This window comes from Lutra lutra, chromosome 7 (genome assembly GCF_902655055.1).
Source record: "Lutra lutra chromosome 7, mLutLut1.2, whole genome shotgun sequence".
Classification (NCBI taxonomy): domain Eukaryota; kingdom Metazoa; phylum Chordata; class Mammalia; order Carnivora; family Mustelidae; genus Lutra; species Lutra lutra.
Window position 1 is genome coordinate 45,959,771 of NC_062284.1, and position 69,284 is coordinate 46,029,054.

Consider the following 69,284-nt stretch of genomic DNA (forward strand, 5'->3'; position numbering starts at 1 on the left):
CCTTACTTCCTCAGGAAATGGCTCGGCCACAAGCCTGATCTCCAAAACAGGCGTAGGATGAAAACACCTCTGCTCCTCTCCAAAAACACGGGCCGCCCCTCTCACTCAGAGCCCCTATGTCATTCCAGCCACAGCAGCCACGGCATCCCAAGGCAGTGGAGAGCAGTGAAAGGTCCAGCGTCTGGTCCTGCTTCTGCTGCTGACTTGCTCTGTCCACCTCTGCAGAAGGAGCCATTTGGGCATGATGCTTCGGGCGTAGCTAGGGTGATATAGGCATCTCAGATTTCCCCGGGCAGTCTCTGGGTAAGGGTGAGGGGCTCCAACCCTGGGGACAATGGCCTGATGTGGGCCTCCTCTTAAGTCACAGGGTCATTATTACAAGCACAGAGCTTGTGCTAGTAGTGGCCTGAAACGGAGGTGCCTACCGTGAGGCAAAATGAGGACTTAGGCAGGGGAATGTCCTGTGTGGCCCAGAGACAATGACCTCTCCTCCCCTTTTCCACCCTCCTGCCAGGTTCCTTGGGCCTCTGCTGGAGGTGGACACAGGGCTGCAGCCCCACCCAGGCGGGTGGGCCCAGAGACAGGAATGCTGCTCAGCACAGCTGGCCGGACAGGGGAGACTGTTTATTCTCTGCTGTCGGGAACATCCCAGACAATCAGGGGGATTTGGCTGCTGGCAGCCCCTGGATTGGAGGACTCCAAGAAGTCAGCTTTAATCAGAGCAGGCTGGTGGCACGAGCTCTGAGAAGGCAGTGGAGGTGGAAGGGAGGGGCCACCCCTCCCTGCCCCACATTCCATACCCCGTGTTTCTGAGCTCATCTCCTGGGTCTGTAGGGATGGGGCGGAAAGGTGAATGGAGCTGAACCCAGAGCTCTTGTTAATAGTGTGGCTTTCGGGAAAGACTTTCCATGGTCCCACGCCCAACATCCCAGGTGCTCCCTGATTAGGAGACACGGCAGAGCTCATGGCCTTAGCCCAGGAAGGGAGCTCATTTTGTATCCCCCAGACCCAGTATTGCCGGTTGCAACCTCCCTACACCACCAGCCCAGATCTTTTTGCTCTGGCAGCCCCTTGAGCTGCAGCCTTATCCTTGTCTGACTTATCATTACTCCAGCTTTAGGCTCAGCTTTGGCACTGTCTCTTTCGGGACTTTTCACCTTGGGCAAGTCACTTCTCCAGTATATATATATATATATATATATATATATATATATATATAAAATATTATAATAATATATTTATATATAATATAAAAGTTATAGTGCCTGCCTCACAAGGATATTATGAAGACTAAATCATTCTTTCTTTTTTTTTTTTAAGATTTTTTTTTTTTTTTTTTGACAGACAGATCACTAGTAGGCAGAGAGGCAGGCAGAGAGAGAGAGGAGGAGGAGGCAGGCTCCCTGCCAAGCAGAGAGCCCGATGCGGGACTCGATCCCAGGACCCTAAGATCATGACCTGAGCCGAAGGCAGAGGCCCCAACCACTGAGCCACCCAGGCGCCCCTAAATCATTCTTTCAATACACCAACATGCAGGAGGCATGGAGAGATGGTTGTGCTTTTCTCTCCCAGTCTTTCTTTCTATTGGTGCAGAACCAACCTCTGGTCTTCCTAAGGGCCAGGCCTCTCCAGTGTAGCTTGTCACACCTGCCCTGGTCACATTTACCTATTTCTGCTCCCAGATCTCAGAGCACCTTGGGGCTCTATAGGTTGGAAGCCTTTCTTTCTTTCTTTTTTAAAGATTTTATTTATTTATTTGACAGAGAGAGAGATCACAAGTAGGCAGAGAGGCCAGCAGAGGGGGAGGGGGGGAAGCAGGTTCCCTGCTGAGCAGACAGCCCGATGCGGGGTTCGATCCCAGGACCCTGGGATCATGACCTAAGCTGAAGGCAGAGGCTTTAACCCACTGAGCCACCCAGGCACCCCAGGTTGGAAGCCTTTCCGGAGAAGAATCCAAGTTCACCCAAGGAAGCCTTTGATGCTGAGGCTATAGAAGGCCCAGAACATGGTGGGGGTTTTGGTGTGTTTTGCCCATTTCTCATTCTGCACAGGTTTGAGTGCCTTGTTCAAGGAGGGTGGGAGCCAGGAAAAACTCATCAATCCTGATTCATTTGTTTGGAATTCATCTTTCTATATAATTAATAAAGGGTTTACACCAAAAATAATTAAGTTCCAGGATGGCAAAGTGTATTAGTTAAGGACCCCTCCCCACTGTATCCCCACAAGATCCAATTTAAACTCTTAAATAAAAAGGAATTTTTTTATGGCTTTAGGCATGACCGAACTTAGTCCTCAAACATCATCATCAAGACTCCATTTCTCAAAAAAAAAAAAAAAAAAAAAAAAAGACTCCATTTCTCTTCCTCTTGTAAGGGCCTATTTAGCCAGAGCGATTCCATCTTGGATTAAACAGTCATTTTGTTGTTTATGTAGTAAAACTTAAACTGTCCCTGCCCCCCTTCCCCCCAGGGGACTTACTTAAAAACAAGTCCCGGAAACCAGTCCCAGGTAACAAAGCCCAAATACAAGGGTGGGTCAGGCCAGGTGGAGACATCCAGTCAGTGGGGGTGGGGGGAGTGCACATACTGTCTCCCTAGCTACCAAGAGTATGGGCCCCACCTTTTGAGCACCAATTCTGTCCAAGGTGATAGGCTAGTTCAAATGTCTACTATAGGGTAAACTGTAATTCAATTGGTTACTTATGTGTGACCTAGCAGGATTGTGTAGCTTTCTCTGTGTGTTACAATCTCATTGGCCACCGATGCGTGGCCAGGCCCAACCACATGGCCTTTGCCCTTAAAGGCTAGTCTGTGGGGCAGAGAGGGGCCGCGCTCTCTGTAAGAGGCGTGGCCCCAGCCGGTAGGTTTGATTCTTGATGCTTGGCTCAGAATAAAGCTTTGCTTGACCTTTGCTTTATATCAGTCTCGCTCCTTTAATCATGAACCCATTAGTGGGGGACCTTTCACTCTCTTGGCTCTGCTCTCCACTGTGATGTTTAACACCAGGACCAGTCTCCCACGTTGAGGACTTGGTGGGGTTGGCGGGGGTGGACGGTAGGGATGAATGCAAGCACCTCTTTCCCAACAGCACCGGTGAAAACCTTATAGTTTCCTATTGGATCACATGTTAGTATCTCAACCAGTCATTAAGGTCAGCAGAATGCAGCTTGCTGATTGGCTCAGATCTGAGCCACCGCTCTGCCCCTAGAGTGTGTGGGTAGAAGGGACTGTCTGCCTTACCCAGAACCAATGAGGGTGGCAAAGAGGTTGGTGTCCCAGAGGGAAGGTGGGGTATGGAACCAGGAGGGTAAATGGACCATGGGCCACGAGACGAACAGCTGTCATCCAAAGGTTCAAAGAGCTAACAAGACTAGTACTTTCAAGCACCCCCAAGCCCTCTAAGAATAGATTGCCAGTTTTAAATCCCTACAGCTCTCTGATAGGCAGTGTGTTACTGGGCCCATTTGGGATAGCCTATATTTGCCTAGGATCAGTAAAACTACATCTTTTTTTTTTTTTTAAGATTTTATTTATTTATTTGAGAGAGAGAGCATGAGAAGTGGGAGGGTCAGAGGGAGAAGCAGACACCCCACTGAGCAGGAAGCCTGAAGCGGGACTCTATCCCGGGACTCCAGGATCATGACCAGAGCCGAAGGCAGCCGCCCAACCAACTGAGACACCCAGGCCTCCCAGTAAAACTACATCTTTAAGCCAATCTGTAATCCATACGTCCCAGGAATCAGACTGGCCAGGTCTTCTTCCTGCCCCCACTAGCAGGCAGTTTGACTCACCTGTCCAATGCTGTGGGGGCTGGAAGGCCCTGTCGGCCCCACAGACTGTTTGCACACGGGTCTTCCCCTGGCTAAGTGGGCATTTAAATAAGTTTGATGCTAGGGACGCCTGGGTGGCTCAGTGGATTAAAGCCTCTGCCTTCGGCTCAGGTCATGATCCCGGGGTCCTGGGATCAAGCCCCGAGTGGGTCTCTCTGCTCAGCCGGGAGCCTGCTTCCCCCACTCTCTCTCTCTGCCTGCCTCTCTGCCTACTTCTGATCTGTCAAATAAATAAATAAATAAAATCTTTAAAAAAAAAAAAAAGAAAAAGAATAAAAAAAAAATAAAGAAGTTTGATGCTAAGTGGGCATTGAAGGAAGTTTGATTCCAGTGGCCCCAGCCTTCTCCCCCTTTCTCTCCCTACCCCCTCAAATCTCTTGCCCTTTAATCTTAATCTTAATCTCTTTTTTGCTTTCTGTCAACCACCACTCTCCCCAGCTTATTCCTAAATCCTGTTCTTAGAAAGGACTTTATCACCAGTCACTTATGTGTGTATGAATAAGCATCATATAAATAGCTTAACCTTTCACTGGACAATTTGCATTTTAATTCAGCCTTTTCAGTGAATCAAAAGGCACTGTCCCGCCCACCCCTGACTATTCAGCAAAAGGTAGAGAGAGCAAATGGGACTCTGAAACTAAGCATCAAATATACACTACCTTCCCAGAAACCCTCACCCATGCACATGGCCCTGCCAATGGGTTTTTTCTCAAGTCTAACTTCAGTCATCTCTGCTGACATTCAGTCATTACTCTCTGCTATGGCAGGGAAGTTTCTTGCATGTTTCATCCATTTATTTCCTCAACAAACTTTTCTTGAGTATCCACCATATTTGAGATTCTTGGGTATACCAAGATAGCCTGGGCCCTGCCCACAGCTTGAAGTTGATTTAAATGCAGGAAACGTGGCCTTCACCACAGGATTTTTAAGGCACACAAAGCCAAGCCCAGTGGCTGGTATACAGTAGGTATTCAATAAATCCCTGTGTCCCCTTCTCAGGGCTGCATGATGTGGAAAACAACTGGAAATTTTCTAAAACCCTTTCCAGGTGGACAAGAGTGCCAACAGGAGTGGGTGGAGATGGTGGTTTCTATCTTGCTTCAGAATGTCATGATTTGTTTTGGATGTTCCAAATGTCAGGTTGGAGATCATACAAAGGAGAGGGGCTTATTCTAACCAGATCAGGGCTAGAGGCAGCCCAGGACACTGTCTCCCTGGTACACAGCCCCAGACAGTTTGGAAACAAACACAAACCCATCCAGAGGAGGGAGACTGACAAAAGCAAAACAAACAAAGGCCAAGAGATGGAAAACTCACGAGGTGGGGCAGGGTGGAAAGGCGGGGAGCAGGGAGAGAGATGGGTGGGGGCTGCGAGGGAGCTTAGGGAAGGGAATGGTCCTGGGTGTGTGTGTGTGTGTGTGAGAGAGAGAGAGAGAGAGAGAGAGAGAGAAGCTGAAACCAGCTCCCTTCAACCAGTCCAAGAATCACCATGGCAATGGGGAAGGCGAGTGCAGCTGATTCCAAGCCAACACAAACCTCCAGGGCTCAGCGGCAGGAATGGTCTCAGATGCATGGGGTCATGTTCTAAAGTAAAAAATCCAAATTGGGCTCTTTAAGTCACAAACTCCTTACACACTCCTGGTTTTGTTGGCAATCAGCGTTTAATGAAATGAATTAATCAGAAACAACAGTGAACCACATTCCTCCTCCATGTCCCTCTCACATACACACATACACTTATCCAAAAACCCCTTCCCTTTGTTGGGGGTACTGACAGCTCATCGGATTCTTGGCACTTTCCAGAAGCAGGGCCCAAACCTGTGAGAGTTCTACTTGCCACCCCTCCCCAAACTGTCCCCCATGAGAGTGGCATTAGTGACAGAGGGTTGATGGGGTTGCTTTCACAAGACCAAGGCAGCTGGGTCTCCCATGTGAGGTGGCTCCAAATGAACCACCATCTGGTCTTCACCGGCATCAGCCACCTGCTGAAGCTTTTGGCCCAGAAGGGGTTTGTCAGCAAGGAGACCGCTTCTTCATGAAAAAGTGTCTGCAGCATGAGCCCCCCTGAGCTCCCAAACCCCAGCACCCAAACTTGTCCTTCCCTAGCGCTGGCTGGTTTATGGGGTCTGCCTTGGATATCAGGTTGGAGCTAAACAAAACTGTAAGTCTTTGTCTCCTTCCTGTGTCTCCATTCCCAGCTACCCAGGGATCTCACACTATCCCCCATTACCCTAGTCCAGGGTTGACTCATCCATTAGCATAGTAGGCACAGGGCCTAGAGTTCACATTATAAAAATGTTTTAATTTCCTTTAAAATCAGAAGGAAAAAACAAGCTTATAAGTGGAAGCGAACATTTTAGTATTTAGCAGTAATATTCACCTTTATACCAACACAATCATAGAACAATTTAAAAAATATTTTTTTTTTTCATTTGAGAGAGAGAGAATGAGCAGGGGGAGGGGCAGAGGGAGAGGGACAAGCAGACTCCCTGCTGAGTGTGATCCCAGGATCTGGAGATCATAACCTGAGCCAAAGTCAGATATTTAACCGACTGAACCACCCAGGCACCCCATAAAATATAATTTTAGATATTTTTTATTGAGGAAGGCAAAAGGGCCCGTGAAGTCATGAAGTCATAATGTAGTTCTGCCCTCATCTCCCTTTCTGCTCATTTCAACCCTCGAGACTCCAGGGATTTCCTTCTGCCATATTAAAATATACCTGTCCAGTGGCCCTCCACTAGCCTAGGAGGTCCTGGAGGATAGGACCATTCTTCATTCATAATGTCCCTGCCCTCCCCATATGCTCAATGCCTGTCCCGCACTCACATAATGAATTGCATTGACTCTGGGGGAGGCAGAAGAAGGACAGAAACCTCAGAAAAAAAGAAAGGCTAGGTTGGTTTGTTTGTTTTTAAGATTTTATTTATTTATTTGACAGACAGAGATCACAAGTAGGCAGAGAGGCAGGCAGAGAGAGAGGGGGGAGCAGGCTCCCTGCTGAGCAGAGAGCCTGATGCTGGGATCATGACCTGAGCCGAAGGCAGAGGCTTTAACCCACTGAGCCACCCAGGTGTCCCAAAAGGCTAGTTTTTAAAGAAAGATTGCTTGTGAATTGCTGGAAACGGTGAACATTTCATGTCTATGCAGTCAGACTTTGTCCACATCCCCCTGTGCTGAACTCTACTGAAACTGTTCCCACCAAATTCACCAGTGATCTCCAACTCGGTAAATCCAAAGGATACCTCTCAGGTATAATCTTGACAATTCCGAAGCATTTGACAGAGCACATCAAGACTTCCCTTTTGGCTTCCATGACACTCTGCTGTCTTGGTTTCCTCCTATTTCCCTGGACGTTGCTGCTAGGTCTCCTTTGCATTCTCATTCCCTCTACCGGGCCATTAAAAACTAAACTCACCAGCTATTTGCTCTTTGCTGAGCCCTATTGTGTCAGTCCTGTTAATCCTCAAAACCATGCTCAATCTAAATCTGCAACCACCAGCCAGAGGGGTCTTCCTGGAAAGCAAACCTGATCCTATCATTTCCTTGCTTAAAACCTAGTGGCTCTCCCTCAGTTCTGATGGTCTTGCATGACCTGGCCCCTGCATACCTCTCCAGCCCCACTGCTTACCACTGTATGGCCCTCCTGCTTTTAACTTCTCCAGCGAGAACTTTGGGTCTTTACATGTGCTGTTCCGGCCGCCTGAAACACTCTTCCTCCCCTTCTTAGCCTAACACCCATGGCTCTGTCGGGTTTCAGTTGGACATCACCTTTGCCAGGAGACCCTGGGGGCCTTCGAGGATACTGGTTATGACAGTCACACTAGAACCTGCCCAGCGCAGCTCCCAGCTCTGTGCCACTTCCTATGACCACATAGCCATGGGCAAGCTAGGAAACTCTGGGACTTCAGTTTTTCATCTGGTGTCAGGATTAAACAAATCAGCACCCGTAGGTGCTCTGCAGTGCCAAACATGTCATCTCCATATTTCCTGACCCCAGATGAAGGTGAGGCTCCTGGCCAAGTATTTCCCAAAACTCCTTTGTAATATCATATAATCCAACCTCACTCCTGGGAATGCCTGCCCATACCCAACCTGGCCAGACCTCGGCTCCAGGAGGGCAGGGCATTTTGACCTTGATCCTCCTCCTATTTCTAGTGCCCAGCACACAGCAGATGCTCAGATTTGTTCAATCAGTGACCAGAAATCAAACACCTACTAGATAACCTGGGGATACATGCTGTCCAGCAAACTGCTACCTTGAACAGGGAAGGGAGGAGAGGATAATATTTTTAGCAACAAGGCCTACAGGGCAGGCTCTCACTGAGGCTAAAAGCAGTCACAAAGGCAGCTCAGTAATTAGGAAAATACCTTTATTATTTTTGAAATGTTGCCATACTCAATGTAAAAACCATGATAGTGGCTTTTTCACAACTTCACAGATTATAGAAAGCTGACTTTCCACCATCTTTATAGAAATCTACCCCCCCAGATCAGTTGGGGCTCCATGATGGCTGAAAAAGGGACAGGAAGGAAGGGCAGAGAATCAGCAAGAACAACTCCCGTGGGCAGCCAGAGGCTTCCTCGGCACTTTTAAAGCCCAGGCTGAGTCCCAAAGACCTGCAACCCCTCTAAGGAAGGCTCAGTCCATGCACCTTTGTGGCGGACTGAGGCAGGCCTCTCTCCTGAAGGCCGGCAGCCCACAGAAGGCCTGCGACGTGGCACTTGTGGCTGGGAGGCCACCGTCAAGGCAGCTCCGTGAGAACGAGAAGAGGGGGCAGGCCTGCGGCTCTCTAAAACATGTCCAGGAAAGAGACTACAGGCACCGGCCAAAGAGTGCTCTAGGTTTAGAAATCTCCCTTTTTACTCAGCTCCCGAAGATGAATTTGTCAAATAGCTATTAAAAAAAAAAAAAAGGAAAGAAAACCCAAAAAACACAAACATGTGTTTCCATTTCAGCTGTAATCAGCAGTTGGTAATTTTTAGAAAAAGATGACATGAGTTGCTCATTGTCAAGTTTGTCTTTTTTATCAAGTCTCTGGCTCCTTCCTTTCTCTTCCATGGTTGGGGCAGAGGGGTGACAACTGTAGCAGAAGGCTGTTTGTGGATTTGAGAAAACTGCGAAAATGTTTTGCACTCACGTATAAAGGCTGATGGAATTCAGAAACGATCCCACCGATTTTTATGAGAAACATGACTGTTCCTCTTGGGTGTCTCAAGTCAAAACAAGGCAACCGCCTCGTGATTTATAGTCCCCACTACACATATTCCGCCTTCCAGAAGGCATTAGAGAAAGGGCCAAGTTCTGCCAGGAGCGATTGTAAACATACCACTGACAGCTTGGACACTTTGTTTTTAAATGCAGCAGGATTTTTTCCTTTGGCCCTGGCGGAAAAGCCAACTCCCTAGGATTGTTTAGGAAGGAGCAGACAGGAGGACTCCCCTGAAACCTCAGAGTGAGGAGCCTCATGGTCCCCACTGACCAGAGTGTGGCCGGGAGCATTGTCAAAGGCAATCAATACATTTATGGTGTATGAAAATTGTCCTGTGGTCCCCAGCTGGCCCCCAGACTCCACCCGGTTGCACATGGGGCAAGGGAGATACAGAACAGATTATATCGTAAGGCACGTGATTGAGGTGGCCCCCACACCAGGCCCCAAGGGATTATCTCTTTGCACGATTCCAAAAGTGATGGAAAGCTGAGGAATTGATGGCACTCACAATAAGCAGCAGCAGCAGATACAGGGATATCATGACCATAAACCAATGGCTGGAAAACCAGGACAGCTGGCTGGAAGCCCTGCATAAGGGGGGAAAAAAGGATGTTGGCAAGAAGAGAAAAACATTTTTTTTTAAGTGTATGCAACAACTTCTGGCTCAAAGAAGATGAAATGATGAATTTCATCCTCTGGGTAAGCCGTGAAATGAAGCTTCGTGCATGCTACTTTGCTCAAAAAATCTGAGGCTATTTGCCCTGGCACAGACACATCTTTCACCAGAACATTTTCTAAATGTGCAAAGACAGCTATGCAATGAGCTCATCATGATCATCTCTCTTATGGCTCCTCTTGTACCTTTTATGACCTGTCTTTTCTTTGGTGAGACTTTGGGATCTAGAAGGTTCTTGCTCAAGGTGTCTGCCCAGATGGCAGCAGGTGGCAGGTTACTTAGCAAAAGTCTCTTCATGGTGACACATGTACAGATATCAGTCAGAGCTGGGGGAGCCCTCTTTGGCCCACCAGGAGATGATCTAAAGCATCCGAGTGTACACTAAGAGACACTCCAGGGAGAAGTGGGAGAGGAATGGAATTTTCAAGTAGAAAAAGCCAGATGGTTTTAAACCAAAGGATAATGTTCCTCAGACTCAGAAACCCTATCCAAATTTCCCCCAATGTGGGGGACGGCCACGGGAGGGGAGGATTTTACTGGTTTATGAAGTCTTGAAGTGTGGAAACCACTGGAGTGGGGTGTATTAAAGTGTATTAAAACCCCCTTTCCTATCTTACCTGCTTCTCTACTGCTTGTCCCCATCAGAAGCCCTGCCACAGACCCCAACAAGGCAACAGGATCTTAAAGCAACCCTTGACCCTAGAAATCCCCGCACATCCACCAACTACCACATTGCTGAGGTGGGATGAGGCATCGGCCATGGCTATGAGGGGCTGAAAGGTCTCATCTGCTGTTGAATTCAACTCCCATTTTAGAGATAAAGAGGAAGCAGCTCAGGTGCAGAGAGCAGCAGGTGGTGGGTCCACACCACTGCAGGGAGTGACCGAGCAGGGCGCACACGTTCCCAGCTGGTGTCCAGGCACCACCCAGCCTCTCAGCTTCACCTCAGTCAGTGGGTGCCAGACTGCAATCGGGAGCCCGGGTGGTGAGGGGGCCTCGTGCTCTGGGGCAGCCAATTTGGTTTCATTTAGTCCCTCATGTCATTTGTGTTTACAAGTCTCTATCTTCTTCACTAGGAACACACAGTCCCTCTTAGGGCCAGGACCCCATCTCCTCAGACCCGTCTTCCTCACCCCTCGTGTTTTATATACTTCACACACTGCTCAAGTCTAAGGCTGGGGAGCAAGGGATGCTGGCAGCAGAGAACCCGCCACTCTGAATGCAGCTTTGCGGTGCTGCCCTGGGCCTCTCGCGGGGACCGCCCGCCTTACCTGCTGGGCTGCCTCTGTGAGTACACCAGCAGGTACTTCACTCGCAGGAGCTGGTTATTCGTGACCACAAAGTACTTTGGGGGGACGTCTCCCCCTTCGCTGTATTTGATTCTTGCTCTCCTGCGATCTATCTCCTTGGAATCTGAACAAGGAGAATGAAGCACAGCTTTACTGGGGGACATTCAGGAATAAGAGAAGCAAATTATGAATAGAAACAGGTCAAGCCTCCTGGTCATGAGGGTGGAGAAGCCCCAGCAGGCTGAGGAAGGGTCTGGGTGTATAGAGGAGCACCAAAAAAACAGGAGAATCTGACAAACAAGATAAGAGGGGAAAAACAAAAACAAAAACAAAAACAAAACAAAACCCAGGAAAATAATAAGGGATACAAGGGGGGAAAAACAGTTGGGAAAGCAGAGGGAAGAAGCAGACTGATGGCCATCACAAAAAAATGAACTGGGCTTAGGTACAGGACTTGACCTAAAATGAGTCCCTTAGCAGGCATTTTAAATTAACCATCCAGATTTTCGAGCTTCTTAGAACTCTCATGTTCCATCCTTTGTACCAAGACTTGTTTAAAAAACAAAACCAAAAACCCCAAACTTTTTAATAACATGATGAAACTTGATAAAAACAAACAAACAAAGTTATGTGACAGCAGACACTGCAAGGTTTTGTTCTGTTGTTTAAGGTCAGAGTTTGCAAACTTCCTAAGAGTTATAAACGCAGATATTCATGCTGCCTGCTTTGGAAGGGTGGCGTCAGACCTGGGCCCATTCCTCAGGATTCCAGTTGTTTTACATTAGAGGCCAGGAACAGACAGTTTTCTCAGTGGAACCAACCAGTCAGTTCTGGAGACTAAAGTAAGAGTTCTGGGACTCTTTTACCACTAAGGGCAAAACAGCAGAGCACACAAGGCAGAGACTCGAAGGAATGGATCAGACTGGAGGTGGCTAGCTAGTCATCCGCTCCCCAGAGAGCCCAGGATTTACTCCCCACAGCTTCGGGTGCCTCTCACGTCCTCTGGGCGCCTACCCAGGCACACACCAAAGTAGCCTGGAGGGACGGGTCTGGACATGTGTCTTTAGCTTCAGTTGACCAAATACCTACTGAATGCCAAGTACGTCCCAGGTTCTCTGCAGATACCAGGTGCCCAAGAGTGACTGAAACCCAGTTTCTGCCTTCAAAGAGCCCACATTCTGGCTTCACACCTTTCCTTTTATCTACTTTTTAAATTATTTATTTATTTGCAAGAGAGAGAGAGAGAGAGAGAGCACAGAGTGGGAGGGAGAAGCAGACTCCCCACCAAGTGGAGAGCCCGATGTGGGGCTCGATCCCAGGACCCCGAGATCATGACCCAAGCCAAAGGCAGACACTTAACCGACTGAACCACCCAGGTGTCCCTTACCTATTGAAGCTCCCCTCTACCCCAGAGCTTTCCCTGAGTGCTTGGACATACTATGATTGTACCTTCCTCTCAGCTGCCCCTGTGGACTTCATCAGCCCCCTCCCCTGGTACGCTCTGCCCACCACCTTGTAGTAAGTGTATCTTTTTTATCACGTGTCCGCAAGGAGACTGCTCACTCTGTGAAGGCAAGCTCCTGTCCCACGTTGCTTTGGACCCAGCCCATTCCTTGGCAGGCAATGTGTGTTCCACTCAACAGATGAGCCAACGATAAGAGCCTGTACATTTAATAGGCCTGCAGCCCGGGCCCAGGCCAAGCGCTCACTCACCCTTCTTCTTCATTTGGCACTTGACATCTGGATGATCAATGACTTCACACACAGCCACGCAGCTGAGGATGGGGCCAAGGAGGCTGTGTTGCCATCCCAGGCCGTGGGGGCTATAAATGAGGGCCAGGCTCAAGTCACTGGTGAGGTAGGTCCCTTCCCCAAACAAGGACGTCTGGAATGGCAGAGGTTAACAAAGAAACAGGGCTGAGTGCATGTAAAGTTGGCACAGCAAGATGACATAGGTCTTTCTTCGATAAAACTGTAAACAACAAATTCTTAAGCCTCTTTTTCCCCCGGGAAAAGGTATATAATGTCAGCTCATTCTAAGACATCATCTCAGAGTTGTAGTTAAACACATTCCCATCTGACGACAGTTTAACTTGATTGTGGATGTGCCCACCTAGCCTGGCAAATTAGTGGTCAAGTTTGAATGAGAAAAACATAGATAAAAGAGACCCGACAGACCTGAGTTTGAATCCTGACTGTACCTCCAACAAGCTGGCAAGTTATAGAAACTCTCTGGGTCTCAGTTTCTACGTCTACAAAATGTTGGTAAGTGCATCTCCTTCACAACATCACAGAGGAGGATTCAATGAGATAATGTACATAACACTGAGCCGGACCCCGGCCCGTGAAAGGAGAGGGCATGTGTGTCACAGTATATCAGTCATTCCTGTTACACGAATGCATTTAGCATGGTCACACTGACAGCCTCCAGAAGCCAAGTCATGCACTTATGCACAGGGAGGAGGATCACACTTGAGGGTAGAAGGGACCGAAGTTGTCATGTGGAAAAGAAATGAATCTCAGACCAGAAACTGTTACCATATAAGGCAGGCCTGTATTAGGGGCAGGGTAAGTATTACTCTTCATATTGGTGTCAACCAAGAAAATGTCCAAAATCCAGGAGGCAGGTCCCTAGTGGTAGGGGCTAACTTGATGTCCTCCATAAGGAAGCATGTCAAGTGAGAGAGAATGAGCCCAGGTGATATACCCATAGGTTGAGGCTACAGCAGGTGTAGCAAACTCATCTTTTGCCCACAGCAGACCACAGCAAAGGGTCAATAATCAACCATGATGGCCAGCAGAACAGTACCAGTCATGGCACTCAGTCATCCTGACTCAGAATCCTTCTCATTTCAGGTAGCTGCTACCAATGGATGGACTTTGAAATTGAAGTTGGAATTCAATTGCTATCTTCGGGCTGCAGTGTCTGCATTTGTTGAGTGAACTCAAACTGCTCACTGAACATCCCAAGCTTGGGAACTGAGAGATGTCTTTTTCAGGGGCCCTAGGCTTCCATAATTCTAAGCTGGTTCAGTGAAGCTTAGGGGGAATGAAACTCGAGCCTTTGCTTTACCTTTGGGAAGCCCCTTGCCAACTTAGGCACTGTCCCCATGTCTCAGAAGCTGACACAGACCTTCTCCAAGGACACTGGATGTCATCTGCTCTGACTCCATACCCACTCTCAGCTCTGGCTGTAATATATACACAGACAAAACCCCCCTCAACTCAAGAACCTCAAGCAAGACTGCTCTGAGCAGAGAAACAAGAGTGGGAAAGGTCGGGTATCTGTACTGCGAAAATAATCTCACAGCTTCAACTGGCAAGTACGCTCCCTCAAGCAAGCCCCTCACTGGAAACCCAGACAGAAGTGGCCAATGGAGCATCCGCTTTACCAATGGACTCTGAGGAGATGCCTCTACACAGCGACTCCCCAGACAGTGAGTGAAGTGAAGGTTTGCTGTACAAGCCTGTAATCTGCAGGCAGCTTCTCCAGGCCGGCTCTACCATGAAGCAGAGGCCCCCTGGATTCCAGTAGCCTGGCCATAAAAATAAGCTGAGAGCCAGTATAAACAAGCCCGTCATCCTACGCAAAACCCAACTGCATTAATCAGCTACAGCAGTGCTGGAAAAGTCTCTCTAGCCCCGGGGCTGCATCAGCCACAGCTGAGCCCATGGCTCACAGAACCAGACCCTCTGATGAGGCAGAAGGCCGCAGCCCTCCAATTACCCCAGATTCCCTCTCCATCCGCCTATGAAAGCAGCCCTTGCTTTCTTGGAGTCTAGTACGGGAAGAGCCTTTTGCATATATGAACTGTTTGAATCCTCTCAGCACACCAGAAGGTGGGTAATGACATCCTATTTTACAAATGGGGACGCTGAGGTTCAGAGAGGTTAATGAAATTTGCCCAAGACACAGAGCTGCTAAAGTGGTCTTTTCTGGCTCCTAGGAGGCTCTCCTCCTAGGCAAGTGCTTCTCAAATTTTTACGTGCCTACGAGTCACCTGGTGAGCTTGTTAAAGTGATCCCATATCAGGTGATCTTGGGTGTGGCTGAGATTCCACAAGTCCTACAAGTTCTCAGGTGATGTGGATGTGGCTGGGCCAGGGACCATGCTGAGTCATAAAGATTGCCTATACCCTGGAATCACCAAACTTTTAAAGCATATTGGTGTCTGGGCCCCATACCCAGAGATCCTGATTTAATTGGTTTGGGATGCAGCCAAGCACTAGGATTTTTAAAAGCTCCCCAAATGGTTCCAAATGGGCAGCCAAGGTTGGGCACCATCTTCAAATCAATACTTCTCAAACTGTAATCAGTACAGGAATCACCCAGAGAGCTTATTAAAAATCAGATTCTAATTCAGAAGGTCTAGGGTGGGCTCAAGATTCTGCATCTTCACAGGCTCCCAGATGCTGGTGTTACTACTGGTCTGCAGACTATACTAGGAGGGGCAAGGCCTTAGTGAGCCCCTCCCCCCACCCTCTACCAGCAAATTCCCCAGGGTCAGGAGGCTTAGGCCCCACCTTGTTCAGGTGGCAATGCAGCCCATTGTGGATGATGGAATGGAAGTTTTCGAGGCGGCTCCCGTGGAAGGCGTAGATTAGGTCCCGTTCTCCTTTGGTCTCATAAAATTTGGCGTTCGCTGGGTTGGAGTATTCAATTTCAAACAGGAAGTCCGGCACGGGGACAGGCGTGTGAGGGGCACCAGTCAGCTTTTGGATCTTTTCGAACTTGAAAACACGTAGGAAGTGGCAGTTTTATTTGGGAACCTGGTAAGATGTGCTGCAAAATGGCGTCCGAAAGCTTTGGGCTTACCTCCTACGGGCTCTGCTCATGAGAACAACTAGTTGCATGAGAATACAGACAACAGTTTATAAATAAGCTCAGAGCTTACAGCTCAAGACTGCTTCCCTCTAATACTATTTTTCCCTACACCAAGCTGCAAAGCATGAACTCCTTCTTTTAACTAAAGACTACCTCTAATTTTCATAACACTATCACATCCATTTCCCGCATTCCATCTTTACAATAATCTCAGGAGGTAGAAAGGTGGGATTAAGTGCAAGAATGGCCAAAAATGTTTCCTCCCATCCTTGTCCATTTGCCCCTCTGTAACTGACTTTGCAGGTGGGAACTCCAGAACTCCACCAAGAGGTGACATCTACTTCTCTGCCCCTTGAATCTGGACTTGGCCATGTGACTTGCTCTGACCCTGGCCAAATATAGCAAGCAGAAACTTGAAAATGGCCTGCTGCGGTGAACCCTTCACTGCCATGGGGACAACCCCTGCTAGCCTTCAGTAAGATGAGGGCCTCACAGAGGAGGCCCCCACCACAGCAGCCATTCCAGCTCAAGACCTAGACCTGTGAGGCTACCCTAGATCATCCAGCCCCATCCAGAAGAACAACCCAACTAATCCACTGAATCTTGAGAAACAATCAATGTTGTTTTAAGCCACTAGGTTTTGGGAATGGTTTGTTACGCAACAAAACCAAATTGATACGGAAGAGTAAGCTCTTCCTGATGGGCAGTGATCCTTCTCAGGGCAGGGACCACATCATTTGGGTAATTTCTAAACAGTAAGTCATAGACCAAAACCAGTCTGTGGCAAAGTTTTCTCTGGGTTGTGATTAAATGAGAAAACTAAGGACAAAGTAACAAATACGTTTATATTGCTGTCAGGTTGCCATGAGCCTTTGTCATTTTTTTGAGGCCATCCTCCTTTTTTGTACTAAAATATATTTTTATAAAGTGATGAGACATAGCAGCCTAATGTCCTTACTTGAGCTATAAAATAAAAATAAAAAGCTAATAATCCTCACTCCATATGTGGAGTGCCAACACTCCACTCCACATCTTAACGAAATTTAACTGACCCATAATTAAAAGTGAAGGAACCACCGTCTTATCTACTTTAGCTCCAGCACCCAACATCTAGTAGATGCTTGAAGAGGATAAATAAAGGAATGAATAAATAAATCTCAACTTAGCAGATGACAGAAGTGAAACGGAGATATCTTCTCTGAGTCAGCAACCCAGCCCAGACTTGATTATGGATCTCCTGACTACCACTCCAGGGCTCTCTGTTACTGACCCTTTACCAACACAGGTGGACACCCCTAGACACCAGAATCTGAAACACCCAATTCTCTGCCACTTGAAGAGGGTTTTTGTCTTTGGCAGGAGCTTGTAAAAATTAAATGCTCTTAAATGGAAACTGATGAAGTAAAGAACAACACAGATATACCCCTGCTTCTGTTCTGAGGCACGAGCACAAGGCCAGAGGGTCTGCCGTCCCATGCCCTGGTCCTTGTCCTCCCAGCCTGACCCTGGGAGATCCTGGCCAGGCAAGGGAAACCAGATTACGGAATGTCTAGTCTGTGCCACAAACTATACTGGGGGTGCCATACATTCTACCATAGCTCCCCTCTGTGGTAACTATTAATATTCTCAATGTTCAAATGGGGAAAAGGAGACAGAATGTTAGATGCAAGTGGGATTTGACCCCAGTGCCTGAAGTGTTTCATGAACCAGGTTCTGCCTTTGTGTTTCCTGACAACTGGATGAGGCCAGTGTTTCTTAAGGTGTGGTCAAGGGTCCACCGTTGTGATACCCAACATTTCCTGAGCCCTTAGCATGTACCCTAAGGCATTCTTCTAGCTGGGAATATTCATGCCATTCTCACAGCCAGTTCCCTAATGGAAGTACACTATTTATAGATGAGGAGACGGAGATACTGAGATGTACCCGGTGGCCTGCTCCAGGTTCACCGTAACGGCGAGAACACTGCTTCGCACTGCCAGTGTGCAAGTTCCTGAGCCCACTCCGGACACAGAATCAGCATCTCTCAGGGCAAGGTCCAGGAAGCTGCATTTTCAGCAAGCTTCCCAGGCCTTTCTGGTGCAGGAGGAGGTCCCAGAGCCCTTCAGCCCTAGGGATCTGCTGTCCTATAGACCAAAGTCTCACCTCTGACTTCCCTGCACTGTGGATTGTCAGGACCTTTGAGGATAAAATCCAGCTCACCAGATCCCTGGCCCGTACGTCTTTGTCTCCAGAAGACTGGAGAAGTTCTTTCAGGTTGGGTAACTTGCTGGCATCTGCAAGCTGAAATGAGGAAAAAAACCTCCATTTGCAAGGATCCTGAACAAAATGATAACGGGGTGCCCTCTCGTGGTAAAGTAGGCAAACTGCACTTCTTTCGTGTTTCAAGGAATTTCCTAAGAGGGAAAGAAAGTTACAGCTCTGGGACCCCCCTTCCAAATACCAACCTCCAAAAGTTCTGAATACTGAAACATAGTCTCGTAACCCATTTGGTACAAAACCTGACCTGAGCTGCTTTGAGGTTAGTTTAATCTTTACTTTTCCCACTTCCTGTTGCTGTTGATGGGATACATTTGGCTGCAGGAATATTAATGTCTGCTTATGGGATACCGCCACCTCCCAGGAGGTGTTACCAAATACACGGTATATCCAAGTGTGGGTAGAGGGTGAACAAAGCCTTTTCCCTTCAGCATGAGTTAACTCCCTGTTAACATGTCTCTTGGAGTGTGGCAACTCCATACACAAGCAGGCAATACTGCTTTGGAAAAAATGACCCAGAATGTTAAACTATACCTGGACTGGAAGAATCTATGAGTGGGGAATCCATGGCTTTGGACTTTCCTGAGTGTGAGTGTGGTGACTTCTTTGAGGACCCCAGCAGCTATGTCTGTGGTGTTCTCACAAAAGAGGCCAGCCTCTGGGGCACATGGGGCTTCATTGAGGCGCCCACCCACTCATCTCCTCAGTCATCTCCTCACTCCCCACTGCTTCCACGTTGGGTTGCTGAGAAGATGAAAGAAGGTCCCAGGTCTATCTCTACACGTCCATTTCTTTTTTTTTTTTTTTTTAAAGATTTTATTTATTTATTTGACAGAGAGAGATCACAAGTAGACAGAGAGGCAGGCAGAGAGAGAGAGAGAGGGAGGGAAGCAGACTCCCTGCTGAGCAGAGAGCCCGATGCGGGACTCGATCCCAGGACCCTGAGATCATAACCTGAGCCGAAGGCAGCGGCTTAACCCACTGAGCCACCCAGGCGACCCTACACGTCCATTTCTTTTCCTTTCCATTTTTCTAGAAAGTTGGCTGTTGCTAACCTTGGGGGTTTTATTTCCTAACTCGGCAAATGAAAATCAGAAACATTTCAGGGCTACTTTATTCCTATCTCTATTTCCAAAGAGTTGATCACTAGCCTTGAACTAACTTACTTACTTACTTACTTACTTATTTATTTATTTATTTGACAGACAGACAGACAGAGATCACAAGTAGGCAGAGAAGCAGGCAGAGAGAGAGGAGGAAGCAGGCTCCCTGCTGAGCTGAGAGCCTGATGCAGGGCTAGATCTGAGGACCCTCGGATCATGACCTGAGCCCAAGGCAGAGGCTTTAACCCACTGAGCCACCCAGGTGCCCCTAGCCTTGAACTTCTAATAGAACCCTCTCTACATGCCTTGTGGAGCGTCAGTGAGGATCCAGTTAAAAACCATGGATGATGGTGCCTGGGTGGCTCAGTCGGAGGATATTAAGTACTCCAATGTTAGTGGGACTGTCATAATGGTTGTCATTATGAACTGTAGGAGGTTCCATGTGCCTGGGGCGTGGGGGAAGGGTCGCCAAGAGGAGTGAGAAGGTAACATCAGTCTGTGAATGACCTTGACCCACCTGGGGACTCGGCTTTGTTCTATAGACTGTAGGGAGCCACTGAGGGTACCCTCCAGTGGCTGTCCCCACTGCCTGCTGCCTGCACAGAGAACACCCCCCCAGCAGCCTGTGGCCTCTGTCCTTCTTTTCTTCTCCTGGTCCATCCTTGTTATCACAGAGACAGAGCTGAGTATTCTCTCCCACAATGACTGTCCTCATTACTCCTATTCTCCAGTCCCACCTGTGAGCCACAAACCCCTGCCAATAGTCCAGACCTGGGCACAGGGAGCCTGCAAAAGGCCCGTCGGCTAAGCCAGGCCCCTTTTAGGGGTTCAGTCTGGGAAAGTGGGAGAGAACCCTCCTGGCTCTGGGTGGGACCCAGGCCCCCCTCAGACCTCCTTGGAGCCAGCCTTCTTCCAGAGCTCTGGCCCTCTCACTGCTGCCTGTCCAGACAGGGCCCCTATGTGTCCTGCCAGGCTGCCTGCTTTATCCCTACTCTTTAACCCCTCAACTGACCTCCCTTAAGTCCCATTTCACTTTCACGCTACTCTGAAAAATAAATCTGATCCAACAAGTTAACAGAATTCTTCCTCCTGAATAAAACCTGTCTGCACCTGAGCAGGGCCTTTTGGTAACCAGGCATACAAGCAGGGTTGCCAGATAAACTACTGTCTCATCAGTTAAATTTGAATTTCAGATAAACAACAAAATTCATTCTTTCAGTGTAAGTATAACCCATACAATATTTGGGGGCATACTTGCACTTTCAAAATTATCTGTTGCTTATCTGAAATTCAAATTTAACTAGGTGGCTTATACATAGTTCGCCAAAGCTAACAACACTTCCTTCAACAAGGCCCTTGGACATCTGGTCTGACCTGGCCTCTCTTCCTAACAGCGCCTCTTACCACAAACTTCCACCGGCTGCCCCCATGCTATTCCTCACCTGCCCTGTGTCTTTCCTTTATTATGCTTCTGCAGCTGCCCAGCATAACATTTCATGGGGGCTTCAAGGCCAGCCTAAATTCACCTCCCTGTCCTTGACCACCCAGGATTCTGTGTTCCCCCGTCCTCTAGGCAAAATCCCATGTTGGTACTTGACTCTCTGCAGTCACCTCAAATCCGGTTGGGACAAGCACTTCCTGAGGGCCAACCACATCTCATGTCTCCTGGAGACCCAGCAACTGGCCTAGAACTTGGCACGAGGTTCAGAACAAGAGAGTAACAGCTACTATTTATTCAGGCCTTACCATATACCAGGCGCCATGCTAAATGCCAGGCATGCATCATCATTTTAGCCTCCACACAGCCTGTGTTAAAGGGGGAGGGAACAGGTCTGGAGAAGTTCAGCTCTTTCCCAGGGTCACACTGCTATTCAGTGGTAGGGCAGAGACATGAAGCCGGGTGGCCTGGCTTCAGAGTCCATTCTCTGGGATCCTCTCCCAACAAATCAATGGAGAAATGTATTTATTTGTTTGTTTTAAAGGTTTAAGTAATCTCTACACCCAACGTGGGGTTTGAACCCACAACCCCAAGATTAAGAGTTGCATGCTCCACAGACTGAGTCAACCAGGCACCCTTCAATGGAGAAATTTTTTTTTTTAAAGATTATTTATTTATTTATTTGACAGACGGAGATTACAAGTAGGCAGAGAGGCAGGCAGAGGGAGAGAGAGGAGAAAGCAGGCTCCCTGCTGAGCAGAGAGCCCGATGCGGGGCTCCATCCCAGGACTCTGGGATCATGACCCGAGCCGAAGGCAGAGGCTTTAACCCACTGAGCCACCCAGGCGCCCCATCAATGGAGAAATTTTTAATGGATTCAGTATTTTAGGCCCAAGGAGCAATTCTGACAAAACTTTAAGAGGGTGCTTGGGAAGCTTATCTGGTATGTTCCTGGAGACACCCCCCACCCCACCACCACCACCAAATAATACAACGAGACAGCTACTGGCTGAGCCTAAGCCCTGTCAAAGATACAGAGAAAGACGTATGTCACCTGTAGTATGGAGCAGGGTCAGGAATCAGAAAACCCACCATGCAGATAAGAGACAAACCGCAGCTCAAGATAGTGGAAGGCATTTCTGAAAAACCTGACTGAGGAGAAGAGTTCAGGAGGAAGGAAGGCATTTCTGGGGATTCGAGGAGAAGGTGGAGGGAAGGATTTATGGAGGGGGTAGGACACAGTGGTGGGGAGGATTCTGAGAGGCAGAGCAGATGGCACTCTCAGTGGAACAGGCAAAAGGTGGTCCCAAGGTCAAATGCCTTCGGAGCCAGAGAGTCGTGAAAATGAGCATGGGAGGCATCTAGGAGAGAGTGGTGAGGACTGCGTTGAACTGGATATCCCTGGCCCAACAAAGGGCCCAGCCACCAACCCCCAGCTGGTTTCTGTCCAAGGGTGCCAGGTTCTAGCTGGGCTATGGAGGATGTCTTTCTTTTCAAAAGAAATCAGCAAGCTGCTGCCTTTTTTTTTTTTTTTTTTAATTTCCCAATTTCTAGAAGGCAAGGGGAACAAATAGAGCCTCATATCCCCCAGACCCCACTTTCACAGCCTCTGCTCTGAGAAATAAAGAAGTATTCAGTTGGAGAAAGGGTCAAGGAGCCTAGGCAAGGCCTGACTGGTGACCAGCACTGGTCTCTCAAGAAAGAGGTGGTTTGGGTGACTGAGAGATCAAGGGTAAGGAACCACGAGGGGACACACAGAGGAAAGAGAAGACCAATAACCAAGCAACTCCTGTGCTTGCTTTGAGTCAGGAAGTGACAGGACAGCCCAGTGGACGGTCTGCCAAAACCAAGATCACAATCTCCTGATGAGGAGGCCCAGGAATCTGTGTTTACAGATGTTCCCACAGGCGATTCTTACCACCAGGAAAAGGTGGGGAGACTCAGGTTTAGATATTAATTAATGTTGTTCTAAAAGAGTAGGCAGCAGGAAAGAAAGAACTCTGGGGAGTGGCGGGGGGATCCTTACCTATAAAGATACCAGAGATCGTAATTACTAGATGTGGGGGAAGATGCTAGAAGGGAATGAACCAAAAGGTATAGCCAAGGTCACCAGCCTCAGGAACCAAACTGATAAAGTGACACCTGGAAGGGCAGAGTGGGTGGGATGGGGGGAGCCACTGGGATGCTGGGATGAAGCCGGGAAAAGTGGCCACTGCTGTAGGTATACCTTGGTTTGCACAAAAATCCAGATTCATGAAAACAGACTGAGGGTCAGAGTCTACTTTATAAGAGAACTCTTCACACAAGCAGTCATTGTGGGTCCCTCTAAAGGAATGGTTCTCTGGGGGCAGGCCGCCATTATCTAGGACCTGGAAGGTGGTGTAATGCCCCCACGGAGACTGATTAGTTGATGGTGACAGAGATGATAAGAGAACCCATATCACTGACTCGTTAAGATTAAATGAGTTCTCCGTAGAAACAGTTCAAAAGAGTGCCAGGCAGATAGTTCAGTGCTATTAGTATTATGTAAGCATTAGGTACTGTACTATTATTTTTTTTTAAAAGATTTTATTTATTTATTTGACAGAGAGAAATCACAAGTAGGCAGAGAGGCAAGCAGAGAGAGAGGAGGAAGCAGGCTCCCCGCTGAGCGGAAAGCCCGATGTGGGGCTTGAACCCAGGACCTGGGATCATGACCTGAGCCGAAGGCAGGGGCTTAAACTACTGAGCCACCCAGGCGCCCCAGGTACTGTACTATTATTAATCAAATGCCTCCTCTCTCCTGCTCACCAATTTGATAAGGAAAAGCCTGCATTTCTGGGATGGTTGGGAAGGAAGGAGGTAGTCTGTACTGGAAGGATGATCCCACCCCTGGGTTCTCCATATTGTTATCCCACAGGCTGAGACACCTTTCTAGCCACACATCTACCAACAGTCACGCCACATAACCTACATCTGATCCAAATCTTTTAATATCTGATACCTTTCTATATCTGTATATTCTATATTTATATATCTGTATAGAATATAGAAATATGTTCTATAATTCTGTATCTGTATATTCTTCAGAGACCACCTCTGAGAGAAGGGAACTAAATAAGTAATCTGAGACAGAATTTTACCTTGAGATATCACATATGTACCTAAATGGACACTTATGGGCTGGATTGAATCTAATCATCATCATTTCCTCACTACCCAGCAGATGGGTGTTCATAAAAATGATCAATTAATAGGAAAATCTTAAAACTACATATTCCCAGACAACCCTTTGGGTCCCCTCCCTCTTTGGGAGCTTTGTGCTATCACTTTGCTATTGCTCAATAAACCTTGCTTTGCTGCTAAAAAACAAAACAAAACAAAAACAAAAAAAAATTATTATTTTTTTTTAAATAAGCACCTGGGTGGCTAAATGGGTTAAGCCTCTGCCTTCGGCTCGGGTAATGATCTCAGGGTCCTGGGATTGAGCCCCACATCGGGCTCTCTGCTCAGTAAGGAGCCTGCTTCCCTTCCTCTCTCTCTCTCTGCCTACTTGTGATCTTTCTCTCTGTGTCAAATAAATAAATAAGTAAAATCTTTAAACAAACAAACATATATATTCTCTGTAAATAAACATAATATCCCAATGCCCAGGCTCCACCTCAGAGATGAAATCAGAATCTCCAGGGATAGGGCCCAGACATCAGTATTTTTCAAAGCTTTCCAGGGGATTCTAATGCCAGCCAAGGTTGACAGTTTTATAAAGAGTGACCTCCCCCAGTAAATGTCAATATTCAATTTATAATCTGAAAATAAGCATTAAAAGCCTCGCTTAGAGAGGTTGCTTACCCTTTTGAGCCAGCAATTTCATCATTTAGAATTTATCTCAAGAAAATAACTAGAGATGTAAACAATGATTACTCTACAAGGTAGTTTGTCATAGCAGCATTTAAAAGAGCAAAATTAAAAAAAAAAATAAAAGAGCAAAATTTTTTAAATTGTGAAGGCTCGCAAAGGAAGGACTCCTAACTGCTGGGGGTAGAGGTTGAGAATAAGATGAGGTTCCAGTTATGTCCTAAAGGATTAAGAAAAGTTTGTCTGGACAAAGAAGGAGATGGTGTGGAGAGGACAGGCATTCCCTGGAGTCAGCACAGAGAGCAGCTTATTCATGGTTTAACCCAGACATTGGGGACACAGCTTGGCTAGACAGCATAAGCCACAGACCAGAACCAGAAGAGTTGATTAGTGCAGTTCAGTAGAAAGGAAAGGGGTAGGCTAGATACAGTGCTTCTCAGACTTTACAATGCACACAAATGCCCAAGAATCTTATTAAAATGCAGGTATTGATTGGGTAGGTCTGGGGTGGAGGGGCCGACATTCTGCATTTCTAACTAGCTCCCAGGTGATGCTGATGTGGCTGGTCCTCAACCAGACTTTGGGTGGTAAAGGGCTGGAATTAATACAAAGGAGCCATTCCCCCGCAACCTCCTACCCCTTGAAAGGGTCTTCAGGCTAATGGTGAACTGGGGCATGATGTTTTCCAGCGGAAAAACACAACAAAAAACTTAACAGCTGTGATGCCAGTGACAAGATTCTGTGTAAAGTGTCTCAGGGAATATGAACTGTACCCAGGATAGCTCAACCTTAAGTTCAGGGGTCAATTGTCAGGGCTACAGGACATCCCAAGAATCTTAGAGGGTCTCTTACCTGATAGGAGCTTAGCCAACCCTCTTCCAAGGGAACAGGGTTAGAAACCCTCAGTCAGAGGCAATCAGCACATACCTAATTTGATTGCTCAAACATGTGATAAGCACGTCTCAGGCCAGACCCTGGGAATACAAAGGACTCCCAGCGCAAAATTGAAGAGCTGACTCAGAATGGAAATGTCCTCCAAACAAGGCACTGGAGAGATGATTTGGGACTGCAGGGACTGTGGCAAAATAAGGCCAGAGCCATGCCTAAAGCCAAGAGCTTGGTTCAGTAGGGGATGTTCTCAGGAAAGCCACAGTCAATAAAGTAATTCAGCCAGAGCTCTAAGTTTTGGAAACAACCCATGTGTTATAGGTGTGTAATAACAGTGGAGAGAAAATTATTTAAAAGTGGCTAAGGGGTGCCTGGGTGGCTCAGTGGGTTAAAGCCTCCACCTTGGGCTCAGGTCATGATCCCGGGAGTCCTGGGATCCAGCCCCGAGTCAGGCTCTCTGCTTGGTGGGGAGCCTGCTTCCCCCTCTCTCTCTGCCTGCCTCTTTGCCTACTTGTGATCTCTCTGTCAAATACATAGATAAAATCTTTAATAAATAAATAAATAAATAAGGCTGAAAATGATACACTGTTTCACATTATTTCCAAGAGCCCTTATCTAACAATGAGAGACTTTTTAACAGCTCTATACCTTCCTTCTTCAGGTAACCACAAAATAATCCAGAAGGCAAAGTCTGGACCTGATTCCATTTTCTCTAAAAGCTAACTTTTGAGGGGGCACCTGGCTGGTTCAGTCAGTACAGCACGGGACTCCTGATCTCAGAGTCATGAGTTCAACCCCCACATTGGGGGTACAGTTTACTTAAAAATAATAAAAAGCTAAGCTTTGAGTCAGATACAGGTCCAGATACCAAGTTCTCTGCATCTTTTCTACAATTCATGTAACATGTGGCAAAATGAAACCTAAAGTATATTTATTTAAGAATGTTTGCAGGCCCCCAGAAGTCATGGTGCAAGGCCCTGCCTGGTGAGTGGCCTTCTCCAGGGAAACTGCTTGTTAAAACCATGCCTACACACAGCCAAGAAGCTGTTGAGCCTGGCCTAGCTTCCCTCACAATGGTGCCCAATAAGGAATAAGGCACCAGAACAGGATGGGAAGAACCCGTCCATGTTTCTTCAGTGGCACCTGGAAGCAAGGGTGCCCTAGCTAGAACTGGCACAAAGAGCCCCATGCCTAAACAGTCTGTCCCTACAAATGAGAGGCTGGCTATTTGGGGTTACCTTAATCGCCAGTGCTCTCCTAAGAGGTTATAGATATGACAGGAAGGAAGAAAGTGCCTTCAACTGAGAGCACTGATACCTATGGGGAATGTGGAATGCTCTGCTGGGGGCACTCTTACTTTATCCATATCATTTGTATATTTTATAACAAAAATATATCCAACCATTGTTTGCATAATTAAAAATAAATTTTTAGGGGCGCCTGGGTGGCTTAGTGGGTTAAAGCCTCTGCCTTCGGCTCAGGTCATGGTCCCAGGGCCCTGGGATCGAGCCCCTGCATTGGGCTATCTGCTCAGCAGGGAGCCTACCTCCCACTCTCTGCCTGCTTGTGATCTCTCTCTCTGTCAAATAAATAAATAAAATCTTTTAAAAAATTAAAATAAAAATAAATTTTTAAAAAGCATGAGCACATCAAAATAATTCCAAAGCTCCCTTTGCTTTTATCCCATATTTGTCAAACCTCATTCTGTTTGCTGAGAAGACCTTCCAGCAGGAAAAGAACATAATGAGAATTCTAGTCCATTTGTATGTTTCTTGGTCAGAATTAATAATGTGCATTGCGGGGCACCATCTCTGTTGAGTTTGGTCCCTCTGACCCTAATCTCTCCTCCTCTGTCTACTTCTCCTGACAGATTTCCTCTCTCACCCTGCCTCCTCAGGGGTCTTTCAGAAATGCATCCTGGGGGCATCTGGGTGGCTCAGTCAGTTAAGCATTTGCCTTCAATTCAGATCATGATCTTGGGGTCCTGGAATAGAGCCCAACATCGGGCTCTCTGCTCAGAAGAGAATCTGCTTCTCCCTTTCTCTCTGCCCACCCCCACTTGTGCGCTCACTCTCAAATAAATAAAATCTTAAACAAAACAAAACAATGCATCCTGGATCTCACCATGCCCTTCTCTGCCCAAGGGTAAAATCAACACATCTTTGGCAAAACATGCCCAGCTCTGTGTGCTCTGGTCAACCTCATCTCTTCCTATTCCCCTTGGTAGCCACACTAAAGTCTAGACTTGTCCTTCTCAATGAGCTCCTGGCTTTCTGCCCATCCTGCTACTCCTCCTGGAATACCTCTTCCCTTCTCTCTGCTCCTCAAAAATCCTCCATGTCCCTGGGGACTCAGCATGGCATCAGCCACAGCCCCTACTTAGTGCTCCCTGACCCTAGTCCACTGCCAAGGACTGGGATTCCAGCCATGGACTTCTATGTTGTATATACAGACTTACTCCATAATACAGCTGAACACACTGTTAAAGACCTTGGGTCTTTAATTCTGTACCCTTAGCACCTGGCCCACAGCAGACACTCCATAAATATCTCCTGACAAAACTGAAGGACGTTTTATCCCCAAGGCTCTGATACCACAAACTCACAAAACTGAATATCTGAATTTTCAGAACAAACCATGAGGGAAGTCAGTTGGCTTATCTTTCTCCAACCCCCACTCCCTGTACCCTGAAATGCCTATGCACTGTGGTCAAGGCCTGGGGTGCCCTCAACACATCCCTGGCCTGGGCTATAATGGACCAGATAAGGGCAGGAGGCTGGGCCTTTGTCCCTAGACCTCTTGAGAGTGATAGCAAAGAGGGAATCCGACCCTGACCACCTCATCAGAGAAAATTCTAAGCATCTGTTGATTCAAAATATCTGCTTTAATCTGTTAACATGGTTCATAACATTCACTGATTTTTTTTTTAATGTTTAATTTTGATACCTGGAATAAATCCACCCTGTTCATGGGGAATTATTCTTTTAATATATTGCCAGAATCAGGATGCTAGTTTTGAGGATTTCTATATTTATACTCACGAGTGACACTGGCCTATAATTTTCTTTTCTTGTGTTACCTTATCGGATTTAGATCAAGCTTACATTAGCCTCTTTTTCAATACTCTGAAAGAATTTTACACAAAATGAAACTGGAAGCACTTATTCTCTCAGTGTTTGGTAGAATTCGCCAAGGAAACCAGGTAGGTCAGGAGTTTTCTTTGAGGGAATATCTTTGACTACTCACTCAATGCCTTTAATGATTATAGGCTATTTTGATTTTCTACTTCTTATAGAACTGATTTTTGTAAACTGTATTTTTCTAGGTAAATTCCAAACATTTGAATTACAAAGACAAGTGATATCTGGAATGCTGACCCTGAGGTGAACTCTGTAAGAAATTAAGTGCCTTGTGAATCATGGGAGAAATAACAGCTGACATGCAGACGGCATGTTACAATTCATAAAAGTACTGCCCACATATTACCTCATTTGAAGATCAAGGTCTGGGTGGTGTTGGTGATTTTTAGTGTCTGATTACTTGTAAAGAGATGAATAAGTTCTTACTTAGTAGAAGCATCTGATTCAGATCAACCCCCCTACTGCTGCCCATGCTAGGAAATTTTGTGGAGGCTTATGCGACTATTGAATTCTGACTTCACTCCTGGGAGTTACTTGTCATTAACGTGAGGGAGTAACCACCAAGGGCCTTGGGATTGTCGATATTAGGGTATGGGTGTTGTGAGTTCATGGAAACCTTCCTTAAGGCCCGGCTGGGAATATTAAGTCTGGGGGCTGGCGTGTTCACTAATACGGGTCCACAGGCCACGTGGCCTGGGACGCAGAGGACAGCGCGGGAAGGGGTGGAGAGAAGCACACTCACCAGGGCCTCAAAGTCCTTGCAGTCCTGGCGGGCATAGGACGCGGGGAAGGGCCGCAGCACCGAGTCGCGCTTGTAGCTCTGCAGCGCCGAGGCGAAAAGGCTGCACCGGAGGTCGGCAGCCAGCACGTCGCGGCCCGCCGCCTCCTTGACCGCCGCCCAGCCTGCCGGCTGCATCCCGGGTGGCGGCGCGTTGCCGGGGGAGACGCGCGGGTCAGGGGCTAGGGCCGAGCCTGCGGTCAGTGCGGAGCCGGGCCCAGGAACAATGGGCCAAGGACACCAGGGTTCCCAGGCCCGGGGTGGAACTAGGCTGAGGGATAAGATGACAGGGGTAAGACCGTGTGTCAAGTGTCTTCGGCTGGGGGCCGGGCCGGGGCGCTCGCTGGCTGGGGAGACGGGCCGGTGGAGGAAAAGGACCCGGCCGGGACCTCGGTTCTGCGTGGGAGGTTGGGCCTGGGAATAATGGGGCCGGAGGAGGGGGTGTCCCAGGCCCCGGGGAGGGGCTATGACATGGGATGAGACGACAACGGCGGGAACGTGCTGACACGTGTCCTCTACAGGAGCCTGGGGCAGCAGGGGTGGGGCGGGCACCACGAGCCCCCTCTCAGCGCCGGGAGAAGCTGCTGCGCCGCCTGTGCCTTCCTGTTCCGCCTCCCGCCCTGCACCGCCGAAGCCCCGGCGCTCGCCCGGCTGCCCCTGGCGCCGCCTGCGTTCCGCGAGCTGTGCACGTCAGCCCGAGGTGCCCTGCCCGCGGCAGGGACTCCCGCGCCCGAAAGCGCGCCCCGGCCTACCTCCCCTCGCGGCCTCGGTCCGCACGCTGCTCCGCGCTCCTCCCAGCCCAGCCGAGGGCCCGCCCCTTCCCGCTCCCGCGCCCGCCCCCGCCCGGGAGCCGGGTGTGTCCGCCCTGCCAGACCTGAGGGGACAGCGACGCGAGGTGTGGGGACCCGGTGGAGTCGCCCACGCCGCTGCACGCCGTCGTCCCAGAAGCCAGGGATAGGAATTACCCAGGCGCCCTTTGACCCACCCTTGGATTTGCCTTTGTCCCAGCTCCGCGGGCTGAGCCTGCGGGAATTGCTGAGCTGCGGCCTCCCTCCTGAACGTTTCGCTCCAAAACGGACTGCGCAGAGGGAACCATTGAATACCCAGGGAAACTGCATCTCAGCGTGCTGCACTGCTTGCCCAAGGTCCCACAGCCGGATCGGGTGAACTGGAATTCATCTAGATCTGAAAACCAAAAGACCTGTCCTCTGCTTCTCAGCCTTCAGAATTCACAGCATCGCTTTAGTCTCTGGCCTCTGGGACAAGGGTCAGCAAGATCCTTCTTTGGAGTCCTGTCAGAAGGAGAACCTGGAGAGACAAACAATGGGGGAGGCCAAAGGGGAGGTTGACCTAACTCTGCAGAAGGAAAGGGACTAGAGTCCCATCCCCTCTCCCAATTCACAACCCCGTTAGAGAAAACCCCAGTTTGGCCTCGTGGTCACCTGGAAATCGAAGCACAGGTAATTGCTAATTCCTAGACCAAGAAGCCCTTCAGTACCCGGGCCCCCACTCCCACACCCTAGCTTCCTCCAATAGAGGAGCTTCCCCTCCTTCCCCATCCAGACTGAGTTGGGCTCTTGCTTCAGAGAAGAGGTGGTCCAAGACTTTGGATTGTATACATGACTTTGGGAGGAAGAGCAGTACTGGACCCCCATACACCACAGGGCTTCCCAGGCCAGGCACTGAGTGCAGACTGCTCCCAGGAGTCACACCAAACCTCTGGTGCTAGGAGGCCCAGACTGGTCCAGACGAACGAACAAGTATCTTAGAAGCTTATATCCTCGGACAAGACTCCTTGTGCCCAGTGTAAAGTTTTTCCGGCGAGATAAACACAACACCAGGCAAAGTGGGTGCAAGGCAAGATTTATTAAAGGCACTCTCCAGCGAAGTTTCAGGGCTCAGGAAGAGGGGAGCCAGGAAAGTTGTGCGGGGAAGAGGTGGGCACCCTCGGGCGAGGTTCCGCGACTCTGGAAAGCAGAGTGGCGAAAGTCGCGCCTAAGGCAGGGAGGAGGGGGCTTTTAAGGGGCCTCGAGGGGAGCTCTGGGGTCTTTTGGCAAGTTTCCCTTATTCGGATATTTCGCCTGATCGTCGGGGTCCCATTGGTCCACTGGAGCCCGGGGCGGGGGTCTCAGATTCCTGCTTGGGCCTTTGTTCTCCTGTCTGAGCTCAGGTCTTGTGGCGGGAACTTTCTCCGTCTTAAGTAGCCCTTTCTGCCAGCCCAACACCCAGGACCTCGTGGGATCCGGGAACTAACATGGCTGCTGAAGTTCAGGCCCAGAAGGGCAGGGCCAGCAACAGTGGGACAGGAGACCGGAAACCCTCCTTCATTCCACCTCTTCACTGTGGGCCCTTAGACAAGACCAACTCCTTGGCCTCAAGGATTATTTGCTGGATGAAAACATGAAATTTGCTTTTCTGAATATGTTTTCTCACGCATGAAGTGAGAATCATGGTGAAACATCCACAACCAAAGCGGGTGTGGGAACCGCTCTGGGGATGCAATTCTGAGTGTCTGGGCACTCTACAAAACAAGCTGAGTTATCATTGTGTTTATTTTCTTCCTTCCTTTCTTTTTTTTTTTTTTTTAAGTTATTTATGTTTTAGTAATCTCTACCCCAACGTGGGCCTCAAACTCAGGACCCTGAGATCAACTGAGCTAGCCAGGAGCTGGCTATTTATTTACTTTTTATAATTTTTTTTTTTACTATTTACTTTTTATATTTTTTAAAAATAGCTTTATTTACCTGAAATGAATATAACATTGCATATTAACTAACTGGAATTAAAATAAAAACTTAAAAAAGAAACAGCTTTGTTGAAGTATAATCTACAGCCCATACAATTCACCCATTTGAAGTGTAAAATCTAATAGTTTTTAGTATTTCCACGGATACGTTCAACCACCACCACAGTCAATTTGAAACATTTTCATCACATTCAAAAGAAACCCTATGTAGTTAGTACTTGTGTTACCTGAGCATGCAATGTCTTTCCATTTATTCAGATCTTGAAAAAAAATTTTTTTCACCAATGTTTTGTGGTTTTCTGAGTATAAGTCTTGTGCTTCTTTAATTAAATGTATTCCTGGGGCACCTGGGTGGCTCAGTCGGTTGAGCCGCTGCCTTCGGCTCAGGTCATGATCCCAGGGTACTGGGATTGAGTCCGGCATTGGGCTTTCTGCTCAGCGAGAAGCCTGCTCTTGCCCACCCCACCCCCCAGCCTGCCTCTCTGCCTACTTGTAATCTCTGTCAAATAAATAAATAAAATCTTTTTAAAAAATTAAATGTATTCCTAAATATTTCATTCTTTCTCATGATATTGTGAGTGGGATAATTTCTTAATTTCTTTTTTTTTTTTTATTTTATTTATTTATCTGACAGAGATCACAAGTAGGCAGAAAGGCAGGCAGAGAGAGAGGAAGGGAAGCAGGCTCCCTGCTGAGCAGAGAGCCCGATGCGGGACTCGATCCCAAGACCCTGAGATCATGACCTGAGCCGAAGGCAGCGGCTTAACCCACTGAGCCACCCAGGCGCCCTAATTTCTTAATTTCATTTTAGATTGTTCATTACCAATGTAGGGAAATATCATTGCTTTTTATATATCAATCCTATAGCCTCCAAATTTACTGAATTTGTTTACCAGTTCTAATAGTTCTTTTTAAATAGATAGATCCTGTCATCTGTGAACAGAGATAATTTTGCTTCTTCCTTTCTAATTCAGATACTTTTTATTTATTTAATCTGCCTAATTGCCCTGACTAGAACCTCCAATACAATGTTGAATGGAAGAAGTGACAGCATGTATTTTGTCTTGTTTCTGATCTTACCAGGAAAGCATGAATACTTTTTTTTTTAATCATAGCTGTGGGTTTTTCAGATATGCCCTTTGCTAGGTTGAGGAAGTTCCCTTCTATTTCTAGTTTGTTGACTGTTTTTCTCATGAAAGAGGGTTGGGCTTAGTCAACTACTTTTTCTACATCTATTGGGATGATGATGTGGGTTTTGTTTTTTATTCTATTGATATAGTGTATTACCTGATTTTCAGATGGTTAAACCAACCTTGCATTTTGGGGGCTAAATCCCACATACTTAGGTGCATGATTATTTTTCTGTGTCGCTGGATTTAGGTTTGTTAGTGTTTTGTTGAGGACTTTTTCATTCATATTCATAAAAATATTGCTCTGTAGTTTTCTTGTGATGTCTCTGTATGGTGCTGATATCAGGGTAATACTGGCCTCAAGGAATGAGTTGGAAAGTGTTCACTCCTATTTTTATCAAAGAGTTTGTGAAAAATTGGTGTGAATTCTTGTTTAATGTTTGGTAGACTTCAGCAGGAAAGCCAGGTCTGCCTGGCCTTTTGTTGTGGGTAGTTTTTTTTTTTTTTTTTTTTTTTTTTTTTTTAAGATTTTATTTATTTATTTGACAGAGATCACAAGTAGGCAGAGAGGCAGGCAGAGAAAGAGGAAGGGAAGCAGGCTCCCTGCTGAGCAGAGAGCCCGATGTGGGGCTCCATCCCACGACCCTGGGATCATGACCTGAGCCGAAGGCAGAGGCTTTAACCCACTGAGCCACCCAGGCGCCCCTGTTGTGGGTAGTTTTTGGTTTTGGTTTTTTTGTTTGTTTGTTTGTTTGTTTTTTTACTAATTCAGTCTCTTCCTTTGTGATGGGTCTATTCAGATTGTCATTCCTGAGGCAGTTTTGATAGCATGGCTCTTTAGGAATTTGTCTGTTTCATCTGTTATCTAATTTATTGAAATACAATTGTTTATAGTATTCTTCTATAATTCTTTTCATTTCCAAAAGATAGGTAGTAATGTCCCTTTCTTCATTTCTGATTTTAGTTGTTTTTTTAAGATTTTTTTTAAAGTAATCTCTATACCCAATGTGGGGCTCAAACTCATGACCCCGAGATCAAGAGTCATATACTCTATCAACTGAGCCAGCCAGGCACCCCTGATTTTACTTTTTTTTTTTTAAAGATTTTATTTATTGAGAGAGAGAGCACAAGTGGAGTGCAGGGCAGAGGGAGAAGCAGGCTATCTGCTGAGCAGGGAGCCCAATGTGGGACTCCATCCTGGGACTCTGGGATCATGACCTGAGCTGAAGGCAGATGCTCAACCGACTGAGCCACCCAGGTGACCAGCACCCCTGATTTTAAATGTTGTTTTTTGTTGTTGTTTTAATTTTTTTTTAAATTTTAGAGAAAGAGAGAGCATGAGTGGGGGAAGGGGCAAAGGGAGAGAGAGAATCCCAAACAGACTCTGAGCTGAGTTCTGGAGACTGATCTGAGACTTGATCCTCTGAGATCATGACCTAAGCTGATCTCAAGAGTTAATTTTAGATTAATTTAAGATTTTATTTATTTATTTATTTTTTATTTTTTAGGATTTTGTTTACTTGACAGAGAGAGACACAGCAAGAGAGGGAATACAAGCAGAGGGAGTGGGAGAGGGAGAAGCAGGCCTCCTGCTGATGAAGGATCCCCATGTGGGGCTCGATCCCAGGACCCTGGGATCATGACCTGAGCTGAAGGCAGCTGCCCAACGACCGAGCCACCCAGGCATCGGTCAGTCTAGCTAAAGGTTTGTCACTTTTGTTGGTGTTATCCATGAGACAGCTTTTGGTTTCATTGTTTGCTCTATTATTTAATAGTCTTTATTTCATTAAGTTCTGCTCTGATCTTTTTTATTTCTTTCTCTCTGCTTTTTCAGATTTAGTTTGTTTTTCCTTTTTAAGTGTGTTAAAATGAAAATTTATTATTTTGAGACCTGTTAGTTTATTGTATTGAGACCTTTCTTTTTTCTTTTTCTTTTTTTTTTTTTTAAAGATTTTATTTATTTGTCAGAGAGAGAGGAGAGCGAGCGAGCACAGGCAGACAGAATGGCAGGCAGAGGCAGAGGGAGAAGCAGGCTCCCCGCCAAGCGAGGAGCCCGATGCGGGACTCGATCCCAGGACGCTGGGATCATGACCTGAGCCGAAGGCAGCTGCTCAACCAACTGAGCCACCCAGGCGTCCCAAGACCTTTCTTTTTTCTTAATGTAGACATTTACACCTTTAAATTTTCCTCTAAGTACTGCTTTTAAAAATTTGTAAGTTATAAATTTATAAAATTTCCTCTAAGCACTGCATACAGATGCATTACATGAGCTTTAATAGGTTGTATCTTCATTTTCATTCACCTCAAAGTGTTTTCTAATTTCTCTTTTGATCTCTTTCTTGACACATTGGTTATGTAGGAGTGTGTCATTTAATTTCTGCCTGTTTGTGAGTTTCTCAAATTTCTTCCTGTTACTGATTTCTAGTTTCATTTCACTGTAGTCCGAGAACACTGTTGTATTACTTCTTATCCTTTTAAATTTATTGAGCTTTGTCTTATGGCCCACCATACCTCTATCCTAGAGAATGTTCCATGAGCACTTGAGAAAAATGTACATTCTGTTGTTGTTGGATCAAATGTTCTAAATAGATGTCTCTTAGGTCTAGTTAGTTTATAATGTTTTCTTTTTCTTTCTTTTTTTAAAATTTTGTTTATCATATTTGACAGAGCGAGAGACAGGGAGAGAGGGAACACAGGCAGGGGGAGGGGCAGAAGTAGAAGGAGACACAGGTTCCCCACTAAGCAAGGAGCCCAACTCAGGGCTCAATCCTAGGACCCTGGGATCATGACTTGAGGCAAAAGCAGACGCTTGGGGCGCCTGGGTGGCTCAGTGGGTTGGGCCACTGCCTTCGGCTCAGGTCATGATCCCAGGTCCTGGGTTCGAGCCCCGCATAGGGCTTTCTGCTCAGCAGGCAGCCTGCTTCCTCCTCTCTTTCTGCCTGCCTCTCTGCTTACTTGTGATTTCTCTCTGTCAAATAAATAAATAAAATCTTTAAAAAAAAAAAAAAGCAGACGCTTAACAACTGAGCCATCAGGGTGCCTCTACAATGTTTTCAAATCTTATATTTCCTTATTGATTGTCTGGTTGTTCTATCTAATTTTGAAAGTGGAATACTGAAGTCTCTATTATTTTGAATTGTCCATTTTTGTTAGTTTTTCCTTCATGTATTTTGGTGCTTTCTCATTAGGTACTTATTTGTTTATAATTATTATATCTTCCTGATGGATTGGCCTTTTTTGAATTATACAATGTCCCTATCTCTAGTAACATTTTTTTTTGTTTTAAAGTCTATTTTGTCTGAAATTAAGATAATCATTCCAGCTTTCTTTTGTTTGCTATATGCATGATATATTTTTCCAGCTTTTCTTTTTTTTTTTTTTAAGATTTTATCTATTTAGTTGAGAGAGAGTGAGTGCACAAGTAGGGTGAGTGGCAGGCAGAGGGAGAGGGAGAAGCAGGCTCCCCGCTTCTCCTCACTGCTAGTGAGCCCGATGTGTGACTCCATCCCAGGACTCTGGGACCATGACCCAATCCAAAGATAGATGCTTAATCAACTGAGCCACCCAGGTGCCCTCCAGCTTTTATTTTCAGTCTCTTTGTATCTTTGAATCTAGTGTGTCTTCCGTAGGCAGAATATAGATGGATCTTGTTTGTTTGTTTTAAATCAAGTCTGACAATCTCTGCCTTTCAGTTGAATTGTTTAATCCATTCACATTTAATATTATCATTGATATACTTGAAGATATACTCAACTTTTTGTTATCTATGTGCTTCATATATTTGATGTTCATCTATTCTTTTACTGGTTTCTTTTTGCATTACATGAATATTTTCTAATTTAGCATTTTAAGTCCTCAAATGATTTTTTAACAATTTTTTTAGTAATTTCCCTAGTGATTTCTCTAGGGCTTACCATACACACCTTAACTTATCAGAATCAGGGGCGCCTGGGTGGCTCAGTGGGTTAAGCCGCTGCCTTCGGCTCAGGTCATGATCTCAGGGTCCTGGGATCGAGTCCCACATCGGGGTTCTCTGCTCAGCGGAGATCCTGCTTCCCTCTCTCTCTCTCTGCCTGCCTCTCCATCTGCTTGTGATCTCTCTCTGTCAAATAAAAAAAAATAAAAAAAAAACTTATCAGAATCAACTTCAGATTTTTACTTATTTCCTGCAATATATAGAAATGTTACTCCTATATAGTTCTCTTTCCTATGCCCTTTTTGTGTTCTTATTGTTAGGTCACACCTATAAATGTTACAAGCTAAACAAAACATTGTTATCATTATTACTTTATATAATTTTATGTCTCTTTAAAGAAGTGAGGGAAGAAAAGAGAGCAAGTATGTATTTATCATTTTTATAATATTCTCTTATTTATCATTTCTGGTTGTCTTTATTCTTCTGGATTTCAGTACTTTAGCTCAGTACAGCTTTGCTCCCTCACAAACTCTATGTGCTCTTATTGACAAAAATGTTACATTTCTTTTTTTTTAACATTACATTTCTATGTGATAAACCTAACAATACATTATAAACAAATTGTTTTACATAATTGATTTTTTAAAGATTTATTTATTTATTTGAGAGAGAGGGAGGGAGAGGGAGTATGAGCAGGGGAAAGGGCAGAAGGAGAGGGACAAGCAGACTCCCTGCTGAGAGGAGAGCCAGATGCCAGCTTGATCCCAGGACCCAGAGATCATGACCTGAGCTGAAGTCAGACACTTAACCAACTGAACCACCCAGGCACCCCTACAATTGCTTGTTAAATTAGTTAAGAAGGATGCATGGGTGTTCAGTCAGTTAAGCATCTGACTCTTGATTTCGGCTGAGGTAGTCAGTCATCTTTCACTTGGGGTCATGATCTCAGGGTCGTGAGATCGAGCATGGTGTCCAGCTCCTCTCTCTCTAAAATGAATAAATAAACTCTTCTTTAAAAAATCAGTTAAGAAAAAACAAGGACAACAAAACTGCATTTATTCTATCTTTTGTAATTACATAATCACCTGTTAATTACATAATTACCTGGTAATTACATAATTATGGTTGCTCTTTGTTTTTTTTGTGTGGACTCCCATTTACTCTCTGAGGTCACTTTCTTTCAGCTTGATGAACTTCTTTTATTTCTTGTAAGGCAGGTTTGCCAGTAACAAATTTTCTCAGTTTTTGTTTACCTGCAAATTTGCCTTCATTTTTTTTTATTTTTTATTTTTTTCAAAGCTGAGTGACCCCTAGACTTCCTTTTTTTTTTTTTTTTTCATTTATTTATTTGAGAGGGAGAGTGAGTGAGATAGAGAGAGCACAAGTTAGGCAGAGAGGCAGAGGGAGAAACAGACTCACCACTGAGCAGGGAGCCTGGATGACGGTTTCAATCCCAGAATCCTGGGATCATGACCTGAGCCAAAGGCAGATGCTTAATTAACTGAGCCACCCAGGTTCCCCTCCTTCATTTTTAAAATAGAGGTTTTTTTGGGTATAGGATTCTGGTTGGCAGTTTTTTCTTTGAGTACTTTTTCTAGAAAAGATTTATTTATTTATTTGAGAGAGAGAGAGAGAGAGAGAAAGCATGAGTGGAAGGTGCAGAAGGAATGGAAGAGAAAATCCCAAGCAGACTCCATGCTGAGCATGGAGCCAGGACTCAGGACTCAATCTCACAACCCTGAGATCATGCCTTGAGCCAGAACCAAGAGTTGGATGCTTAACTAGCTGCACCACCCAGGTGCCTCTTCTTTGAGAACTTTGAACATATTATCTCTCACTTTCTGCCTGCCATTGTTGCTGTTAACTTCATTTGGGTTCTGTTGTAAGTGATGACTTATTTCTCTCGCACTGCCTTCAAGATTCACTCCTTGGGGGGCGTCTGGGTGGCTCAGTCATTAGGCTTCTGCCTTTGGCTCAGGTCATGATCCTGGGGTCCTGGAATCGAGCCTCACATCAGGCTCCTTGCTCAGCAGGAAGCCTGTTCTCCCTCTCTCACTCTCCCCTCCACCCCCGCTTGTGTTCCCTCTCTTGCTGTGTCTCATTCTGCCAAATAAATATATAAAACTTAAAAAAAAAAAAAAGAGGATTCACTCCTTGGGGTGACTGGCTTCCTCTGTTGGTAGAGCATGTGACTCTTAATCTCAGGATTGTGAGCTCAAGCCCCATGTTGGGCATGGAGCTTATTTAAAAAAAAAAAAAAATCCCTCCTTGTCTTTGGCTTTTGGCATTTTTACTATGACGTGTCTGTTTGTGGATTTCTTTGAATGTATTCTGTATGGAATTCATTGGGCTTCCTGGATATGAAAATCATTGTGTTTCTATAATTTGGGAAGTTTTCAGCTATCATTTCTTCAAACATATTTTTTTCTCTCCTTTCTCTCTTCTGATACTCCCATTACACATATCCTGATGTGTTTAATAGTATCCCACATTTCTCTGAGGCTCCATTAATTTTTCTTCATTATTTTCCTCTCTGTTCCTTGGATTATATAATCTCTATTGATCTATCTTCAAGTCTGCTAGTTAACATCTGTGAATCCCTGCGATGTATTTTTCATTTCAATTACTGTACTTTTCAACTCCAACATTTTCACTTGTTTCTTTTAAAATAAATTTTATCCCTTTATTAATATTCTCTATTTGATGTGACATTGTCCTCATACCTTACTTTACTTCCTTAAAGATATTTGTAATAGTTACTTTCAAGTCTTTGTTAAACTCAACATCTGGTTGCTTTCACAGGCAGTTTTTGTTGACTGCTTTTTTTCCCAATATATAGGTCATACTTCTTCTGTTTCTTTGCATCTCTCATAATTTTTTGCTGCAACGGCAAATCCAGGCTCTCACCAGTTTCTCTGACCAACCAACTATAAATTGAAAGTTCTCATGATCCCCCTCCTCAGATTTTATTAACTTGCTAGAGCAACTCACAGAATTAAGGAAAATGGTTTACTTACTAGATAACTGGTTTATTATAAAAAGATATAACTCAAGAACAGCCATATGGAAGAGATACATAGCCCAAAGTGTGTGGGAAAGGATGCTTTCCATACTCTCTCTGGGTACACTGCTCTCCCTTCATCTCCAGGCATTCACCAGTCCTGAAGCTCTGAGCCTCATCCTTTTGGGTTTTTATGGAGACTTCATCATTTAGGCATGATTAATTAAATCACTGGCCATTGGTTCAACCTCCAGGCTCCTCTCCTCTCTGGAGTGATTAGTATCATCCTATACCAGTAGTGATAAATCATGTAGATGTATGTACTCTTGAAATGAGGTGATGCAAAATGCAATATATCATCTATGTAGTTTTCCTCTCAAAAACATATTACTCCAGTCTAATCACAGGAAAAATATCAGATGAGTCCTAGTAGAGGGACATTCTACAAAATATCTTACCACTATGCCTGGGGCCTTATGAGCACAGAGCTGGGGCCTTATGAGCACAGGGTAACTGCATAGACAGCCTGCCCATGAAACCCCACCTGTCTACAGCAAACCTCACATGTAATGGTGGTCCAGTGAAAGCTAAGACGAGAAGAAGAAAAAGATGCCCACTATCATTGCTTCAGTCCAATGTGTCTATTAGATTTCACACCCAGTTAAACCAATCAAGAAAAAGAAATAATAAAAAGTATGGATTTATAAGGAGAAAACAACGTTGTCACTTTCAGATGATATGCTTGTATACATACAACATCCAATAGAATCTACAATCATTAGAACCAGAGTTTAACATTGTTGAATGCAAGAGTGATAAATAAAAGTCAATTGCGTTACTATATACCAATAATAAGCAATTATAAATTGCAATTTAAAAAATCTATACTAGTCGAGTTGGTGGCTCGGTTGGTGGAGCAAACAACTCTCAATCTCAGGGTTGGAAATTCAGGCCCCACCTTGGTATAGAGATTACTTGAGAATAAAATCTTTAGAGGCACCTGGGTGGCTCAGATGGTTAAGTGTCAGACTCTTGGTTTTGGCTCAGATCATGATCTCAGGTTCATGGGATTGAGCCCTGCCAGGGTACCAGTCTCAGCAGGGGTGTCTGCTTGTCCTTCTTCTTCTGCTCCTCCACCCCCTGGAATAAGTAAATAAAATACTATACCTTGGCTAATTGAATATAAATAAAAAAATAAAATCTTTTTAAAAAATAACTCATACTTAAAGTCCCAATTTAGGAACAGAGAAAATCAGAATTTGTCTAGTTGACCAGGACAAAATTTAGTTATCAGGCAGCTGAGTCTCTGCATTGGCCCTTAAAGATTGCCCCAGAGCAACGTTTTGAACACTATTTCCGGAGTCTGTAGGGTCATTAGTCAGCATCATTTGCATACCCATAATACATTGCAAACAGTATAATTGTTTTTCAAGTTAAAAAAAAATTCCTTATTTGACTTTTCTAAGTGTGAGGATGTTATTTTCAGAATTCCTGGGATAAATTTCTGCAGGCACTAACTCTTGTAATAAAGAGCCACCCTCGGTGTATTAGGAGTCCCATCTTCCTGAAAAATGAGTTAGGGAGTTTGGTTTTTTAATGCTCTGGTTTCTCTTCAAATCGTATAAATCTTTCGCCTTTTACTAAAGATTTCCGTGGAGAGGAACAATTCTGAGTTTTAACCCAATTTTTGGGGGCCTTGTTAATTAGTAAGGCTATTTATGAAGTTTAAAAAATAGAAGTATTATGTGATTCCAGTTAAGTTTAACAAATGACTAGTTTTTGAAGTGGAGTATTAAATGAAAACAGTAAATAAACCTGTTTGACTGCCTTATATAGAATACAGTTGATTTAGGTGGTTTTTGTTTTTGGTCAATGCAGTAAGTCTAAGCTTTATGTTTTTATTTTGTATAGTTTTACTGAAATAAGCTTTTTTTTACCTTATTCTCTTGACGTAGTATGACTTTTTGTTTTTTAAGATTTTATTTATTTATTTAACAGAGAGATCACAAGTAGGCAGAGAGGCAGGCAGAGAAAGGGGGGAAGCCGGCTCCCCGCTGAGCAGAGAGACCAATGCAGGGGTTGGATCCCAGAATCCTGGGATCATAACCCGAGTTGAAGGCAGAGGCTTAACCCACTGAGCCACCCAGGTGCCCCAGTATGATTTTTTCCTGGCCTTTTGTGGTACTTTATTCTGCGAGAAGTGAATAACTTTTTCTGCACCGAAGGGGTTCTGAATATGCAGTGTGCATACCATATCTGTTGTGGGTTGGGTCCAGGACTTTTCAGTACCCTATCTTCTCTAACCCATGGAGTCAGACATTAAAGCTCACTTTCTTTCTTTCTTTCTTTCTTTTTTTAAATTTTATTTATTTATTTGACAGACAGAGATCACAAGTAGGCAGAGAAGCAGGCAGAGACGGGGGAGGAAGCAGGCTCCCTGCTGAGCAGAGAGAGCCTGATGCCGGGCTTGATCCCAGGATCCTGGAATCATGACCTGAGCCGAAGGTAGAGGCTTTAACCCACTGAGCCACCCAGGCACCCCTAAAGCTCACTTTCTATGTTAAGGAACTGACTCACACAAGGAGGCTGAGAAGAGATCTTATGATCTGCCATCTTCAAGTTGGAGGCCCAGGAAAGCTGGTGGGCAGTTCCAGTTGAAATGAAAAACTGAGAACCAGGGGAGCCAGTGCTGTAAGTCTGGGTCCAAGGCCCAAGAACCTGGAGTGCCAAAGACCAAGAACAATAGAAAATGTGTCTCCCAGGGACACCTCCGTGGCTCAGTTGTTAAGCGGCTGCCTTCACCTCCGGTCATGGTCCCAGGGTCCTGGGATGGAATCGGGCTTCCTGCTCCGTGAGCCTGCTTCTCCCTTTGCGGTCTGCTTCCCTCCTTGTGCTCTCTCTTTCTCTATCTCTCTGTCAAATAAATAAAAATCTTAAAAAAAAAAAAATGTGCCTCACAGTTCAAGCACAGAGAGTAAATTTGCTCTTCTGCCTTTTTGTTTTCTGTTTGGGCCTTCTGTTCATTGGATGATGCCCACTGCAGTGATGAGGGTGATCTTTCCTCACTCTACTAATTCAAATGCTAATCTCTTCCAGACACACCCCGAAACGATGTTTATGACCTATCAACTATCTGAGCTTCCCTTAGCTGACATACAAAATGAACCATCACAGGGGCGCCTGGGTGGTTCAGTCCTTAAGCGTCTGACTTTGGCTCAGGTCATGAACCCAGGGTCCTGGGACAGAGCCCTGCATCAGGCTCCCTGCTCAATGGGTAGCCTGCTTCTCAACCTCTCCCACTCGCCCTGCTTGTGTTCCCTCTCTAGCTGTGTCTCTCTCTGTCAAATAAATAAATAAAATCTTTTAAAAATAAAATAAAATGAACCATCACAGGGGCGCCTCGGTGGGTCCATCAGTTAAGCCTCTGCCTTCAGCTCAGGTCATGATCCCAGGGTCCTGGGACTGAGCACCGCATCAGGCTCTCTGCTCAGGAAGGAGCCTGCTTCCCCCTCTCTCTCTCTGCCTGCCTCTGCCTACTTGTGATCTCTCTCTGTCAAATAAATAAATAAAATCTTAACCAAAAAAAAGAAGAAGAAGAAGAAGCTCCCAACATCCACGCCCCAAGTCAGGAGTCACTAAACCACCTCACTTCCACGGGGCAGCTGGGCTGGGCTGGGCTTAAAAGAGAGGTGGCCAGAGTGACTGACTTTAAGAGATCTACAGAAGACCCCTTTCCTGCCTCATTTTTACTTTATTGCCCTTCTCCCATTTCACAAAGTAAACATTTTCCTGTCATCCACCCTAAACTTTACCAAGGAACAATGCTGGAGGATATAAAAACTTCTGGGGCTCCCAGTAAATGTCAGCTTGAAATATTTATATCAATCTGGAGGAAGGAGATGAATCTGGACAGCAAATTCTTTTGTAAATTAAAAAATTTCCATATCTTTTCTTCCAATAAAATTTGAGGATTTAATTTGTCATTAATAGTTCATTATATGGTAGTGAGTGACACTGTTGAAACTCCTTCCATCCACTGACTTATGGGAACAAGATTTCTCAGGTTACAGCTTTTAATAAAAATGAAAAAAAAAAAAAATGGGGCACCTGGGTGGCTCAGTGGGTTAAGCCTCTGCCTTTGGCTCAGGTCATGATCTCAGGGTCCTGGGATTGAGCCCCACATGGGGCTCTCTGCTCAGCAGGGAGCCTGCTTCCCTTCCTCTCTCTCTGCCTGCTGCTGTGCCTACTTGTGATCTCTCCCTCTCTGTCAAATGAATAAATAAAATCTTAAAAAAAAAAAAGACTGGAAAGAAACCCTGTATTTTCTGGCAATAAGCAACATGCATCCATTTAATTAAGAAGTGTATTTTCGGGACGCCTGGGTGGCTCAGTTGGTTAAGCAGCTGCCTTCGGCTCAGGTCATGATCCCAGTGTCCTGGGATCAAGTCCCGAATCAGGCTCCTTGCTCGTCAGGAAACCTGCTTCTCCCTCTGCCTCTGCCTGCCATTCTGTCTGCCTGTGCTCGCTCTCTCTCCCTCGCTCTCTTTGACAAATAAATAAATAAAATCTTTAAAAAAAAAAAAAAAAGAAGTGTATTTTCAATAAAATGATAACTTTATGTTTAATAATTATCAAAATTATGGAGTGTGTTTATGTAGTATGTTATGTTTATGATCAAGTGTGTAGTACTAATAATTACAATAATAAATTAATCCAGAAGAAAAACATTAATGCATAGAATTTTAAGTCCAAACAATGTGGAAAATGTTTTAAAATTCAAGTAATGTACTTATTTTGTCATAGTGAAATATGATTGAGTAATAAATAAAACACTTACAGGTATAAAAATATTTGCATTAAATTCTTGGTGAAATGGAAGTAGAAAAACAAGTTTGAGGGGCTCCTGTGTGGCTCACTTATTAGGGATCTGCCTTGGACTCAGGTCATGATGATGTCAGGGTCCCTGTTCAGCAGGAAGCCTGCTTCTCCCTCTCCCGCTCCCCCTGCTTGTGTTCCCTCTCTCACTGTCTCTCTCTGTCAAATAAATAAAATCTTTTTTTAAAAAGAAAAAAGAAAAACAAGTTTGAGAAGAGAAAGTAATTAGGTAAACAAACAATTTAAAAAAATTTTTAAATTAAAAAAATTTTGATTTTTTAAAATAGGGGATCCCTGGCCCTGGGTGCCACAGTTGGTTGGGCAACAGACTCTTGCTTTGGGCTCCAGTCAAGATTTTGGGGCTGTGGATCGAGTCATGCTGGGCTGTGCACTCAGCGTGGAGCCTCCTTGAGATTCTCTCTCTCTCTCTGTCCCTTCTGCTCAAGCGTGCTCTCTCTCTCAAATGAAAAAATAAATCTTTAAAAAAAAATTATAATGGTAGTTATCAAATCTCTTGGGCATTTATTTTCCAATGATTACATTTTAAAGTAATACAACAGCTTAGCGTATCAATATTTACAATGTACAAAATATCCATCCTTTGCATCTATTTAATTGTATGATATTGTAAGTTATCTTATAGAAACTATACATATGATTTTTTTTTAAGATTTTATTTATTTATTTGACAGAGAGATCACAAGTAGGCAGAAAGGCAGGCAGTGAGAAGCAAGCTTCCTGCTTAGCAGAGAGCCCAAGGTGGGACTTGATCCCAGGACCCTGAGAACATGACCTGAGCTGAAGGCAGAGGCTTAACCCACTGAGCCACCCAGGTGCCCCTATACATATGATCTTTAAGGTGTGCACAAGGAATATATATTTTCAAAATTCCTTAGGAGCTGTAAGAGCAAAATATTGGACTCCTTGATCTTAACAAGTGGCCTGCGGCAGGAACTGAGCACCAAAGAGAAGCAGCGCCCCTTCGTGGCCAGGAGAGAGGCTGCAGCAAAAATGAGCAAGGAGTCCTAGAAAGAAGGTAACTCTGGGGATGAGAGCTGAAACCTAGAGGTTTAATCCACCTCCATAGGAGTCTCTCTCCACTGCAGAATCTGTAAGGATTAGGTGTTGCTCCTATGCTCGGACCTCCCACTTGCAAGTGTGGCCCCTAGGCTCTAACCACAACAAATAGGAGCCAGAGAACAATCTATAAGAGCACGCAAGGAGGATTTAACAATCTCTTGATGCAGATATCCACTAAAAGAGATTGGAGCAAAATAATCCCATGAAAAATTATAATAATCCCATGAATGCAGAGAAAGCAATAAACTTGGATACTCATTCATTATACATATGTACATATATATTAATCTGAACATACTAGAAATAGAAGGGAATCTGCCCAAGCTAATGAAGAACACCAACCAAAACAGCACAGGTAAACAACGTGTTGTAAATTTTCCCTTTGGAGTCAGAAAGAAAGCAAGAATCAAAATTTCAATCAAAAATTCCAATTAAAGTGGCGCCTGGGTGGCTCAGTTGGTTAAAGCCTCTGTCTTCGGCTCAGGTCATGATCCCAGGGTCCTGGGATGGAGCCCCGCATTGGGCTCTCTGCTCCGCAGGGAGTCTGCTTCTCCCTCTCTTTCTCTCTGCCGGCCTCTCCGCCCACTTGTGATCTGTCTGTCAAATAAATAAATAAAATCTTAAAAAAAAATTCCAATTAAAGGTTTCTATGATCTTTTTGTTGTTGTTTTTAGGGTATATCTTCTATTAAATATCAGTATGAATTGTTGTCAGGAATGGATGTGCCAGCCCCATCACAAACAATGAAATTGAAACTCCACCTTTGCAATGAGACATGGGCTCACGCTTTAGATTCAGAAGCCCTGGGAACTCCACGACTCTATGGAGCATGGAATGTTAAAAACAAAAGTTAACCTTCCTTTTGGTTCTCTAACCAGTTAAAGCTGCTCAAGACCTTTCCATAATGAAGCAGAGAAATGTCCAGAAGGTGAAGGTCCTCTAAAGCTTAGGAGCAGGGAAACACTCTTCAAAGCATTCAGATTTGCTCCTTTCCTGTTCCATCAGTGTCTTAGCCCCTGGACAATGCCTGTGAGCCTAGCTATTACCATAGGGGGGAACTTTGCATGTTCATGGATCTCTAACTTCCCATTACATTGAGAAATATAAAAAACATGCAAAAAGTATTAAAGCAAATGTATGCACGGATGAACCCAGCAGACATGACTCTAAGTGAAAGCAGCCAGTTACAGGGGCTACATGTTGTCTGCTTCCATTTATATGAAATATCCAGAATAGGTACTTTAGAGACGGAAAGTAGAATAGTGGTTTCCAGAGGCTGGGGAGCAGGGAGTGTTTATGTGTGTGTGTGTGCTGCTAATGGGTAGAGTTTCTCTTTGAGGGGACAAAAATGTTCTAAAATTAGATTGTGGTGATGATTGCACAACTCTGAATATAGTAAAAACCATTGAATTATACACTTTAAATGGATGAATTGTATGGCAAGTAAATCATATCCCATAAAGCTGTTTTTAAATTGTAATAACTTTTTTATTTTATTTTTTATTTTAAATTATTTATTAAAGATTTTATTTATTTGACAGATAGAGGGAGGGAGGGCGCAAGCAAGGGGAGGGACAGGCAGAGGGGGAGGGAGAAGCAGGCTCCTAACCTAGCAACACCCAGGGATCATGACTTGAGCAGACGTTTAACCGATTGAGCCACCCAGGTACTCTTATAATAGACTTTTTAAAAAATTAAGATGTGAAGGGGCGCCTGGGTGGCTCAGGGGTTAAAGCCTCTGCCTTCGGCTCGGGTCATGATCTCGGGGTCCTGGGATCGAGCCCCGCATCGGGCTCTCTGCTCGGTGGGGAGCCTGCTTCCCCCCCTCTCTCTGCCTGCCTCTCTGCCTACTTGTGATTTCTGTCTGTCAAATAAATAAATAAATAAAATCTTAAAAAAAAAAATTAAGATGTGAAATTTAAAATATATGTCACATCTGATTGACTAGTGACGAGCAAAGGAACCAGCAAAGTGAGAAAAAAGTGCCAATTTAAAGAAGGTGTCAAAGTTGGGAAGGAAAATGTCTATATATATATATATATGAATATGAATATATATATGAATATATATATATTCATCTAGAAGAAAACAAAAAGAGCTGTAATTTCCTTCCTCAAGGTTGCTCAGTTGCCACAATAGTTAGGGAACCCTTGCAAGCAGTTCAGATCTAGTAACAGCACTGCAGAAGAAAGAACAGCACATTTTTTTTTCCTTGGTGGGGGGGTGGAGGGTATGTCTTTTTTTAAATTTAAATTCAACTAATTAACATATCGTGTCTTATTAATTTCAGAGGTAGAGTTCTGTGCTTCATCAGCTGTCCGGAACACCCAGTGTTCATTCCATCCAGTGCCCTTCTCAACGCTCATCATCCAGATATCCCATCCCCCCACTCTCCCCTCCAGCAAGCCTCAGTTTGTTTCCTATGATTAAGAGCCTCTTACGGTTTGTCTCCCTCTCTGATTTCATCTTGTTTTATTTCTCTCAGGTTTGTTTCTTCTGCTAACCAGAATCAACAAGCACATCAAAGAACAATACATAGGGAACAGCACATTTTTAAAGCCTAATAAGGGTGGGGTGCCTGGCTGGTTCAGTCCAAAAAGCAACTGGCTCTTGATCCTGGGATCATGAGTTCAAGCCCCACACTGGGTAGATATTACTTTTTTGTTTTTTTAAAGATTTTATTTATTTATTTGATAGAGAGAGATCACAAGTAGGCAGAGAGGCAGGCAGAGAAAGAGGGGGAAACAGGCTCCCCGCTGAGCGGAGAGCCCGATACAGGGCTCGATCCCAAGACCCTGAGATCATGACCTGAGCCCAAGGCAGAGGCTTTAACCTATTGAGCCATCCAGGCACCCCTTTTTTTTTTTTTTTTAAGAGTTTATTTATTTGACAGACGGAGATCACAAGTAGGCAGAGACGCAGGCTGGGGTGGGGTGGGGGGCAGGGAGCAGGCTCCCTGCAGAGCAGAGAGCCCAGATGCGGGGCTCGATGCCAGGATCCAGCATGACCTGAGCAGAAGGCAGACGCTTTAACCCACTGAGCCACCCAGGCGCCCCTAGAGATTACTTTAAAAAAATGAAGAAATTTAGGGGCGCCTGGGTGGCTCAGTGGGTTAAAGCCTCTGCGTTTGGCTCAGGTCATGAGCCCAGGGTCCTGGAATAGAGCCCAGCGTTGGGCTCTCTGTCAGCGGGGAGCCTGCTTCCTCCTCTCTCTCTGCCTGCCTCTCTGCCTCTTGTGATCTTTGTCTGTCAGATAAATAAATAAAATCTTAATAAATAAATAAATAAACATAAAAAAAAAAAAGTAAAAGCATAGGATAAAGAGACCCGGGTTCTGAAACTGGAATATGAGATTTCATCTCCCAAAGCAGCAGCAGCAGCAGCAGCAGCAGGTGGGGCAGGAAACCTGAGGCCAAGCACGCAGGCTCCAATTTTAAACAGGATACTGACAGGAATTTTTCTCAAACGGCAGACGAAAATGCAGAATGGTGAAGAGTGTATACCCTGCAGGTGCACGGTTAAACCAGGACAAACGAACACCCGTCTGCCTACCACGCAGCTTAGGAAAGAAATACAACTCTCGCGTGCTCTTCTCAACCTGACCTCTCCCTCCCCACTGAAGGGAGGAACCACTGCCCAGAATTTTTTATCAGTCTCTTATTTGCTAATATTCTCTTATTCGATTTAATGACAAAGTCTTTACTCGACAGAAAAGAAACCCAGCTGTACAAATACATCAAACATAAAGACCGAGTCCCTTATCAATAGGCGTTTAAGTCCAGTCAATCCTCTTCTTCGCCCCCTAATGGAGACGCGGAGGTACAGTGTGAATACTAATCTATTTTCCGAACCCAAAGAGCGGTGACTCGATTATTTGCATACCCACAGTGCACTGCACACGGTACAAATTTAAAACAATAAAACTTAAAAATTCTTCCACCTGTATGCTTTATAGTTAGACAGCTAATTGCAGAGTAACCTAAAAATTTTTATTCAGGCAGTGAATCTTGCCATTAACCAGCCACCATCATTGTACTAGGAGTTTTTTTTACCCGAGGTGTGAGTTATAGGGCTTAAATTTATACTCTGGTTTCTCTTCAGATCGCATAAATCTTTCGCCTTTTACTAAAGATTTCCGTGGAGAGGAACAATTCTGAGTCTTAACCCAATTTTTTGAGGCCTTGCTTTGGCGAGGCTAATTTGTGAGGTTGAAAGACAGACTTGCAAATTGTTGCTTTTACAAAGATTTTTCGTGTAAGCATGTGGTAAGGCGTCTCAGCGGTGGTGGCATTTTTTCGTTCTGTTATTTTGTGCAGGAGTTTTGGGGTTGTTTTTTTAAGTCACCAGTTTGTAGAAAAGTAACGTGGCTATCTGTGTAAGAATGTACCTCAGTGCGAATGCTTTTTATTCTTTACATGTGTTTGCTTTTCGCTTGGGTTTTGAGTGCGAATGCTTTTTATTCTTTACATGTGTTTGCTTTTCGCTTGGGTTTTGAGAATTAAGTCGTTTGGTTGCAGGTGCTGGTTCTTACTTTCTATTATGGTTCTCTTGGTGGTTTAAAAGCTTACAAGTGTGTCTGTCTTAATTTTGTTTCTTTTCCCCTATGTGTGTGTTGTGTTTGTTCACTTTCACATATGAGTGAAGTCATATGGTATTTTTGTTTTTATTATTATTATTATTTAGTTTGCTTAGCATAATACCTTCTATCTAGTTCCATCCACGTGTTTGTAAGTGACAAGATTTCATTCGGGTTTAACGTTTTACAAGTCAGTTACTTGCTCTCTTGTCAAGTAGAAGCAGAGGGTTTGAAGTTTTGTTTTTTGTTGTTTTTTTTTTGTTGTTTTTGTTTTTTTAAAGCTGGTTAAATAAGGAAAGTGTATGAGGTTGATTTTTTAAAATCTAGTCCAAGATCTTTCATCGTGAAAGCAGTATAGAAGATTAAAAGTGCTTGTATCATCTTTTTTGGTGCTAAATCTTCTAAATCCAGTGTGTATTTGCACGTTGTGTATTTCAGTTGGGGCCAACTGCTCTACAAGCGCTCAACCAGCACGTGAAATTAATGACAGTATTGGGCAGCACAGGACTTGTATTAATTATATTGCTCCAACAGCCCAGTTTAATAGATCCTTTCTCTCTTCTTGGAGGTTTGGTTTCTTTCCCTAGATTTTGGTTATTAGAATGATTTTACTCACAATGAGTGTATACAAGACTTTCTTTTCCTAAAGTGTGGAATGGAACCGCTGGGTCAGGGCAGGTAAATGTAATAATTTGTCCCAGGAGTTAATGTACCCATTTACACTTCCATCAGTGGCATTTGTGTATTCCCATAGCTTCTTGTCCTCACTAGTCATTGGTTTGCTGACTTTAATTTTTGCCCATCTGGTAGACATGAAATAGTACCTGACAGTTTTAATGTGCATTTCTCTAATTACTACTGAGGTTGAATATTTTCGAAGATTTTTTTGGCCATCATGGTCTATCTTCATTGAAGTGAGGATAAACATTGCACATTTCCGCCCCCTTGTATTGTGAATCTTTGTCTTAGTTAACACAACCTCTAGACTCTAGAGACTTTTTAAAAAAGATTTATTTATTTTAGGAGTGCTTGGGTGGCTCAGTGGGTTATGCCTCTGCCTTCCACTCAGGTCATGAGCCCGCATCGGGCTCTCTGCTCAGCGAGGAGCCTGCTTCTTCCTCTCTCTCTGCCTGTCTCTCTGCCTACTTGTGATCTGTCTGTCAAATAAATGAATAAAATATTTTTTTAAAAAGTTTAAGATTTATCTGTTTTAGAGAGAGAGAGAGCACACTCGAGGGTAAGGAGTAGAGGGAGAGGGAGAGAGAATCCTCAAGCAGACTCCACACTGAGTGCAGAGCCTGACTCTTGATCCCACAACCTTGAAATCAGAACCTGAGCTGAAACGAAGAGTCTGACACTTAACCTACTGAGCCACCCAGGCGCCCCTGTAGAGGTTGTAAATAGTAATTCATTGTTGGTTATATGATGCAGTTAACTTCTTTCTGTTTTTAGCTTCCCTTTCCATTCTTCTTATAGTGTGTCTTGGTGAACTGGTCTAAATTTTAATGTCAATTTTTTTTCTTTCTGATTTGTGCTTTTTTGGTGTGTTTTTATAAATCACTACCTCAAGTTATTAAGGAAATTCTGTCTTTTAAAGTTATGTCTTTCAGGGGCGCCTGGGTGGCTCAGTGGATTAAGCCGCTGCCTTCGGCTCAGGTCATGATCTCAGGGTCCTGGGATCGAGCCCCGCATCGGGCTCTCTGCTCAGCAGGGAGCCTGCTTCCTCCTCTCTCTCTGCCTGCCTCTCTGCCTGCTTGTGATCTCTCTCTGTCAAATAAATAAAAATAAAAAAATCTTTAAAAAAAAAAGTTATGTCTTTCATATTTAAGTGCTTGATTCTTCTGGAACTGAATTCTTGTGCATAGTGTGAAGTGTGGATCAATTTTTATCCACTCTCTGCCCCCCCGACTGACAGTTGTCCTGGCACTGTTTATTTATCAATTGGTGTCTCCTTTCCCACTGCTCTTCAGTGACAACTTTGATATACATCAGCTTTCCTTATGTACATGGCAATGTTTCTGAGCTTTCTCTATTTTTTTTCTTAAACCAGTCTACTGAAGTATGACTGAATACGAAAAGCTGTACTATTTAACGTTCACACCTTGATAAGTTTAGAGGTAAGTATACACATCCATGAAACCGTCACCACAGTCAATGCCATAAACATTGTGGGCTCTCTATTCTGTTCCTTTCAATACCATACATCCTACTTGCTATGGATTTATAATAACATAAAACTCAAAGTCCTATAGGCTTAGTTCCTCTTGTTTTCTTTTCAGGGGTAATTTGGCTATCCTTTGTTCTTTCAAAAATGTTTAAAATTGCCTTGTCAATTTTCCTGAAAATCCCTATTGGATCTATATTAAACCCATAAATTAATTAAGGAGAATTGAATCTTGTTAATGGACAGGATTTGTCTCTCCATATGTTTAAGTCTTCTTTGTTATTTTTCAGTAAAATGTTAAAAATGTCTACTAAAGATCTTATACCCTTTGCTAATTTTGAAAGTTGCATTTCCTAACTCTATAGTGTTCTTGTAGCTAAATGTAGTTGACTCTCGGGGCACCTGGCTGGTTCAGTTGGTAGATACTCTTTATCTCAGGGTTCGGTTCTGAATTCAAGCTGCATGTTGCAGAGTAGAGCCTATTAAAAAAAAAAGTAGTTGATTCTTGTGTAGAACCTTATATCTGGCAAACTTACCTACTCTTTCATTAACTCCAATAAATTATGTGTAGATTCTTTTGAATTTTCTATTTACAAAATCATATTATCTGGGACCTTTTCATTTCTTTCTATTATTTAGATTTATTTTTTTTCTTATTGAGCATTCAGCCTGTACAATGTTTATTATATAATAAGTAGAAATGAGTTCAGTGGACCCTTTTTTCTGAAGCCCTATTATAAAAGAATGCTTTCAAATGCTTCTCCATTGAGTTTGATATGCCCTTTAGGTATTATATACCTTCTATGGAGTGAAGGATGTTTACTTACATATTACTTATATTTACTAAGAACTTCTACTGAATCTATTACGATATGATCATATGGTTTTTCTTTTATTTAAAAAAACATTTTTTTAAAGATTTTATTTTTTTTATTTGAGAGCGAGCACGAGCAGGGGGAGGAGCAGAGGGAGAAGCAGCCTCCCCGCTAAGCAGGGAGTCTGACTCAGGGCTTGATCTGGGACTCTGAGATCTGACCAGAGCCCAAGGCAGATGCTTAACTGCTTAACACATTGAGCCACCCAGGTGCCACTTTTTTTTTTTTTTAAGATTTTATTTATTGATTTTTTTTCCTTTAGATTATTAATGTGATGGATGGCATTGCGTGAGCAAATGTTGAGCCAGTCTTGCATTTCTAGAATAAATATGTTTTAGACAAGATAACATAAACTGGGTTGTTCAAATAACAAAAATTTACTTCTCACCGTTCTAGAGGCTGAAAGCCTGAGATCAAGTTGCCAAATGATAGCTGCTGGCCTTGCCCCTCCCCCAGGTTGCAGACAGCTGGCATTTTTTTTCTTTATTTTTTAATGGATTTTTATTTATTTATTTGAGAGCGAGTGAGTGAGAGTGGGAGAGCAGAAGCAGGGGGAGAGGCAGAGGGAGAAGCAGGCTCCCCGCCCAGCCAGGACCCTGGGATCATGACCTGAGCTGAAGGCAGATGCTTAATGATGAAGCCACCCAATGATGCTTAATGATGATGTCCCTCACAAAGGAATTTTAGGGGGCACACAAATACTCAAGTCACTGAAAAACCCAACTTGATCACATTGTATTTTTTTTTAAGATTTTATTTATTTATTTGACAGACAGAGATCACAAGTAGGCAGAAAGGCAGGCAGAGAGAGAGGAAGGGAAGCAGGCTCCCTGCTGAGCAGAGAGCCTGATGTGGGACTCGATCCCAGGACCCTGGGATCATGACCTGAGCCGAAGGCAGAGGCTTTAACCCACTGAGCCACCCAGGTGCCCCGATCACATTGTATTTTTTAAACATTCTTGGACTCAGTTTGTTGACACTGTTATTAGACTTTTTTTTTAGACTTTTTAATTTCTCTAGTGGGATTTGCCAGTGAAAATATTACTTTATTGTTCTCTCCTTGTCTTGTTTTATTATCAAGGATATAGAAACTTCTAATGAGCTGGAAAGTATTTTTTTTCTCCACCATCGCTCTTTTTTTTTTTTTTTTTAAACCTCCTAATGATTTTGTATCAGGCTGGAATGATCTAGATGTTACTTAAATATTTGCCAGCAAAGCCATCAAGTCCTGATGTTTTGTTAGCGATTCTTGTCTTTTATGACTTGTCTTTTTATGACTTTCAGGTTTTCTATTTCTTTTTTTTTTTTAAGATTTTATTTATTTATTTGTCAGAGTGAGCACAGGCAGACAGAGTGGCAGGCAGAGGCAGATGGAGAAGCAGGTTCCCGCCGAGCAAGGAGCCCGACGTGGGACTCGATCCCAGGACGCCAGGATCATGACCCAAGCCGAAGGCAGCAGCCCAACCAACCGAGCCACCCAGGCGTCCCAGGTTTTCTATTTCTTCATGAGTCACTTTTAAGTTATATATTGACACATATGTATGTATACATGTACACATACATATGTATATATATGTATATATATGTTATATACTTATATCTAAGTTATATCTAGGTTTTATATGTTATATATGTATAATATATATGAACGTTTTCTGCAGTTTTAAAATTTATTGGCACACAGTTCATATTCTCTATCATTTGACTCTGCTCTGTTGTAGTGTCCTTTTTTCATTCCCAATATTATTTATTTATACCATCTTCTTTTTTGACTTTATAAATCTTGTCAGAAGTTGTCAATTTTATTAGTTTTTTTCCCCAAAGAACCAAAGTTGGAGTTTAATGATCCTCTCTAGTGTATCTTTTATCACCCCACTATTTTCTGGTTATATCTTAAGTATACTATTCTATACTTTTTTGGTAGTTTGTCTATTGTTTTAAGAGAAATTCTTGTGGCATTCAGCAAGGTGACTTAAAAATTCATTTTGGGGGAACCTGGGTGGCTCAGTTGGTTAAGCCTCTATTTTTTTTTTTTTTAAAGATTTTATGTATTTGACAGAGGGAACACAAGCAGGGGGAGTAGGAGAAGGAGAAGCAGGCTCCCCACTGAGCAGGAAGCCCGATGCGGGGCTCCATCCCACAACCCTGGGATCATGACCTGAGCCAAAGGCAGATGCTCAACAACTGAGCCACCTAGGCACCCCCGCATCTGACTCTTGATTTTGGCCGAGGTCATGATCTTGGTTCCTTGAGATCGAGCCCTGTGTCAGGCTCTGTGCTCAGTGTGGAGTCTGCTTCAGATTCTCTCTCCCTCTCCCTCTGCCCTTTCCCCTTCTCTCTCTCTCTCTCTCAAATAAATAAATAAATATTAAATAACAAAAAACAATAAAAATTCATTTGGAAAAGAAAATGGTCTATTACAGTGATGCTTTGTTACTATACCTAGTTTCTCATGTCCCACTTGATTTTATTCTTATTTTATTTTTCCTCCCAGACTAGAAGCTTCTAACAGTCTCCACCTCATCTTTTCTTGTATTCCCTGGCCTGAGCCGTGGAATAGTACTTCCCAGGAAATGTGGAAGGAAGCAGCAGGAGGAAGACTGTCTTCCATTAAGTGGTCTCAAGAGGAGCCAGTCTTCTCTGTGAGGAAACAGATGTTTCTCCCTGCCTGCCTCACAGGGTTTGGTGAGAAGCAGATGAAAGGATGATAGAAAAGGAAAATGTTTAAAAGTGATGTGTAAAATAAAGCGTTGCTCTAATCTTCCCAAACTAGCCAGTAACACAGAGGCTCCCTGCAGAGCTCCTCCCTGTGTCTTCAGGACAGATAGGACCTTCTCTAAAAAGGCAGAGGCAGATAAGACACAAACACACGCGCGCACACACCCCCCAGCATCTGCTCCATACTGGAGGCTTGAGGTAACTTGTGCCTTCCACACTGAAGAAACCCCGTTGCCCAGCCAGTCCCTGCAGCCAGAACTGTGGGTACTGCTCTAGCCACCCGTGTCACGGTGCAAACAGCGCCTCAATGAGGCCAAGGATGGGGCCCTCCGGTTAGTGAGGACACCTCAATTTAGGTCTTCAGAGGGTGAAGAGATCACTCCCTTGTGCTTAGCCTAGCACAGAGCTGAGAAAGCAAGCCCAGGCACTCACTTCTCTTTCCTCAGTGTCTGAATCAGCCCCACTGGGGGGAAAGTCCCCTCACGGCCCAGAACCTTGGCCCCAGCCCTACTTGGGATCCCCCACCAGCAAGCGCTGGCTGCCTCTCCTTACAAAGGACTCCCTACAAGATCCCTGTAGCATTCAGCCTTTCTAAGAAAGTCCTAAAGGGTCTCCAGAACACATAGGAATTCAAATTACACTCCCTTTCCAGGACATTGGGACTGTTGTCTAGGGGAGCCCCTTTCCTGTCAATGGAGCCTCTTCATTTTCTCAAGGGCACTTTACCTTCTGTGGGGATGCAGGGGACTTTCTGATCCTTTCTCTCTCTCTCTCTCTTTTAACAGATGTATTCAGCCATTAGGAGATATTTATTTGGGGCATTTTTTCAAAGTTCTTATTTAAGTTCCAGTTAGTTGGAGCACCTGGGTGGCTCATTTGGTTAAGCATCCAACTCTTGGTTTTGGCTCGGGTCATGATGTCAGGTTCCTGGGATGGAGCCCCATATCGGGCTCTACGATCAGTGGGGAGTCTGCTTGAGATTCTCTCCCTCTGCTCCTCCCGCTGCTTGCTGCTGCTCATCTACTCTCTCTCTCTCTCTCTCAAATAAATAATCTTTTTAAAAAATTCCAGTTAACATACAGTGTCATATTAGTTTCAGCTCTACAAATAGTGATTCAGACTTCCATACATCAGCCAGTGCTCATCACAAGTGTCCTCCTTAATCCCCATCACCTACTTAACCCACCCCCACCCCTCCTCACCTCCCCTGGTAACCATCAGTTCTCTATAGTTAAGAGTTTATTTCTTGGTTTGCCTTTCTCTCACTCGCTCTCTTTTTTTTTCCTTCGCTCATTTGTTTTGTTTCTTAAATTCCACATGTGAGTGAAATCATATGGTATTTGTCTTTCTCTGACTTATTTCACATAGCATAATACACTCTAGCTCCTTCCATGTCATTGCAAGTGGCAAGATTTCATTCCTCTTTATGGCTGAATGATATTCTTTTTTTTTTTAAATATTTTATTTACTTGACAGAGATCACAAGTAGGCAGAGAGAGAGAGGAGGAAGCAGGCTCTCCACAGAGCAGAGAGCCCAATGTGGGGCTCAATCCCAGGACCCTGGGATCATGACCCAAGCCGAAGGCAGAGGCTTTAACCCACTGAGCCGCCCAGGCGCTCCTGAATAATATTCTTGTGTGTGTGTGTCTACCCACCACATTTTTTCTTTATCCATTCATTTGTCCATGGACACTTGGGCTATTTCCATAATTTGGCTATTGTAAATAATGCTGCCATCAACACAGGGGTACATGTATCCCTTTGAATTGTATCTTTGTGTTCTTTGGTAAATACCTAGTATTGTGATTTCTGATCATAGGGTAGCTCTATTTTTAACTTTTTGAGGAAACTCCATACTGTTTTCCACGGTGGCTGCACCAGTCTGCATTCCCATCAGCAGTGCAAGAGGATTCCCCTTTCTCCACATCCTCTCTAGCATCTGTTGTTTCTGTGTTGTTGGCTTTAGTTATTCTGACAGGTGTGAGGTGAGCACTCATTGTAGTTTTGATTTGTATTTCCCTGATGATGACTGATGTTGAGCATTTTTTCATGTGTCTGTTGGTCATTTGGATGTCACCTTTGGAGAAATGTCTGTTCATTTCTTCTGCCCATTTTTTATTATTTTTTAAAAGATTTTATTTATTTATTTGACAGACAGAGATCACAAGTAGGCAGAGAGGAAGGCAGAGAGAGAGGAAGGGAAGCAGGCTCCCTGCTGAGCAGAGAGCCCGATGCAGGACTCCACCCCCAGGACCCTGAGATCATAACCTGAGCCGAAGGCAGAGGCTTAACCCTCTGAGCCACCCAGGTGCCCCTTTCTGCCCATTTTTTAATTGGATTATTTGTTTTTTGGGTATTGAGGTGTTTTTTTTTTTTAAGATTTTATTAATTTGAGAGAGAGGATGAGAGAATGAGAGCACATGAGCAGGAGGAGGGGCAGATGGAGAAGCAGATTCCCTGCCGAGAGGGAAGCCCAAGCAGGGCTGGATCCCAGGACCCTGGCATCATGACCTGAGCTAAAGGCAGCCATTTAACCAACTGAGCCACCCAGGCACCCTGGATGTTGAGTTTTTATAGGTCTTTTATATATTTTGGATACTACCCTTTATCAGATGTCATTTGCGAATATCTTTCTCCCACCAGTAGGTTGCCTCTCAGTTTTGTTGAGTGTTTCCTTTGCTGTGCAGAAGTTTCTTATTTTGATGTAGTCCCAGTAGATTGTTTTGGCTTTTGTTTCCCTTGCCCCAGGAGACCTATCTAGAAAAAAAGTTGCTGCAGCTGATGTCAGAGAAATTACTGCCTGTGCTTTCTTCAAGAACTTTTATGATTTCAAGTCTCACATTTAGGACTTTAATCCATGTTGAGTTTACTTTTGCGTATGGTGAAAGAGAGTATTTTCATTCTCCTTTCATTAACTTTCATTCTTCTGCATGTTGCTGTCCAGTTTTCCCAACACCATTTGTTGAAGAGACTGTCTTTTTCCCATTAGATATTCTCTCCCACTTTTTCTAAGCTTCATTGACCATATAACTGTGGGTTCATTTCTGAGTTCTATTCTGTACTGTTGATCTGTTCTTATGCTAGTACCATACTGCTTTGAAAACTGCAGCTTTGTAATATAACTTGAAGTCTGAAATTGTGATGTGTCCAACTTTGCTTTGCTTTTTCAAGGTTGCTTTGGCTAGAGGTGCCTGGGTGGCTCAGTGGGTTAAAGCCTCTGCCTTTGGCTCAGGTCATGATCCCAGGGTCCTGGGATCAAGCTCCACGTTGGGCTCTCTGCTCAGAGGGGAGCCTGCTTCCCCCCCACCCTCTCTGCCTGCCTCTCTGCCTGCTTGTGATCTTTGTCTGTCAAATAAAAATAATAATAATAATAGTAATAAAAAGATTTTGTTTATTTATTTGAAAAAAGAGAAATCAAAAACAAGGTCTTGGGCCTTGGCAGTAGCCTGAGTTGCCCCCAGGTCTGTGAGCTGCTGAATCTTCTGGCTCCTAATCTCCATGACAGCCTGTTTCACGGCTTGCTTCTCCTGCAGAGCTGGCTAGATTTTCTCCATTTGCTTGCCGAGGAAGTCTGTCTTCCTCTCACAAAAGTCCTTGGCATCCTCAGGTGTCTTTTCTACATAGTAGCCTAGTCCATAAATGAGTACACGTTCCACATCATGTAGCTTCCCAGGGACACACATAGAACTTGTCAGTGGGATGAATGATGCTTTCCCCTTGTTCTTCAGCACATTCACAGTCCCTGGCTTCTATGTACTTGGTCTGTACCCCATGACCTGACAATGGACGTGGACAAGAACTCCACTTCCTGTTTTGGCTCATTCTTGAGCATCTCTAGCTGTGGCAAGATTGGTTTGGTGATGTTAACTGACTGCCCCATTTTGGGTAGGAGGACTGACTATCTTATTTATTTTTTTGGTGCAGCTGTAATGGGATTGATTGCTTAATCTCTTGTTCTGCTGCTTGGTTATTAGTACAGAAATGCAACAGAGCAGCACTTGGGTGGTACTGTCAGTTGGACATGTGACCCTTGGTTTCAGCTCAGGTCTGATCTCAGGGTGGTGAGATCGAGCCCCACATTGGGCTCTGCATTCAGCGGGGAGTCTGCTTGAGCTTCTCTCTCTCTTCCTGTGCCCCTCCCCACAATGTGCTCTCTCTCTGAAATGAATAAATCTTAAATGCTGCAGATTTCTGTACATTGATTTTGTATTCTGCAACTTTACTGAATTTGTGTTTCAGTTCTAGAAGTTTTTTGGTGGAGTCCTTCAGGTTTTCTATATAGAGTATCATGTCATCTGCAAATAGTGAAAGTTTTATTTCTTCCTGCAGATTTGGATGCCTATATTACTTTTCGTTGTCTGATTGCTGTGGCTAGGAGTTCCATTACTATGTTGAATGAAAGTGGTGAGAGTGGACATCCTGTTTTGTTCCTCACCAAAGAAGAAAACTCTCATCTTTCCCCCCATATAGAATGATATTAGTTGTGGGTTTTTCACATATGGCCTTTATTATGTTAAGGTAACCTACTTTGTTGAGGGTTTTTACCGGGAATGGATATTGTATTTTGTCAAATGTTTTTTCTGCATCTGTTGAAATGATCACATAGTTCTTTTTTTTTTTTTTAAGATTTATTTATTTATTTTAGAGAAAGTGTGCATGCATGAGTGGGGAGAGGGGCAGAGGGAGAGAACAGTGCAGAGCCTGATGCAGGGTTCAATCTCATGACCTCGAGATCATGACCTGAACCGAAACAAGAGCTGGACATTTACCAGCTGAGCCACCCAAGCCCCATGAAATGAGCATCATTTCTTATCCTTTCTCCTATTGATGTGATATATTATGTTGATTGATTTGCAAATATTGAACCACCTGGCATCCCAAGAATAAATCCCACTTGGTCATGGTGACTGGTGTTTTTAATGAATTATTGGATTCAGTTTGCTAGTATTTTGTTGAGGATTTTTGCATCTATGTTCCTCAGAGATATTGGTCTGTAGTTCTTTTCTTTTTCTTTTTTTTTTGTGGCGTCTTTATCTGATTTTGGTATCAGGGTCATGCTGGCCTCATAGAATGAATTTGGGAGTTTTCCTTCCTTTTCTATTTTTTGGAATAATTTAAGAATAGGTATTAATTCTTCTTTAAATGTTTGGTAGAATTTGCCATGAAACCATCTAATCCTGGATTTTTTTTTTTTTTTGGATGTACTCTCTTGACCCCAAGATCAAGATTCACACACTTTTACAACTGAGTCAGATGCCCGAAATTTGTTCTTCCTAGTTTTATTTTATTATTTATTTATTAAAGATTGTATTTTATTTTTCAAGAGTTTATTTATTTGACACAGAGAGTTAGCACAAGTGGGGGAGTGGGAGAGAGAGAAGCAGGCTCCCCACTGAGCAGGGAGCCTGATGAAGAACTCAATTCCAGGACTCTAGGATCATGACCTTAGTTAGCCAAATGCAGATGCTTAACTGACTGAGCCACTCAGGCACCCTAAAGATTTTGCTTTTTAAAAATTTTTTTAAATTTATTTGACAGAAATCACAAGTAGGCAGAGAGTCAGGCAGAGAGAGAGGGGGAAGGCAGGCTCCCTGCTGAGCAGAGAGCCCGATGCGGGGCTCGATCCCAGGACCCTGAGATCATGACCTGAGCCGAAAGCAGAGGCTTTAACCCACTGAGCCACCCAGGTGCCCCAAGATTTTATTTTTAAGTAATCTCTACAGCCAAAGTAAGGCTCAAACTTACAACCCCAAGATCAAGAGTTGCATGCTGTAACTGACTGAGCTAGCCAGGTGCCCCATGGTCCTGGACTTTTGTTTGTTGGGAGTTTTTGGTTACTGATTCAATTTCTGCTAGTTATCAGTCTATTCAAATTTTCTATTTCAGTTTTGGTAATTTATATGTTTTTAGGAATTTATCCATTTCTTCTGTGTTGTCCAATTTGTTGGCATATAGTTTTTCATAATAATTTCTTATAACTGTTTGTATTTCTGTGGTGCTGGTTGTTATTTCTCCTCTTTCATTTGTGATTTTATTTATTTAAAAGGTCTTTCTCTTTTCTTTCTGATAGGTCTGCTTAATGTTTTTCAATTTTATTAATTTTTTTTCAAAGAACAACCTCCTAGTTTAATTGATCTCTTCTATTGTTTATTCTTGTTGTGTATGTTTGTATATCTGTAGCCTCTGTGCCCAACATGGGTCTTGAACTCATGACCCCAAGGGCAAGAGTTGCCTGCTCTATCAACTGAGCCTGCCAGGCTCCCCTGTTCCTGTGCTTTTTCAGTTTCTAAATCATTTATTTCTGCTCTAATCTTTATTATTTCTTTCCTTCTGCTGGCTTTAGGCTCTGTTTGTTGTGATTTTCCTAGCTTTTTTAGGTAGAAGGTTAGGTTGTTTATGTGAGATTTGTTTGGCTTCTTGAGGTAGGTCTGTATTACTATATACTTCCTTCTTAGAACCACTTTTGTGGGGGCGCCTGGGTAGCTGAATCAGCTAAGAATCCAACTCTTTTTTTTTTTTTTTAAAGATTTTATTTATTTATTTGACAGAGAGAGATCACAAGTAGACAGAGAGGCAGGCAGAGAGAGAGAGAGAGAGAGAGGGAAGCAGGCTCCCTGCTGAGCAGAGAGCCCGATGCGGGACTCGATCCCAGGACCCTGAGATCATGACCTGAGCCGAAGGCAGCGGCTTAACCTACTGAGCCACCCAGGCGCCCAGAATCCAACTCTTGATTTTGTCTCAGGCCATGATCTCAGGTTTGTGAAATTGAACCCCATGTGGGGCCTGCACTGAATGTGGAACCTGCTTGCGATTCTCTCCCTCTCCCTCCATCCCTCTCCGCAACCACCCCACTGGCTCACGTGTTCTCTCTCTCAAACAACAACAATAACAAAAACACTTTTGTTGCATCCTAAGGCTTTATTTGTGTTTTCATTTTCATTTATTTCCATGTATTTTTTAAATTTCTTCTTTTATTTCCTAATTGACCCATTCATTGTTTTCATGTTATTTAACCTTGATGCATTTGTGGTCTTTCCAGATTTTTTATTGTGGTTGACTTCTACTTTTATATCATTGTGGTCAAAAAAGGTGCATGGTTTGACTTTGGTTTTCTTGAATTTGTTGAGGCCTGTTTTGTGGCCTAATATATTATCTGTTTTGGAGAATGTTCTGTGTGCACTTGAAAAGAATCAAGTATTCTGTTTCAGGATGGAATGTTCTGAATATATCTGTTAAATCCACCTGGTCTAGTGTGTCATTCAAAGCCATTGTTTCCTTGTTGATTTTCTGTTTAGGTGGTTGCCCATTAATGTAAGTGGGGTGTTAAAGTCCCCTACTGTTATTGTATTATTATCGATTAGTTCCTTTATGCTTGTTATTAATTGTTTTATGTATTTGGGTGCCCCCATGTTGGGCACACGAATATTTATAATTGTTAGATTTTCTTGTTGGATTGTCCCCTTTATTATTATGTAGTGTCTTTCTTTGTGCCTTTTTACAGTCTTTGTTTTAAGGTCTATTTTGTCCAGTACAAGTATTGCTACTCCAGCTTTCTTTTAACATCCATTAGCATGGTAGATGTTTCTCCATCCCTTCATTTTCAACCTGCATGTGTCTTTAGGTCTAAAATGAGTCTCTTGTAAACAGCATATATATATATATATATATATATATATATATATATATATATATATATATTTTTTTTTTTTTTTTAAATGTGTCCTGACATTCTCTTTTGATTAGGGCATCTAGTCCATTTACATTCAAGAATTATTGATTTTATTAATTTTATTTATTTTTTTTATTTTTAAAGATTTTTATTTTTTTGACACAGAGAGAGAGATCACAAGTAGGCAGAGAAGCAGGCAGAGAGAGAGGGGGAAGCAGGCTTCCCACTGAGCAGAGAGCCCGATGCGGGGCTTGATCCCAGGACCCTGGGATCATGAGCTGAGCTGAAGGCAGAGGCTTAACCCACTGAGCCACCCAGGCGCTCGAATTATTGATTTTAAAAAGGTAGTTATTGATAGATAAGTATTTATTGCCATTTTATTACTTCTTTTGTGATTGTTTCCAGAGATTTTCTCTGATCCTTTTATATCTTTCTTTCATGGTTTGCTGGTTCTCTTTAGTGATATATTTGGATTACTTTCTCTTTATTCTTTGCATATTTATTTGTAGTTTTCCATTTGTGGTTACCATTAGGTTTGTATGTAACATCTTCTACATACAGCAGTCTGTATTATGTTGATGTGATTTAAGCTTGCACACGTTCTTTACTCCTGTCCTCTCCATGTTTTAGATATATTTTACATCCTTTTTACAAATGAGTTCCTTGACTGATTTTTTAATAGAAATATTCATTCTTACTGCCTTTGTGTTTCCTACCTTCATACTGTCACTTTTGGTCCTTCTTTTCCATTCATAGAGTCCCCTTTAGTATTTCTTGCAAGCCTGTTTTCATGGTCATGAACTCCGTTAATTTTTTGTTTATCTGTGAAACTTGTTATTTCTCCTTCTACTTTGAATGTTAGCCTTGTTGGATAGAGTAATCTTGGCTGCAGATTTTTCCCACTCAGCACTTTGAATATATTATGCCACTTTCTTCTGGATTAAAGAATTTCTACTGAAAAATCTCCTACCTTATGGGTTTTCCCTTTAAAGTGACTGTCTTCTTTTGTCTTGTTGCCTTTAAGATTTTTTTTTCCTAATCACTCTATTTTGCCAGTTTAATGATAATATGTCTTGGTGTGGGTCTGCTTTTGTTGATTTTGATGCAGTTCTTTGTGCCTCCTGGATCTGGATATCTGTTTCCCTCCCCAGATGAGGGAATTTTTCAGCTATTATTTCTTCAGATAAATTTTCTGCCTCCTTTTCTCCCTTCTTGTTCTGGGATGCCTATAATATGAACATTACTATGTTTGATGGAATTACTGAGTTCCCTAAGTCTATTTTCATATCCCCTAATTCTCTCTTTTGTTCAGCTTCATTATTTTCCATTATTTTGTCTTCTTTGTCACTGAGCTGAAGACAGAGGCTTTAACCCACTGAACCACCCAGGTGCCTCTCTTTTTCTTTCATTTGGGATAAATTCTTCCACCTTGGCATTTGGTCTAACTCTGCCTTCCTCTCTGTGTTAAAAAAGCCAGTTGTATCTCCTGCTCCTGAAAGTAATAACTTTATGAGGAAGGGATCATGTAGTGCCCAGGGCCTGGTGCTTCAGGGAGTGTCTCTGGTGTGTGTTGTATGTGATCTGCTGTTGTGTTTTGACTGCTCTATCTTTCAGGCCATCATCTGCCAAGGCTCTACTTGGCTGCAGTTGGTTCCTGGCCTAAATGGGGTGGGTTTTAACTAGGTGTGTTCTGGCCTGCTTGTGAAATGAGACCTGTCACCACCTCCACCAGAACTGAGGCCCTGAAGAATTCTGGTTGGGAGATGTGGTGTGGACAGGGGTTTGTCCTGGTCTTTTGGGGGAAGGGGCCTGCTGGGCTGGGACTAAGGCAAGTCTGAATGAAAAGGGCAGTCCTGCCAGAGCACAGCAGGGGTGGGATTTGGCATAAGCAAGTTAGGCAGCCAGTGTCTATGCTGTTTCCCACAGGTGCAGGTGGCTCTGCGTTTATGCTGAGCAGCAGGGGAAGGAAATGGCACTAGCCAGCTCCTTTGTTCCTGGTCTCTCTCTCTGAACACTGCCTCTTATGGGCATGTTCCTAGAACAGCAAATAATTCCCCCCCCACCCCCGCCGGGTGTCCCTGGTGCTCTTCAAATTGCTCTGCCCCTAGGTTGTTTGCCTGCCTTCTCTCCTGGAGAAGCCCAGATGCCTTCACACAGGAGCCCAGCCAAGCCTGCCCGTACTTTAAAAAACTTCAGGATTGGGACATCTGGCTGCTCAGTTGCTTTAGCGTCTGCCTTCAGCTCAGGTCATGATCCGAGAGTGCCGGGATCAAGCCCCATGTTGTGCTCCCTGCTCATCGTAGGGTCTGCTTCTCCTTCTCCCTCTGCCTGGCTTGCTCCCTGCTTGGGCTTGCTCTCTCTCTGTCAAATAAATAAATAAAACCTTTAAAAACAAGACAAAACAAAACAAAAAAAAACTTCAGGATTTGAGCCCCGCTGTGGCAAGAAATCAGAAATTTCAGCCCTTTGTGCTGTCCAAGCCATTGGCTATGAAAAACATTCTCCTGTGTGTTCCCCTGTGCGCTCCTCTCTCTCTCTCTCCCTTTTCTGGTTCCCTCCCCTCTGCAGCACCATGTATCTGCACTTCCTACCTTCTTCAGTGTGGCCTCTTCTATCCCTTTAGTTGTGGGGTTTGTCCTATCAGTCTTCAGATCAGTTTCTGGGTTTTTAGGATGATTTGATAGTTACCTAGTTATGTTCATGGGATGAGAGAGCCTAGGGTCCTCCTACTCTGCTGCCATCATCTCCCCTGTGTAATTCTTTCTCTTGATGAAGGGACCAAAAAGCACTCAAGTTCAGTCTCTTAAGGCTCCTGTCATATGGTCACCCTTTGTCCGTTCATTTCACTAACATTTTCAAAACTTTCATCAAAAACACAATCTAACGTTTTTTCTCACGAACCCCACGTACTGAAAGAGTTTTGCCCGCTGCATTTATCAGGTAAAAACTTACTCATTTCCTATTTGTAATTAATCAAAAACATATTTGACCACCAGTCAGAGTTCTGATCAGCATGAAGAGTCTAGGGCGCTCTCTCACAGCGCTGGGGAGGGCCATGGGGAAGGGTAACTGGGACCCATGGCTGCAAGAGGACCAGGCTCTGGGGGCCTCAGATCAGGTTTGGCCCCTGACCACTGACAAAATACAAAGGCAGAGAGATGTGTGGCAGTGAAACAAGCCAGGAATTTGTTCCAATGAGGCCAACGCCAGTAAGAACAGAACTAGCGCCTCAAAGACTATCTCCAAAGTGCTGAAAATACCTGTAGGTTTATACAGGGAGAATGTGGGAGAAAGGGTGCAGATGGGCCATCATGGGCAGGTGGATCATTGCCTTGGGGTCAGTCACGGGCAAGGTCTTGCTTCCTCAGGGCAGTCACTACTGCTTGAGGGGGTAGTGTCAGTTCCCATGGAGGCATGCTTGGCCTGCAGGATCCTTCGCCTGAGTTAAGAGATTAGCTGGAAGGAATTTATCAGTGAGAAAGCACGTACTGAGATCAGAATGGAGCAGCCGAAACCCTCTGTCAGCCTGGTCGAAGCCGCTCCCACCTCCCAGAGACTACCTTCTCCTCTCCGTGTCCTCAGCCCCAGCCTGGGAACCATGGGCCTCTTATTTGCACCCCATGGGGCAGGAGCCTGGGCAATAGGGCTGTAGCAAAGTGAGATAATCTCCAGATTTCCCTCTAGGCTCTCACCTTTTATGATGCTAAACCCCGGGCTCAGGGGAGTGGAGGTAAGAGTATGACAGAAACCCACAGCACAGCAGGTGATCAGAACCGTCCCAGCTGGTCCCACTGGGCCAGTCAGAGACACTACTCCCTGTGGGAACGGAAGACAAGGCTGGGCCAGAGCAGGGCTGTCTGCTCACACCCAGGTGGCCAGGTTGGACATACTGATGCACCCCTTACACATGCGCACTCCTACACACACACACACACACACACACGCACGTGCAAACAGCATGCACGCATAAACGTACATATGCCCATTCATCTACACGTGCTTGTGTATGCACACACACACACACACCCTTATCCCAAGTGCTGTATGCTACACACCACCGAGTTTACAGACCTGCCCCTTCTCTGCCCTGGGTGACCAGCTACCATTTCTTGGCATCCATCTAGGAGGCCGGGTGTCTGGGGCATCCTGGTGACCCAGATGTGCCAGCGTCTCTGGGGATGCTGAGCCCACTGGTCGGCAGCCTGCTTTTTGAGAGCAGACATCAGGCGAGGGCTACAGGCTTTCCTCTGTAACTGGACTGTTGGGGGTCTCCATGGCTACTTCCCATTTGCTAATGGCTCATGTATCTTAGTTCTCCCATATCTGCTACAGGATGATGCAGGCCAGCAAAATGGGGGCTCGCATCACTGATGGGGAGGAGAAGGGGAGCGAGGGAGTGGGAAGGGAGGGTGGGTAGACAGCAGGCTGATGAGAGGAGCTGACTCCATATTGGCCCACCAGGGGAGAACTTGGAACATTCACATCTGTATCCCTTCATTTACCCTGCACCTCCTGGGCTCCAGAGAGGTTTCTGGAAAGGATAAATAGATGCCTAACTAGATGAGGGAGATAAGGGCAGAAGAGAGGAAAGAGGGAGGCAGGTTGGGGGAAGGAAGATGAGTAAACCTAAACTAGGGGGGACAGGCCTAGGGGTAGCTTTTCTTTTTACGTGGTAATTTAAAAGGGGCTGGACTGACACCATAGGGCCTGATAAGAACATTACATTGTGGACATGGCATTTCTTTTCCTTCCTATTTCCTCTTGTGATGAAATCTGTCTCTGGTATGCTGTGACCCTGGGCAATCTCTCTGACCCTCAGTTTTCCCATCACTAAGATGGGCCTTCCTTTCCCTCAAAGTGTCACCAAGAGATTCAAGTGAAATAATGGAAAAAGAAGAGTACTTTGGAAAACAAACATGTGTGCCTAATCACAGGGATGACCTGCTCACCTTAAAGCTGAAAGACAGTGTGGTACAGTGGTTATGGCTCAGGCTCCCATGTCAGAATACCCGAGTTCCCATACCAGCTTTTCCCCTTACTAGCTGTGTGACCTCAAGCAAGTTCCTTAACTTCTCTGTGCCACAGTGAGTTCATCTGTGAAATGAGCATGGTGATAACAGTATCTGCCTCATAGGTTTAGTTTTATGTGTGTTGACACAGGTGCTCGCCCCTGGTCTGTGCTACCTGAGGGAGACTATTACAGTATGCATTTCTGGCCCACTCTGTTGATCTGAATGCAAAACAAGAGAAAAACAGAGTCTCGATTA

At 44.4% G+C, this 69,284-nt stretch overlaps 1 protein-coding gene, 2 non-coding genes and 1 pseudogene across 6 annotated transcripts; 2 read left to right on the top strand and 2 right to left on the bottom strand.

Annotated features, from left to right (window-relative positions):
• Window positions 1–9,206: 9,206 nt before the first annotated feature.
• PARP16 (poly(ADP-ribose) polymerase family member 16) lies at window positions 9,207–30,224 on the bottom strand. Of its 4 annotated transcripts, none has more exons than XM_047737797.1 (7): window positions 30,143–30,224; window positions 29,233–29,539; window positions 17,974–18,111; window positions 15,531–15,737; window positions 12,721–12,892; window positions 10,990–11,131; window positions 9,207–9,629 (listed from the first exon to the last, which is right to left on the bottom strand). In XM_047737797.1, exons 2-7 carry the CDS (start codon window positions 29,404–29,406, stop codon window positions 9,494–9,496), a joined length of 969 nt encoding a protein of 322 aa, XP_047593753.1. In that variant the 5' UTR covers window positions 29,407–29,539; window positions 30,143–30,224; the 3' UTR covers window positions 9,207–9,493. The 4 variants fall into 4 exon arrangements, with proteins under 4 accessions (XP_047593753.1, XP_047593751.1, XP_047593754.1 ...); XM_047737795.1 differs by lacking the exon at window positions 30,143–30,224 and adding an exon at window positions 30,021–30,104; XM_047737798.1 differs by lacking the exon at window positions 30,143–30,224 and having other exon boundaries at window positions 18,031–18,111; window positions 29,233–29,987.
• Window positions 29,574–60,231, bottom strand: LOC125104387 (prefoldin subunit 5-like; annotated as a pseudogene).
• Window positions 41,658–41,775, top strand: LOC125105738 (U5 spliceosomal RNA). The gene has a single exon (XR_007129005.1). It is a non-coding gene; the product is annotated as a U5 spliceosomal RNA (small nuclear RNA).
• LOC125105737 (U5 spliceosomal RNA) lies at window positions 50,097–50,212 on the top strand. Its single transcript, XR_007129004.1, has one exon. It is a non-coding gene; the product is annotated as a U5 spliceosomal RNA (small nuclear RNA).
• Window positions 60,232–69,284: the final 9,053 nt, after the last annotated feature.

Excerpts from the sequence above, each read along its gene's own strand:
- PARP16 (XM_047737797.1), bottom strand. The coding sequence starts at position 29,406 with ATGCAGCCGGCAGGCTGGGCGGCGGTCAAGGAGGCGGCGGGCCGCGAC. Across the intron at positions 18,112-29,232 it reads GCAAGGACTTTGAGGCCCTG|CTTGCAGATGCCAGCAAGTT; the intron begins GTGAGTGTGCTT and ends TCCTCATTTCAG. Across the intron at positions 11,132-12,720 it reads GTGCCAAATGAAGAAGAAGG|ATTCCAAGGAGATAGATCGC; the intron begins GTGAGTGAGCGC and ends CTCCTTGTTCAG.